Source organism: Cheilinus undulatus, linkage group 1, assembly GCF_018320785.1.
Source record: "Cheilinus undulatus linkage group 1, ASM1832078v1, whole genome shotgun sequence".
NCBI lineage: Eukaryota > Metazoa > Chordata > Actinopteri > Labriformes > Labridae > Cheilinus > Cheilinus undulatus.
In genome coordinates, this window is record NC_054865.1 from 16,844,255 (window position 1) to 16,905,202 (window position 60,948).

Here is a 60,948-nt window from a genome sequence, read left to right on the forward strand (position 1 = left end):
CTGTAGTATGGTGATTTACTGCACAATAAACTGTCAAACTGTCTCTACAACAAGGCCAGTGCTGCGCAGTCACTGTTTTTCATGTGTTTTTGATATTGTGTAACATTTTTAGCACACACGTGTGCATGAGAGTAATTGATAAATCCTCCTCCTTATCACCATCGTAGTGTGGCAGCGAAATTTTATGGCACATGTGTGGCACATACAAATGTGCAGGTCTATTATATCACAGCCACTATCCTGAAAATCAGGAGTCAGGATAAGAGCTGCAGAAAAAATAAAATACTGTATATTGAAACAAAGAATGCTTCGTTTTTATCAAGAGATGTAGCAGCTTGTTGGAGCATTTACAGGAGAGATGAACCAATGGATTTCTCTTTATGCACTCGGATGGCAATTATATACAAATTCAAAAGAAAAAAATAGTCAGAAAATATACTTGGGTAGCTGTCTAAGTCTACTGACTATTTGTGGAAAACATTATAGTCATAATGATGTTTAAAATAGATAACTGAAACTGAAAATGCCAAGAGTACTGTAGAGATTTAGGGCTTTTGAAGTTTTAAGACGGCTGCACGGCAGTGCAGGGGTTAGCGCTGTTGCCTCACAGTAAAAAGGTTCCTGGTTTGCTTCCCAGTCAGGGCCTTCCTATGTGAAGTTTGTATGTTCCCCCTGTGCATGCATGGGTTCTGTTGGATACTCCGGCTTTCTACCACCACCAAAAACATGCTCATTAGGTTAACTGGTGTCTCTAAAAATGGCCGTAGGTCTGAATGTGAGCGTGCCTGTATCTGTCTCTTTATGTCAGCCATGCCATGCTTGGTGAACAGTCCAGGGTGTACCCCGCCACTGATAGACTCCAGCCCCCCGCAATCCCCAACGATAAGTGGTATAGAAAATAGCTGGATAAAAATTTTAAAATAATCTAAAACCACCATTTTCCTTGATTTTAATTAAGGGTCACTTTAACCTGGAATATCCATCCATTATCTACAACCCTTTTGGAGGCTGGAGCCAATCCCAACTGTCATTGGGGGGAGGCAGGGAATACCCTGGACTGATCGCCAGGCAATCAGGGCTGACCTGTACATAAATAACCAGCATGCTCAAACAGTCAGTTTAGTCACCAGGGAACCTGACCAGCATGTTTTAGGACTGTGGGAGGAAATCGGAGTACCATGCATGCACACAGAGGGCATGCAAGCTTCACACAGACAGGCTTTGTCACCATCAGATTTGACCTGAACTGTTTGTAAAGGTTATTTTCCTAGCTCATATGGCCATATATTTAATACCCCCACCCTCCTCTGCACAATTACACTGCTTTCAAAAATATTCCTGTTTTTCCCTTTCTCCATAATACTCCTGTTAGACTGCTTTATGAGACTTAAACATGCTGCATTATGACAGAATATGTGGCATTAAATACAGATTACTGTGCCCCTACTTTACGATGAATGCCAAATCAGCATGTAGAAATCAGTGCCCTATTCACTACAGCAGTGACATAGTTAAACCAGGATAAGGCGACACGGCTCTGAAAGCTTTAAGTATGCATAACAAGACACAAAAGCTCATTAGAATGCAAGAGAAGGAGCAGAAGATGCCACAAATTATGCACCCAGAATAATGTAGCACCTATACAGATGTTATTAGCAGGTAACAGTTAATCACATCATTAAAAAAAATGACCTTAAACCTTTAATCCGCATGTTTAGAATGGGATTTTTTTTATGTGCAAAATACAGTCTATTTTGTAAAGGGCTAATAATTTAACATTAGCTTTCATTGTGAAGGTTTCCATTATTTAATCAGCAATAACACTAAAATCTGTTCAGTATCTCCTTCTCAAGTAGCTGTTTTATTCATGTGCCACCTTTGTCGTTGTAACCTGCAGTACAGAACACTCAGAAGCAATTAAAGGTACACCAGTGACAGTACTCTTCTTAACAGTGGAAAATGGACACTTTCACCCACTTTCAATGCCTTAGGAGCATGCAAGTTCAAATTTTAACACCTCTAAGAATGTACATTTTCAGCTTTGAGGCATTTGATGACACGAGCGAGGAAATTTAGCTGTCTGTGTCCTTGATTACATTTCTATTTGTCTCTAAAAGGTTTCTTGTTAGTTACTCTTCCTGTCTGCAGCTCCAGCTCACCTCTCTCTGCATGAACTTTTTTGTTATAAAGCTTTTCTTTACCAATAACTCATTTCATTAGTCACCAGCCCAGTCTCACATGTCTCCTCTTCATTTAGTTGTCTAAACACATCTCACCAGGTTCGTATTTTTTTTATTTTTTGTTTGTTTGTTTTTTCAGAATGTGTTTCACAAGTTTTATACTTCTGAAACTGCCAGCATTACAAACTGACTGAAATAACTGTGAGCAAGTTTTCAGTTGAACAATGAATCACTGAATTACACTTGTCTGTTGTTGTATTCACTCCAAACAACAATAGCCTGTTTAGTTTCACTGACAGAGATGAATGAATGTCTTATGTCTAAGAATTCATGCTAACAGTACACCACTCTCACTATGGGAGTGGGTAAAGTCAACCTGATATCATCTGATGACGATATAGCCTCTGGAGGTGAAGACCAACTTTCAGGGCTTCCTGTAGGATTAAGGATTTCCAACTAAGACTTCTTTTCCATGCACTGCATACAGTACAACAAATACCTTGAAGCTGAAGCCTGCTTATCCAGAGAAGATGATACTCCTTGCACTACAAACCAACTGCAGTGTTATGGGCGGGCCTCATGGGCCTGGGCCCACCCACTAGGTCATTTGGCCCACCCTAAAAGTTTGGGAGACAATAAACTTTCCTTGATTATACTTTTGTATTTTATACAGTAGCTATTTGCATGGAATCTAAAACCAAAAATACAATTTCACCTTTAAAACATGCAAACTCATGAATATGTAGCTTTCAGATGGGAAATCACAACCAATCATGTCAGGCCTGATTACGCTGCAGATGCTTGTAAAACTAGCTCAAGTGCGCTCATGTGCACTGTGTTTCTCAGCTAAGCAGCAGATAATCCATGAAGGATAGAGAGAGAACTACAGGTGAAGAAGAGAGGCTAAAGTCTCAACAGACTAAACTTCAAGGTTTAACCACCACCTCTCTCTCATCTGTGTCGCCCACAGTGACTGACGCTACATCTGCTGGGAGTCATGTGCCTGTTTCATAACTGGAATAATGACTCGACAGAATGTGACAAAACAGATAAGGGAAGACAGAAGTTAGGGCTGAATGTTCCCGTCTGATCTGAACATCTTCAAATTATCCTTAAAGCAAAAATGAAACGGCTTCTGATCAAAGATTAAACTGACGCTGCTATTTTCTACTCTTCCCATTGACTCTCCCCCTGTCTCTCCACTTCTCGCTCTCTCTCCACTCGTCTCTCTCTACAGTCAATAACCAAATGATAATTTATCTTAATCAGTGAAAAGAGAGAATTTTCCAGCGTGGAAGTTAAAATACAGTCCTGACGATTGATTTATGGGTCTTTAGCATAGCAGAAAATTTTAACTAACAGAATTTTTGCATTGGGCAATAAGAATTATATGCATGCTTGCACTAATAAATTAATATGATTGTTGGTTGTCATGTAAAGTAAAGTCTGCTGCTATCATAGGCTTAATGTTTTGAACATTTCTAGCATTTTCCTTTTAAAAGCAGGCTATAGAACATGTTTGTCTAATGGAAGGGGAACAGTTTAAGTTTCTGATACTAATAGGCCCATTCAGAATTACACGGACCCACCCAAAGAGATAATCCTGACAGTGTGCCTACTACAAACAAAAAATGAAATCTGCACATGAAATCTGCACTCGATCAATCACAAATGTTAATGCCCCACTGCTCAGTTTTCATTTCACGTGCTTACACAGCCAGATACATGTCAAACACTGCACTGCATCTTATTTAATGTTAATGCCCATCTCTCTAACTGCATACCCCTGTCCTCTTAAATGCCTGTTTAACTTTAAATCTGCCATTAATCACTGATAAAATGGCTCATTTTTTCCTCAAAACTACTTCAGATCTACCAGATCAAATAAGATTAATGAGATCAGTTTAATGTTGTTTGGGATAGTAAACAGTGTAGTGTAGTAGTCCAGTACTGTGCCATTTGTTCAGATACTGACCACTAACTTTATTTTATTTTTTTTCTAAACCTGCTTATAATCTAGCAAAACATAAAGGTTTAAACAAAGCACCTTATTTCCACTAATGTTCACTAATGAACCATTTCCCTCAATGTTTTGAATCTAAATGATAAAACAAGTGACAAAAGGAACATACACTAAGTTGTTTATGTATTATAAAGTGAACTCACAGGTACCAGCAGCTCTTCAGTTCCTCTTCTAGATGACCTGATGCACACTAGACATACACGGGGGTCATGGATTTCTTCTGCAGTGTCAGACCTTTAGAATATAAATGCAGTGGCAAGATATAAATGTGTACAAAGCAGCTGAAATCTCACTTGCCATTTTGCTTCGCTCTACCAACCTTTATAACGAAGTTCACAGAGGCTGAAACAGGGAGATAACACAACGATTAGAGTGTGTGACAAGTTACCCTTCCAGCCCACTGGGGTTAGATTTAGTGGATATGAGTGGAATCGCTGCAGCTGGCAGAACAGTGACATGTAAGACCAACTAATTTATTCAACTAAATTAGAACTTTGATATTTGCGGACTGCCACTTAGCTTCTGCTGCTTGACCTCAGTGAGTAAGAATCACTCTGAAATTAACATCAGCCACACAGCAGAAGTGGATTTTATAATCAGTGCTGCCCCAAAGACTAGTTCCTTTTTCCTTAGCAGTGTCGCATGTGCCCTACGAAGAAAGGCAATAGTGTACTCACATTTTTTGATGGAACAACTTTCATAACACATCTGTTTTGCAGTTCAAGTAATCTGATATTTAGTCATGTTTTTCTATTAACCAATCTACATATTCCCTGATCCTCAAAAAGAAAAGCCCTGATGCACTCCAGACAGTCTGGCTGCAGACCGTACATCTGTGACAGCCACTCTCATAGATCATTCGTGTGAGGCGCAGTCTCTGTGAGAAAGGAAGTGCTGTACTTTCCTGTTACAATCTATTTCCAGTTTTCAATTTAAAACAAAAAAATCAACTTTATTAAATCTGGCAATAACATACATTAAAATAACCATATTGCAAACATCACAGTCTTAAAAAACATTTCATGAATAAAACAGAATAAAAATCAGAGGTCCAACCTTGGATTAAATTATGTTTAAACCCGTTTTAGAAGTAGTTACATGAATGGTGGCTCACTTTAGCTAAGTTAGCTTTAGCTACAGCTAACATTGCCACACTAGCTATGTAATTAACATTACTGCATAAGCATAAAGACAACATAGCTATGTACAATATATAATGTAGCAACGTAACTTGCATAATTGCTTTGTGAGCTTAGCTTTAGCTACGTTAGTTACGCAGTTACATTACATAATCTATGTAAATTATGCTGCTAATAAAGCTAAGTAAGCTACGTTTGGTGTACCATGTTTTCATGAAGGATGAGCTTTTGTCCTGTAAGCAGACTTTCTATTCAACTTTATTTGATGTTTTGTAATCAGATTATGCTAATCAGGTTTTAACTTACAGCTTTGGGATCCTAAACTTTACCTTAATCCTTCCCTAACCCTAAACAGAAGTTTAGTTAGATATTTCAAAAATGTTAGCGTGTATTCTAACAGAGACAGCGTCTCACATGAACGGTCTGTGAGAGGGGCTGTCATTAATGAACAGTATGCAGCCAGACCCCTCTCAATTCACTTGCACTGTCTAGTCTCGTTCGGGTCCTTGTGTTAATGTGCACTCGATATGCAGCTCATTTAGGAGTATACCTCTCTCTGTCTTACCTCTCATTGGCCTACACTGTTGTTCTTACAAGTGCTGTCAATCGATTAACAGACTCATTTAATTTACAGATCACATTATTTAATCTATCAATTAATCACAATACATTGATAACATGAGCAAGTTTGCATTACAGGTTCATTTAACAGTAATAGCAATGAATGATCAGAAAGAACATGTTTGATCTGATCTGAATGGCATTAGAACCTTTTATAAAGGTGACACAGGTTTATATAAAACAGAATGGATTGCACATCAATAGATAATGTAGATGTAGTTTGAATGTATCTTAGCATCTCTCCATAGATGTCACTAGGCCCTCAGGCAAGAGGGGGAAGAAGAGACTAAGGACAGAATTTTCACGTATTAATCCGTCTCGGATGATGCTGATCTCTCTGATTAATTACATAATACAAATTAGGAGCACAGAAATTGTTGGAATATGTTTTTTTCAAATTTACAAAGCCATGGGGCATAGATAGCCGTTAGGCCATGCCCCCCTGTATGCGGATGGCCCGGGTTCAAGTGTGGCATGTGTCTTCATTCCCACATCTCTCCCTCAAAAAAGGGATGAATATGAGAATGATTGTTTGATGTGTGTGTATATATATATATATATATATAGTGCATCATGTTTTCTATGATTAATTCATTAAAATTCATCTCAGTTTTCAACAGCACAATTTCTTATGCAACCAACTAACAAAGGCATCTAGTAGTATCAGCCAGTGAAATAAATCTGCTTCATGAGTTGAGCTTATAAAAATGAAGTTATGACTTAAATAAATCTCAGTGAGATATTTATATCCCCTAACTGTTGAAACAATTAGGATCAGAGTAGAAGCATCAACAACAAAGGTTAATTTTGAATAAATCTTGCAGTCAAAAGGCTATGTTTGGCAATAATATAGCCTGTGGGAGCAACAGTAAACATTTCAAGGATTCCTTTTGAGTGTGTTGCCATTATTTACAGTCTGACTGGTTCATAAATATTTGGAAAGCCAAGTCATCGTCAAAGCCAGAACTGCATTTCGTTGGATTAAGTTCCTCCAGTTTCTACTCTCACACTGACTGTTTTCCTGCATACAGTCAAAGTCTACACAGACTCCATCAGCAATACTCACACTAAAACTCCTCAAACAGTAAAATGTACAGAATCTGTGGCTTCCAGCTGTTGTAAATGAGAAGTCATCCTCAGTACATCTAACATGCTCTGAACCTATAGACAAAATCTCCGAAGCATAATTATATCATAAAGTATGACAGTGAAAAGAGCTCTTCTACTCTTTGGTGTTTCTGTCAGCCTGGCTGGATCACAGTTGTACAGCCTACCAGATATGTGTCATACACAGCACCCACTAACAAGACCTTAACAAGCTACCCACACACCTCTGTCTCTGCAATGACAACCCACACCCACCCTCTCCTTTAAGATTCCTCTTTCTCTCACAGATGATATTCCATCATGACGCAGACATGAGGTGAGGTGTAATCAGGAAAGGAGCAAGTGGACAAGGTCAAAGTGATTAACCAGATTTCAGCAGATGAAGGCCTGCTGTCATGAAGCACCATGGGAGACCCTTGACACTTGTACCAAGGAGACCTGCATTATTCATCTGCAGCTCCACATCATCAAATGGCATTGAAGGCAGTCTAGATTAAGAAAAACCTCAGTGAGAAAAGATGATAAATGAAACATTGCAGTTGCCAAGCATATTTCTGAACTAGAAAAGCAACTGCATTTATTTATGTTATTTCTTTGAAATAATGTGCATCTAAGAATACCAGCACCACATCTCCAGACAAGAAATACAGCACGCTGAGTTTGTGTCAGTCATGTTTCCCATGTTGTATCTGTCAAAATAGCAAAGCTTGGCTTTATGGTATGGACAGAGTATAGAGCCTATACAAAAGTTTTCACCACTTTGAATGTTTTACCCTTTTATTTATTTATTTTATAAATCAGTCATAATAAATATTATTTGGCCTTTTGACAAAAATAAATGCAAATAAAACTCTGTCAAAGTGAAAAAAGATTTCAACAAAGTGTTTTAAAACAATGTAAAATGTGTAATGAAAATTAAGTGACTGCATAAATATTTACCCTCTTTGAAGTGGCTGACCTACCTTAACTGAGGTCCTGCCAATTGGTGCTAGTAGTTTCACAGTTAGTGAAACAGGGATCACCTGAGTGCAGTGAACGTGTCTCAAGTGATTTTAGCACTAAGACACCTGTGTCTGGAAAGTCCAGTCACTCATTTATCATTATTCCTAGCTACCATTACGCAGTGAAGACAAAAGAACACTGACCAGCTCAGAGAAAAAGTAAATGAAAAGTATAAGTCAGGAGATGGATACAAAGGCACTGGACATCCCCCAAAATTCAGTTAAATCCATCATCAAGAAAGGGAAGGAATATGGCACATATGTAAATCAATCCATCCATCCATCCATCCGTCTCCATCCGTTTCCTGGGGTAAGGTTGCTGTGGCAGCATGCTAAGTTGACCTATCCCTCTCACCAGCATATTTCCCAACCCCTCCTGAGAGGTCTCATGTACTCTGGCATATGGGATATGTAATCCTTTCAGCAAGCTCTGGGTTTACATTGGGGTCTCCTCCCAGTAAAACGTTCCCAGAAAACCCCCACGGAGAAGCCCAGGAGGCTTTTTAATCTGATGCCTCAACAACCTCAACTGTGGGGCTGAATCTGCAGGGGGGCTGAACTCCTGCAAGGCTTCCTGAACCCTTCACCCCACACGTTTTTACACGTCCAGGCTTGGGTCATTGATCAGTTGGTAAATTGAAAGCTTTTCTATATGGCTCTCTCCTCACCTACACTAGTTGTCATAACATCCACATTACTGACCATGACCTGAGACTTGGACACACTGATCCTTATCCCTACAATTTTGTAATCTGCTTCTAACCATCCAAATACCTGCTGGAGATCCCAGCCTAAAGAAGCCGACAGAATCACATAATTTGCAATAGCAGAGATGAAATTCAGAGGTCCCCAAGCCGGAAAACCTCCTCCTCTTTCTGTCTGTGCCTTGAGATCATATCCAGGAAATTTACAAACTGAATTAGTGACAAATATCAGCCCTAGAAAAGGCCAACATTTGCTGAGAACAAGTCTGACTCTCTGCCAAGTCACAGTGCCTCATAATCCTAATTTAACCCCCACATGAACCTTTGGGGACAGAACTGTATGTCTTCTACAAGTCCACAATATACATATATATACTATAGCAGCCCTATAAGGTTAAAGAGTTGGTCTGTTGCTAGCTCATGGAGTCTGTATTGTTCTTGCCGTATCAGTGGTAATTTGCTCAAGCCTACTTTACAGATTTTTGGAAAAAAACTTTCCCTGGGAGGCTGAGTAGCATGACACTTAGTTGGAGCAAATCCTCCAGTCCTCCTTTTCAAAAGTGGGAACTATTATCCTGTCCCAGTCCTCTAGGCAACACTGAAAAGATTTGCCAGCCAAGACAGCCAAGACAGCCCAACAATGTCTGACTCATTATCATCTCAGGGGGGAATCTCAGCTACATCCAGTGGATGCCATTTTTCATAAACGCTTACAATATTTCTTCAAAGTGACTACAAAAATAAACAATTAGGTACTTAAAATCAAAAGGTAAGCCTAGAGGATGACTTTAAAGAGAGGGTAAATAGGATTAGATACTGGCAGGGCTGTATTGAAACTTTTTCAAGAAATCATTTTGCAACCCAGCCAATGGTTGACTTGAGCGATGCACTTCTACAGAAAGCAAGGTCAACAGGGATATTGTTTGATGGGGAGGAGCTTTATTGACCAGCAGGCATCTCTGATCGAGGGCCCACTTAACACCTTTGGGAGGAATTTGAACTTTTGATTATGAGCCAGGTCCTCTTATCGAAAATCAGTGCCTGACTTCACAAAAGGTCCTTTGGCTGAGTGGACACTAAATCCCCCATCCCACTCTGAAGTCTTGCTGAAAGCATTCCCAGTGGAGTGCCATCTGTCTTACATGAAAAAGGGTTGGACTTGGTATTGAGGCCTGTTTAAGCATGCACACATAAAAGCTTAATGTGCGATGGTTTGATGATATAGTGATAATATGAAATCAACAATAGCCTATGAGACAAAAGTAAATGATAATCTCAAAGCAATGTTGATAATTAGCATACATCACACTAGTTTGGTTCATTTAACTGGCTAAAAATGTTTTCTCATAAAGGTGAATATTTGCAGGCTGGAGGTTTCCTGAGTTAGTAGACACTTATAGTAGTCTTCCTGAATTTGTTTTACTAATTGGCACACTGATAGAATATTTTCTTGATTACAGATTGTGGCTGTGATTGTTGCCAAAGGTAGGTACTTCTACTTAATACTGACTTAAAGGGGGAGAATATTTATGCAGCCACTAATTCTACATTACATATCTTATTTAATTGACATGACTTTATAGAAATCTTTTTTCATTTTTACATTAAAGAGGGTTTTTTTTTGTAAAAGAAAAAAAAAAAACGGTTTGTTCAAAAAATCAAATCATTTTGACCATGACTGATTTATTAAATGAATAACAAGCTAAAACACCCAAGGAGGGGAATATATTTTATAGGCACTGTAGGTGCAGGAAAGGTATATAACTGCAGAGATCTCACCAGAGTATATTTGAAATTGATTTTAAATAGAAGTCCACGTAGACAAAAACATTAAGAAAAAAAACAGAGTAGAATAAACAACAAACTTAAAAGAAAAAGTACATGAGAGAATGTATACTGTTACTGAAGAAAAGGAAAGAAAATCATACAAAACCTGAAGGATGCAAAGAATCTGACCATTATACAGAGATCTAAGCACCACTGTTCAGCTCCACGGTTCAGCAGTTGCAGGGTTTCAGGAGCTGTTGACCCGGAAAGTTGATAATTTCATCCTGTGCAGTGTATTATGGTGAAACACAATCAAGACCACATCTGTGACACCTGCTGACCTCTGAACAGAGAGTCAAGCATGACTAACTTTTTTCAAGCCTAAACAAACCCACTGGCAAATGGAGAAAATTGGAACTACTGTAGTTCATTGAGCTCTGGTAACCAACCCAAGTAATGGCTGCTGTTAACTAGCATATCATTAATCATAATGTTTGGATATACAAAGAGAGGATAGTACAGTTAATATAGTTGTTCACAGTCTTCTTTCCAGTTTTCATCAAGCCCAGCCCCTCATCCTTCAAACAACATCAGCTGTGACTCTGTGATCACCTAATCTGACATATTTGTGTAGACTGACATTGGTCAGCTCAGATTAGTCACTTGTTATTAGGTTGTTTTGTAAAAGATACATTGTTTTGATATAGTCAGGTAATTGACTCCAATGCCATGAATCTTGGTAGCATACAGTGATTGACCTAATGTGGTCCCAAATCACTGTGAGGCCCACACATGATTCTAGTAGATCATCTGTAAACTTGATAATTTGGCAGACCAGACAGTGCACTGAGAGGGTATTTAGATTCCCTTCACTTTCTTCTGTTTTGTAATGTTTCAGCCTGATGCTACAGTCATTTAAATTCACCTTTTTTTCCTCATTATTCTACACTCTGACGCATCTCAACAAAGTGAAAACAGAATTTTGGACATTTTTGCAAACCTATTAAAAATATGAAAAATCACTTGACATTAGTTTTTGCAAAACCACAATACTTAGCTCAGGTTCCTCCCATTTCTCTCAATCTTTGCTGAGATGTTCCTGCACCTCTGGTGGAGTCCACCTGTTGTTGTAAATTCAGTCTATTGGACATGATTTAGAAAGGCTCACACCTCTCTATAGAAGGCCTCACAGCTGACAATGCATATCAGAGCAAAAACCAAGCCATGAGGTCAAAGGAGACGCCTGCAGAGCCTTATAGACAGGATTATTGCAAGGCACAGATCTGGGGAAGGCTACAAAAAATATGTGGCACTAAAGGTTCCCAGGATCACAGTGGCCTCCATTATTCTCAAATGGAAGAAGTTTGGCACAACCAGGACTCTTCTGAGAGCTGATCACCTGGCCAAACTGAGCAATGACTGAGCTCCAGAGATCCTGTGTGGAGATGGGAAAAAGTTCCAGAAGTGCAAACATCACTGCAGCCCTCCACTGATCTGGGTTTATGGCAGAGTGGCGAGACAGAATCCTCTCCTCATTACAAAACACATGAAAGCCCACTTTGGTTTCACATGGAGTTTTTTGCAAACTCCAAATTGGCTTTCATTTGTTCTGCACTATGGAGAGTCTTCCATTTAGCCAGTCCTCCATAAGGAGGTACATCTGTTCAAGCAGATATACAAACTTGTGTCTGAGGGAATAGGCATTCACACGGATTAATGATGTACAAGGCTGCATCACATTCAGCAGTTTATTGGCTTAAGCTTCAATGGTGTACATTTTTTGTCATAAAAGCTTGTGTTACAGGAATCTCTTTCTTAATATAGTCCAAAGTAATCCATATAGTCCATCTGTTTTAACATTTAAACTTAGACTGGCATATGATCACCCAAAATGTAGAACTACATACTGATGCTTGTTTTTTCATGTAAATATCAGTTTAAATCCAACGCAAAACAATATGGCTGGATATTTTGGTGAAGTTACATGTCCTTGATTTATGGCAATCTTCCCTCGTTTCTGTCACTTTGATCTTAAACATTTATACCACTCAAGGTAAGCCAACTTTAAATAAATAGACTGGCCTGTAACTATAAGATGCATACTGGACTAGGAAGTACTTTTCTGTCATGATTAGTATGCCATCCATCGTATGTTGTGGTTTCTTCTGCAGGTGAGACTTCTCTAACTGAGTTAATAACTTCACTCATGGTGCAACATGTCTAATGCCCAAAGCCATTCGGGAAAACTTTGTAGATTCAGGGATCATTGTCAAATAATTTGGGTACAATTACAAACAATACTTAAAGTGATTGAGTACTGTTTACCAGTGATGTTATATACTGTGCTGATGCTATGCTGCATGTGTCAAGAAATACAGGAAGTGTTTCTGCCACGCGCGTACCAAAGCTTGTATCATTTCAGACCAGTGATGCCATCGATGACGTCCAAAGCCTCAGTGGACCCTGGTGTGCCTTACCTGAGCTCATGGTTCTGTATTAAAGGAACTATTTAGTATTGCAATTTCAAGTAGAAATAGCCAAAAAAAAAATTTTTGTTCCCATGTCTATAATACCCCAATAAAATGCTGCTTATGTAATTGATGTCTCTTGCTTCTGGTTGTTTGAATAGACAGTTGCTTTTAGTATCGTGCTTAGGTCAACTTTGAGTCATCCAGTTAAACACTGTACACTATACTGTATGTAGCCCAAGCACCTGTGATAGTAAATGAGAGACATTTTATTGCAGTTGCAAAATGTTATGTCTCTCTCACTCACTGCTGGAGCTGTCATCTAAGCAGCAGGAACAGGAGGATCTTAAATGTAACACAGGCACAGAGAGAAGTGATGGATTTAAGCCGGTTAAGTGAATTAAATGAAAAATGTATGAGGGGAACTGGCTGTTCCTAACTGGGAAAAAAGAAAAGTCCATCGATGTAAAAGACCATTTTAGATCCTCCTCTTTATCACTAACAACTTGCCAAATTATGAGCAACACATTCAAAGCGCTTGCATACCATAAAATTAAATTGATTTTCACTCAAAGTGACCATTTCAACTTCATTTTGATAAATTCTCTTCTATAATTTCCAAGTTTCCTTTCCCTAAACTACTTTACAGCAGTTACAAAATTGGCAAAGTTTCATAACTGAGCGGCGCCTTCAGTCATTCTTAATCTTCTTACACAAGCAGCCTTTCTTGCATATTTCTGAAACGAACTTGGCTTCCTTGTGCACTAATCTTTAACTGTAATAGAGTGCCATGCTACACAATAAATAACTTTCTCACAATACAAATGTTTTCAAACTCTTTTGTTTATTTTATATATTTCATAAATTGTCTAATAACCCTAAATGTAGAAGAAGGAAAGTAAGGCTGTGTTTATTTCTCCCTTGAAATAAAAAAATGAAGTAACTGAGTGCACCAAAGTTTGTATTTATGGAATCATATTTATTGATAACATTCAACATATCTTACTTACAGATATTTTGCTTAGAAGTTAACCATCACTTCACATCAACTGACAAAACGACACATCATTTCCCCAAAAATAGAATTGGAAACAAACAAACAAGGAGAAGAAATCCCACCGAATCATGACCTCATGCACCAATTCACCACCAAATCAAAATTAAAAAAACAATATGGCAGTTCAACTGGTTGTTAGTACATTGTGCAAATACAGTCATCTCATTAAAACAAGTAACAAGACTATGTAAAAAACAGTAACTACTGTAGAAACGTAGGGATAGCACAGACCTCAAATGTCTGCATGTGCCTGTTGTTTTTCTTATGGAACATCTTAGAAAATAAAAACATCCATCTCTGCGGTCATTCAACATGCAACTGGTCCAGCTCGTGTCTTTCTTTCCTGTCGTTGTTTAGCAGTATCATATTGTATGTTGTGCAGCGCTCAGCAGCACTACTGTCCAAAGGTACAGCTGAGGCTTCTGTCTGATTGGTGTCCTTTTGTGAATTGTTGCTCAAGGCTACGGAGAAGGAGGCGTCTTCAGAGAATTACAGGATCCTCCCTGGCTACTACCTGTGGTCCCCTGGTACTGCAGAGAAAAGACAAGTGAAAACAACTGTTAGGTCTGTGGAAGGAAACTGTATCCAACGTCAAAACACAAACAGATTCACATTCATTTCAATAAAATTTCTAAAAAATGACAGCTTTCCATCTTAGACCTGTGAACAAATTTACTCACCACCTACAGAGTTATGAATCAGGTACTAAAACAAACAGCTACATGTTTAAACTTTATGACATTAGTGAGGAAAGTTTACTCATGGACATAGACTACTTTTCTTTGTTTTATTTTTTTAGCCCATGCAACAAGAATCTTGTCCTGCCTTGGTCAGCAGACTGGCAACACTGGAAGTGTTACCCCTATAAATATTGTATGCCCCTGTCATGATGCTATCCATTTTTTTAACTGTGTGCACATTCATAGAGGGTCAAAAAGGTGGTGTGTCAACAATGGCCACTATAGAATCACTGAATGTAACACTAGCAATTTTGTGCTCTGAAAGGAAACAAAGGCTAAGAGTTGTTAACTCACTCCCTGTATATCAAAAGGAGGACAATGTGGACCTACTAATTAACAACAGTAGCTAAATACCATTATGTGTGTTACCTCTGCTGTATGTAAACACACAGTCCATCAGAAGGAACAAAAGGTTGAGTTTAATTGATTGTAAAATGTTACTTTGGTAAATGAAGATCAAAAGATGTGTTTTAATATCCAGTGGATTCACAGTTGTCTGAATGTTACTCTAAAAATATTCTTTTCAGCACTGACGGCGCCTTTCCAGATGTGTAAGCTGCCCATTCTGTAGGCACTAATGCAACCCCATACCATCAGAGGTGCCGGATTTTGAACTGAAAACAAGCTGGATGGTTTCTCTCCTCTTTAGTCAGCAAGACATGGCATCAGTGGTTTCCAAAAAGGATTTTAAAAGTTCCATTCATCTGACCACAGAACAGTTTTCCATTTTAAATAGGCTTTTCCCCAGAGAAGAGGGCAGGATTTCTGATTCGTGTTCACATGTGACTTCTACTTCACATCATACAGCTTTAACTTGCATTTGTGGATAGAACAGAAAACTGTGTCCACTGTCAGTGATTTCTGGAGGTGTTCCTGAGCCCATGCAGTGATTTCCAGTAAAGCATCATGCCTGTTTTTAGCGCAGTGTCGCCTATGGGTTTAAAGATCACCAGCATCCAATACTGACCTTTGGCCTTGCCCCTTTCCCCTTGCATTCAGACATTTCTCCAGATTATCTGAATCTTTTGATGATATTGTGTACTGTAAATGGTAGGGTATTCACAATTTTGAACTGAGGAACACTTTTCTGGAACTGTCTCACAATTTTTAAACACAATTTTTCTCTGATTGGTAAATCTCTGCCCATCTTTACTTTTAAGAGATTCTGAAAATGCTTCTTATACTCAGTGATGGTATTGACCTGTTGCCAGGTAATCCCACAGATCTGCAAAATGCTCCTCCAGCTGTTTTTTATTATTACCCAGGAGTGTAGTTAGGGATTTTGGCCCCCCACAAAGAAATTTACACAGGGACCTGTCATTATATGAATATCTGCGAATTTCAATATATTTTTGATCATCAGTTTCCCTATATCAGTTATCATTATTTCTACTATGGTTAAATTAAATATATGTGTTTTATTTCCTTCAGATCAGTTAATGTGTTTATTAGCCTGTTCCAAAAGTGTAAGACAATAACAATCACATGTCTTGGCCAGGATACTCTTGTAAATGAGATTATTTATCTCAATGAGGTTTTCCTGGTTAAATACATTTAAATGAAATAAATCAAACAGCAAAAAATGCTTACAATACTCTAACTTTATGCATCTGACACTGATGTTCTTTATAAAATAACAATATGCCAGGCGCTTTCATGTTTGAACGATATGCCAATCGTTTGGTTTTACTTACAGCTTCTTGTTTCCTCACCCAGTCACACCAAGACACTCTTGATTGAATAATGACTCTAATTAAAAAATAAATATATATATATAAAACTAATGGAAACATGCTTTTTATATCAGGTTCTCAAGGGTGCCCTGCCTACGGTGGGCTCAGCTAATCAGTAACCCCACCTTGCTACACCCATGCTAGTACCACTTACTTCTCCAGCCTTCTGTCGCCTTGTCCCTACTTTTTGAGTTATATAAGTTAATATTTTTCATGAAATGCTAAAACTTCTCAGTTTCAACTTATGTTGTTTTTGTTCTGTTGTGGATGAAATATGGGTTTATGAGATTATGTCTTTCTTTACATATTACATAGCACCCCAGTTTTCTGGGAACTGGGGTTGTATAATAGAGCCTCCAGGAATAAGGCAGACCAGTCGGCATCAGGAAACCTGTCACTGATGTCCAACCAAGCTATTTAAAAGATGTAAGAAAACTGAGGGTCATGTTAAATACAGTTGATGGGGCGTGTGTTTGATTCTTTCTCTACAAGAGCGTTTCATTCCTGTTGTCCATATTCAGGTCCAGTGCTTGGTGATGGACAGTGACGATGCAAGCTGGTAAAAATCTGGTTAGATGTGTGATTGGCCTGTAGGTGTTCACTTAGTTACTGAAACAGACTGCGCCACTACTCCTTTTCTATTTGCCCACTGCAAGCAATATGAATAAAGCTCTATGGACAAAGAAGTGTACTTAAGAAACAAACATGTAAATAGACCTTTCAGTGTGTTACTGTAAGACTTCAATTTTAGGGTAAGGATGAAGGGCTCACTATAACAGAACAACTCTGAGATGAATTGGGAGAAAGTTAACAAGAAATGTGGATTCTTGAGGCTCCATGGAAGATTTCAAAAGCTGAATACTCTAATAGCCCCAGAAGAAAACATAACAAGCTCAATTTCCAGTTTCCTCTGACTTTCAGTGTCTCTTTGTTTTCTGCAGGCACAGAGCTTTGATGTGCTCACAAAGACACAAAATAAAGTATTTTTTCAAGGCTGAGCGAACAGGTCGGAACAACCATCCTTCAATTTCTCAGCGGGACTTCCTCTTCTCTGCCGTCTCAGTTTTACTTCCATCATCACCATTTGTGCTCTGCATCATCCATTCTTCTGCAATAACTGTTCAATCTTAAGTTTTCCAAGGGTAGAATTTTTAATTGCATGCCAAATAAAACTAAAGGTGAACTGCCCACAGAGAGCTGAACAACTTCCGTCTGGAACCACATGTACCCACACATGCTTTGGTCTGAATCATATCAGAGTTTGGCAGGTTTAACTCCCATCATAACATCCAAAAGTGTACTTTCAGGACAAAAAAGAACAGCATCGATCTCTGAGGACTTTTTCAGGGAACAACTCTCTTTCACTGAAGATTTTTACTGCAGTGAAAGGAAAGCATCCTGATAAGAAAGCATCCTTCATGTTCTAGGCTATCCAGCCTGAAATGTCCTCTATCAAAGAAAGCTGATATGGCCATTTCTCCGTTAGCACTGACCAAAAATCATTTCACGGTCTCTTTGTATCAACACACTGTTATCAGTGAATACTAATGAGCACACGGTGCAGTAATGACGGGACAGTGATGAGCTTGATATCTCATTAATTTCCATGCTTTTCTTCTAGACAGCCTTGGCACTACTGTTTAAGACTCTCAATATCCTGTTTCTTAATACCTCAGTAATCAGTGTTTTTATTCATATCTTTTCTCTTCTCTACTTCCAATATTGACCACACTACTTGAAGAACTTGTTGGCACTTTACCATGATATGAGGTGTGTGCAGAATCGGGATGTAAATCTTACTTTGTTAGCCTGATCCCTGAAATTTTTACCCAGGAATAGATCTATTTTATAGTATTTGAAACATAGATTGCTTCTCACACTCACTGCTGCTCACAATCTTGGTTCCAGATCATCTCAAAGGTGCTCAATGGAGTTGAGGTCAGGGGTCTGTGGAGGCCAGTCAAGTGCCTCCACATCAAACTCATCAAACCATATCTTTATAGTCCTTGCTTTGTGTGCACTGGAGCACAGTCATGTTGGAATAGAACGGGGCCTTCCCAACACTGTTGCCACAAAGTTGGAAGCATAGCATTGCCCAAAATGTCTTGGTATGCTGAATCATTAAGATTGGCCTTTACTGGAGAGAGGCTCCTTAGCTAATTTCTTCATTTGCTCTCACTGTAGGAGGGGTACATTTTTTGTACCATAATGGTTTAGATTATATTTAGGAAAAACCTCACTGCACACTGATTGGCATGTCTCATTTGATTGACAGATATCTTGACAGGTAGAAACTACATTTCTGTCAACCAGAATGCTAGCTAGCTAGCTGACAGGAAGTCTAGCTTAGTGGGTGGGCTGTTAGGTTGATCAAAAATTTGGTTGAGACAGCGATTTCTATATGGAAGCTGGTGCAGATTGGCTTAAAGAGCTGTTTGCCTATTGTAATCACACATCATACAGGGTTTGTCCAATTCTCTCTACAGTTTATGAATTTTACATGGTGTACCACTTCATGGCTGAGTTGCTGTTGTTCCCAAAGGAATGAAATTTCAAAAAACTGTCTTACTGCAAAGGTGGCATCCATTGCAGTACCACTCTTGAAGTCACTGAGCTCTTCAGGATGACCCTTTTCTATCATTAGTGTTTGTAAATGTAGACTGCATGGCTAGGAGCTTTTATACACCTGTGGCAATGGGTCTCATTATAATACACCTGAATTCAACAATTAACAGGTGTGGACAAATACTTCTGACCATAAACGTATATTGTGTGTTTTCTTGTGACTCTTAGGTAATATTGCTATTCTTGTTTCCACGAAAAAGATCTGTTGTAAATTATGTGAGGAATCATTTTTCTGTTTTCATGGGGAAAGAAATGGATGGCCTGGCCTCTGCCAACCTATATACATTAAGCTCGTAAATTGAAATGTTGATCTCTTGTCTCATGTTCGTCTTTTGATGTCAAGCCCAAATGTTTTCAGTCTACAGCAAAAAAAAAGGAGCTGGCCTAACTGTCCCGATACTTTTGGAGGGGAGTGAATCTGAGGTGACAAGAACTTAAAAATATAATATACATAACACAGGAGTAGCCATTTTTCTATATATTGACATTTCAGTGCAAGAAAAAAAAAATCTAAACACCTAATTCTGTACCTTTATGTAAGCGTAACTACACGTCTTGACAAGATAGGAGTAAAAGAAAGACTTGGTTGATTTAAATTTTTGCAGTGCAGTGGATAACCACCCCAGGGCCACACCTGCATGCTGTCAGAGCTACACAACAGTTCTGACAGCCTCAGAAGAGAATTCTATTGCACAGAAGCAAAAATTTTGTTTGTGTGAAATCTGGTCTGCATGCATGAAAACACATGTCACAGCAGAGTCATCTCACCTCAACAAGAGGATGCCAGTGGGCGACAGGCTTTCGAGGATATGTGAGCATTTCACTCCAGTGGTCTCGACCGAGGTTGTCTGCATCGTTGCCAACTCGACACACACCGATGACCTCATTATGGCCTACACTGTGGGCGTGAGGAGGGAGAGAGAGAAATAATGTGATCACGACTGACCCTGCATTCCTAAAAGATGATACAGCATACCTAAAGAGTGAGAAGAAATAATGGAACGCAAACCTGTCAAACTATTTATGTGACAGAGAAAGTTATTGCTTTGCCCTTTAATTTTTCATTCCTTTAGTCATGCAGTAGAATAAAGTTTGAAAATGACTCATGCAAAAGAGCAGCAAAATACTTAATGACTCCTCTGGTAAAAGCTTCTAACCGGTCATAGTCCATCACGGCAATCAGCAGGCTGATCTGCTCTATATTTTCTGGAGGGACATCAAAGACAATGGCCTCATTATAGACGGGATTCAAAGTGTTCCGCTTAGTCGACGTCTTCCTCTTCTTCAGTCTGCGCCCGTCACACATTAGTGAAACCTTCACATAAGGGTCTGAGGAAAAGAGAGAAACAGAATGGCAATCAGGCTTTATTTTTCATTCAGTGTATAATTGAGACTTTGTACTGACAGGTAGAATGACTTTTTTAATTACCAGATGCACCAGTGATATCCATGGCTTTAAGATTGCGAGCCTTTATCATCGTGATGGTCAATCTGCCAGCAGTGGGCAGGTAACAGAGCGAAAACATAAGATCCCCGAGGTCCACATTATCCTGAAAGATAGCACAAAATAGCATGAGCTATCAGCTGCATTTCCCCCAAGTTTCTGTTGCTTAAAACAGCAAAAAGCACCTGGGCAGTCAAAAATAATGAGAGTATCTGAAGCACTACTTGTCACTACTGCTGCTAAAAGAAAAAAATAAAAATAATTGCATGACCAGCTGACATTTTGTTCCAGAGTTCAACCGTGTTAGAGCTACGGAAAAGTCTCTTCTGTCACATTGCATAGATAAAAGCCTCCCACATTTCAGCCAACATGGCGACTTCTGTTCAGCTGCTGAGAGGCATTGGCTCTCTTATCACTTGCTCTTAAAATAACTCAGCTAAACATGCAAGAACCAGGAAAACACACAAACGTGTCTGCTGAAGACAACAACTCCTACAGCTGAGTCTCTTGCTGATCCACCAGTACGTCGGAAAGGTTGTGTTGGTGTTTTGAGTCAGGTGCCATCTGCTAATAACTTTCAGTGCAATCATTTGTAAAAGGAAGGCTGGTGAGATGTATCAGTGTGTGAAAAAACTGTAGTGATTTGATGTGGAAAAGCTGCTTCCTACATTATGACTGAAGCAATGATACATAATAATGTCAGAACTTTAAAGTTATTACAAGTGGGATCTATGACGAAATAGCAACTTTTTTTGCACAATTCTGTGTTTTTTTATGTTGACAGACAGTGCCAAACTCAGGGGGTATTGATCAACGTCAGTTTAAAGAATGGCCACTCTACTGAAGCAGTTGTCTCTGGTAATGGGGCACAGACAGTGTTCTGAAGGTCTTGGTCAGGGTAGGGAAGGGCACAAAACCAAGTTCTAGCAGATGGAAAGGCACATTGTAGAGTGCTCTGCCAAGTTTGGACCAATGAAAGGCAACCTTAAGGGCACTTAAGGATGCGTTGTCCAATGGAAGGGCAGCCTCTAGGGCCTTGGTTCTCAACTGGTGGGTCAGGGTCCCAAAAGAGGGTTTGAGAGCCACTTTCAGAGGGTAGTGGATGTGTGCCTGAAAAAAAATAATCCAGTGAGGAACACTCTCGTCATACATTTAACCATAATGAATGGATATACTGTACAGCTTTACTTTGCAGAGAAGGCTCTGCTCAAAAGATACTCTTTGGGTTAGTCAAGCAGCATGCTCAGGGTTTCCAGGGAGTGCATGGCTAGAAACGTCCATATGGATAGATGAATTTATGACAATGTGTACTGAATTCAGTACAACCAGTTCAAGAGCAATTAATTCACAGTAGCATGAATATGAATATGATGATGCAACAATGTTTATGCTATAAAGGTGGAGGCTGGGGTGGAGGAGGTTAAGCTTTGCCAGCAACAGCAACGTGGTGCATCACCATTAATGTACTTCATATAGGGATGGAGAAAAAAAGCTGTGATTGGCTATGGGAGCTGGGAGGTGGGATCAGCTTGCCATCAGCTAATCACGGCTGTGCATCTGACTTCCATGTCCTGCATGAGAAAATGCTAAGCTTCATATTATCGGGTCGGTGTCAGGCAAAAACCTTGTATCTCCATGTTTCATGATTTCAATATTTTTTACATAAATCTGAACCATTGGTCCCCCTTTACATCTATCATTGGGTTTTAACCAATTTCAAAGAAATGAAAAGTGTTAAAAAAAAAAAAAAAGATGCTGACTATGGCCATTTAATGTTGAATAAATTGAAAAATACAGCTTTTTTTTCACTCCCTGAAAAGGGTTGATTTTGGCGATATGAATTGGGGATATTTTTTTCATTTTTGAAGCTGGGTTGTTCAAGGTACTTAGCAATAGCAGTGGCATTAGCCTCTAGTGGTAGTTAGTCTTGCCCCTTTAAGCATGGCATGCTCTGGAAGCTATAGGCTATACCGTGCTACTGATGGCTATAGTTTCTCTGTATTATTTAGGAAGTTCTTGGAAAAATAATGAATAAACAGTTTGGTTAAATTGTGACCTGGTGTTGTAGGTGTAAAAACTGAGCCCATGAACCTGGAAAGCTACTGTTGACATGAGTTGGCCTTCACAACACTTCTTCAGGATATTGTCAGAGGACACCTGCAGCCTGCATCACTCCCAATCCAGAGTACCCTTCCTTACTGAACGCTGGTGTTTCACTTCAACTTTCTGAAGATAAATTGGAAATTACTGACCTCCAACAGAAGAGCTGAGTGGAAATTTGTCACCCAAGTAAGTTCATGGCTGTTGCTTTATTCTTCTATTTGCTGACAACTAGACAAGCTTCAATAGGTTTACTCTAGGAAAACATTACGTCAGCTATTGAATTAGAAAACTAAGCTGAAATAACAAGTTTTAGTTTAGTTTGTTGACACAAACAGCTGTTCGGATATGCTGAGGCAAGGGGCAATGGTCACTGAAATCTTTGGAGGCAAATGGCACCACTAATGCCAAATAGGTCATACAACCCAACTTCAGAAATATCTAAATGTCCCTTTAAGGGATGCCTCCATCTTTTTGCTTTGTTGGATCTTTTGTTCCATTTCAAGTCCAGACTGTTGCATTTTTCATCAAAAACATTTGCTGCTAAATAAAAAATGTATTAAATTTGGGTTGCAATTTGCCATTAATGAAGCTGTGGTTGGTCCTGATGCTCAACCAGCTGTGAACCACTGCTGTAGCACACTTCATAGTGCTATGTCAACTGGAAAAGTATGAAGGTACTTTATCACATTTTATCCACTCTTAGGTCACCCTAGAGGGCTCTTTACCATATTTTGTCTGTTGGATGGGCATCCTAGAGGATACTAAACAACATTGTGTCCAGTGGAAGGGCATCATAGGGGCTTCATCACACTGTGTCTACTGGGAGTGCACCCTAGAGTGCACTTTATCATATTTTTATGTGCCATAGGGGGCATTCAATAGGGCACTTTCTTCTGTACTTTTTGGAACATTGGAGCACCAAGGGAGACGATCTCCCCCTGCTCCCTTCTGAGTCCACCAGTCCTAACAGAGGTACATTTGAGGAAAATCTTTTGCTGTTTAGTCTGCTCAAACTGTACAGCACAGTGAGGTTTTGGTTCCAGGGTACATTGTGTGCTTTCAGCTGGCTGTGGTTGATGCCTTCACAGCACACTTGCAGAGAGGAAGCAGATATGTAACTTTCCACTCATAACAGTAAGACTGACAGATATATTGGCTGTCTGCCAGCAGGAGAGATCAATGGCCTATGACATTTAATTTTCCCAGCAGGCCCTAAGTGTCTCACACACTTTGACACTATGGAGTGTTTTGCAGAAAAGCCTAGACACACTAAGAATAATGCAGCAGACATTGGCTGCATTCACACTGCTGGCTAAAGTGACCTGAATCAGATTTTCTTGCTCCTAAACGAGTCAGATTTGATGACTTTTGACAGTGCGAATAGCAGAAGTCGCATGGAATCTGATCTTTTTTTTTTTTTTTTTTAATCAGATTTGGGACACTTTCATGAAGGTCGTCTCTTTAGCAATGCAACCCTACTTCTGTAAGGCCAGGTTGCACTGAATATGACTTAAACATCACTCATCACTGCTCTGCACTGGCAAGACGGGTGGGAGAAGTGGGCTTACATGACAAACCATGATGAACAGACACAGGCTGTCACGATCAGGGACGAGCCTGCTGCAGCAGATCATCATGTTTTTCAAACTCAGAGCAAACTGTGATATCAGAAAAATATGAAGATCTTCAAACACATAATCCAAAATAAAAACATACAGCTGCAGTGAAGAATCAGGAAGAACTGGGAGAAAAAAATCAGAGCATGAGTGTGCAAATTAAAGAGTGAAATATCACTGATCTGAATATATTAATTCCAGTTTCTCCATTTAAGGGCATTATTTCTGATATATGGTGTGTCTCAAAGTTTAGGACATCATATTCCAGCTGTAACTCCAAAAGTACAAGGAGAGTATAAATGTGGACATAATTGAAGTCTTATACATACAAATAAGTAGAAGTCTTCAGTGAGTTGTTTCATCTCTGGTGTATGATGATAACTTTAAAGCATTTTTATATACTCCACGATCATATATTTATGGGTCTTTCTCCCTACTCTGTGAATAAGAGATCTGATTGGTCAGTACATTGAATGTCCTACAGGCAGATCTCTTATCCCAAATATACTGGGGTTGTTTTGGAGCAAGGTTATGTGTTCAGCACGCCATGGTAATCCACCCAGGTAAGAAATGAACAATCTTTGTTGTACTGAAAAAGATGACCCTGAAGTTATAACTGAAGGAGGGCACTTTGTACTCCTGCAGGGAGTTGCATGCTCATTTTGCATAATGGTATAATCTCTCTTCATATTCTGCAATGTCTTTGTTGTCTTTTTAAGCATGCACAATTTTTGAGTTCAGTACTAGTTCACACCAGAGTCTGACACAGGTCACATGTATCTTAAAGTAATATGAACAGCACAACAAAGCAATTGGATCTTAGAAAAAAAAACAAAAAAGCTTTCATGCTTCAGTGTAAGAGCAGCAAAAGACACTTCGGTTATGTTCAAACTGCAGGCAGATGGGACCTAGATCTGACCTTTAGTGACAGTTTGAACTGTACAAGTCTGCTGATCTGATCATTTTTAAGTCAGATTATGTGGTCTTATAGTGTACTCAAGTAAATGTACAGTTACTCTGGTTAAAATTTACTCATGTAAAAGTAAAAGTACGTCTATAAATCTACTCAAGTAAAAAGTATTTGATTAAAAGTTTACTTTAAGTACTGAGTACTGAATAGCTACTAAAGAACTGTATGATAAAATATCACAGATGCTCTTAAGAAGAACAAGAGAATATATCTCAAACCAGGTTGTTCAGGTAAATCACATCTGTACAATAAAGTAAGACATAGCACAATTGTTACTGTTGATAGACTTACATAGAATAAGATTTGGCACTTTAAACACATATGTTGGTCTAAACAACAAACAGCTAAACTACACTTTTGAAAGTCTAAAATATTTTAACATATGACAGAGCTGCTCTAACTCTTGAAAATTTGTGGCAAGCTTGGTCTCCTCTGGCAAGAACAAAACAGAAGTTAAAGTTATAGCAACACGATTCATACTGATGAAGATCAAAACTTCCTTTAGGAGCAGCTAAAGTCAAAACCTGACTGAGTGGATAACTTCACTTATTGTGCAAATGTGTCTCATATCAAAAACAACAACAAACATGAGCAAAAGAAACCCAGCATGCATCAATGTACAGCAGAAAACATTCAAACCCAATACAACACAAATAAATACATCTAGAATATATATACATGCTCTGCCCAAGGGCATGATGGGAAACTCTGCCCACAATAATTTCAAAGCTGAACCAACACTGGTGGATCAACACTGTCGAAAAACTCCAAAACCGAAGACCATTTCACTCAGAATAACACTTTGGGAGTTAAAATCAAATCTGACATGTTTAACCCTGAGATATTAACACTCCAGTTGTTGCTGTTTTTGGGTGTGATGTTGAATCATTCTCTTGCTAAGTGCTACTTTGTAGTACATAAAACCTTAAACTGGGAATACGTTGTACTGGCAAATCACAGCACTTCTGTTCTGATACAGTGTCTTAGCTGATGGGTCTGTGAGAGTGGTGGTCAGGGCTGTTCGGTCTGCAGGCAGACTAGTTTGGCTTACAGTATATACGGCAGGTTCCACTGCACAGCTGTGGCAGCATGAAACCATGAACCACACACAGACGCATGTCAGTGGGCGCCACATTAACTTCCACAAAGACTGTGATGTGTGACACCTGTGTCACTGTGATTCACGCTTACAGTTCAGTTGAGGGCTAATACAGGCCATGTTCAAAACACGATCTGCCCGGCACAATGCTAACTAAGATTTGGGCAATAAATGTGAATTAAGCATCACAGTTTGCAGTGGGAAAAAAATCCTTATGAGTCATGCTGAATAACTGTCATACATTATTTAAAAAAATGTGCTTTTGGACAAAGGTTAACTGAAGGTTTATTGAAGTAGGAGTTGAATACCTTAGTAAAACAGAATCCCTTTCAATGACAAATTTTGTAAAGATATACATGATGATGTAAATGTTTGGATGGAATCTATAGAATATTTAATGCCATTATTGAAATGGGTCTTTAAAAGAATAAGTAGATTCTACTGTTTTCTTTAAACCTCGCATTAGCGTCCTCTGGGATTAAGCTGTTGCTTTATCTGTTATCAGTACATGTGTGCGCCTGAAGATTTAATTTCTTAAGACATAAATCCCCTTGTATCTTGTGCATTTCTTGTTACTATCAGGATCACATATTCAACCAGGCTATGATAATGCATTTTAATTTTCATGATGGATTAACAAACAGGCCCTCCAGAAAATGCTTTCAACATCCCAGAAGGATCATGTGGGCTCAACATGCCTCACAGCCCATAGTCTTTGTGCACACAAGAGATCCAGGTAGGAGGAGATAGCCTAGTGCAGTTTTTCATGTGCTTAATAGTCCTTGATAGGCAATAGACAGTAATCAAATCCTGTAGGTATTAAAAAATCACACTGCAAGTCTCTGATATTTATTCTATATTCCAAAGTAACTCAGAGAAAATGGCTTTTTTAATTGCTTATCACTTAAAGATAAGGCTAGAATGTTGAATAAAACAGAGGAAATCTACACCTCATAATAATACACAACAGTCATTCATGAAGAAGTGAAATATGCACCATTTTATAGATCTGGTTTTACCCTGTGGTAGCATTTCTATTTTCTAAGGGTAAGGCCATGGAGGACAAAAAAATCCATCTTAAAACACATTCATAAAAATATGATCAAACATTTTTAACCAACTTTTGTTGGGTTAAATCTTGTTATCAACTTCAGTGCTGATTAAAACTCAAATATTTAATAATTGTAAGGATATGAATCATTTAAATGCCATTTTTATTACATGGTGTTACTGTTATTTTTATGAATACATAAATAAAAGAATAAGGGACTTGTCAATAAAATAAATGTTGGTGTACTGGGGTGTTGTTTTAAAATCATGGTACAGGGTATCAAAGTTAGAAATGAAATTAACTTTAATGCAAAGATGCACTGTGCAGATTTAAAATTTACTGCATGTCAAGGTATACTGTAGTAAGGACAAAAATAGCCAATAGCCACTTTATTAGGTACACCTAGCTAGTACTGGGTTGGACCCGCTCTTGCCTTCAGAACTGCCTTAATTCTTCATGGCATAGTTTCAGCAAGGTGTTGGAACCATTCCTGAGATTTTGATCCATACTGACATGAAAGCATCACGCAGTTGCTTCAGATTTGTCGGCTGCACATCCATGGCACAAATCTCCTGTTCCACCACATCCCAAAGGTGCTCTATTGGATTCTTAAAAAAACCCACAAAAAAAAAACCATAAAAAGAAACCAAAACTATATATATACAGTTGAAACCAGAAGTTTACATACACTATATAAAAAGGCATATAAACTTTTTTTCTCACAGTCTAACATGAAATCAGATTAAACTTTTCCTGTTTTTGGTCAATTAGGATTACCAAAATTATTTCTATTTGCTAAATACCAGAATAATGAGAAAATGATTTTTTTAAGACAATTTTTATTACTTTCTTCAAAGTCAGAAGTTTACATACACTAAGATTACTATGCCTTTAAACAATTTGGGAAAGTCCAGATGATGATGTCATGTCTTTGGAAGCCTCTGATAGGTTTATTGACAACATTTGAGTTAATTAGAGGCACACCTGTGGATGTATTTTAAGGCACACCTGAAACACACTGCTTCTTTGTGTAACATCATGGGAAAATCAAAAGAAATCAGCCAAGATATCAGGAAGAGAACTGTGGACTTGCACAAGTCTGGTTCATCCTTGGGTGCAATTTCCAGATGCCTGAAGGTGCCACGTTGATCTGTTCAAACAATTATACGCAAGTATAAACACCATGGGAATGTCCAGCCATCATACCACTCAGGAAGGAGACGGGTTCTGTGTCCCAGAGATGAATGTGCTTTGGTCCGAAAAGTGCATCTCAACCCAAGAACAAAAGCAAAAGTCCTTGTGAAGATGCTGGCTGAAGCTGGTAAGAGTGTGTCATTATCAACAGTCAAACGAGTCCTGTACCGACATTGGCTGAAAGGCCACTCTCCCAGGAAGAAGCCATTACTCCAAAAGAAACATAAAAAAGCCAGATTACAGTTTGCAAATACACACAGGGACAAAGACCTTAATTTTTGGAGACATGTTCTGTGGTCTGACGAAACTAAAATTGACCTTTTTGGCCATAATGACCATCGTTACATTTGGAGAAAAAAGGGGAAAGCTTGCAAGCCTGAGAACACCATCCCAATTGTGAAACATGGGGGTGGCAGCATCATGTTGTGGGGTTGTTTTGCTGCAGGAGGGACTGGTGCACTTCACAAAATAGATGGCGTCATGAGGAAAGAACATTATGTGGAAGTACTGAAGTAACATCTCAAGACATCAGCCAGGAAGTTAAAGCTTGGGTGCAAATGGGTTTTCCAAATGGACAATGACCCTAAGCATACTGCCAAACTGGTTACAAAGTAGCTTAAGGATAACAAAGTTAATGTTTTGGAGTGGCCATCACAAAGCCCTGATCTCAATCCCATTGAAAATTTATGGGCAGAGCTGAAAAGGCATGTGCAAGCAAGGTGGCCTACAAACTTGGCTCAGTTACACCAGTTCTGCCAGGAGGAATGGGCCAAAATTCCTGCAAACTATTGTGAGAAGCTTGTGGAAGCATATCCAAAACGTTTGTCCCAAGTCTTACAGTTTAAAGGCAATGCTACCAAATACTAATAAAATGTATGTAAACTTCTGACTCTCAAGAAAATAATAAAAAAATGTCTAAAAAATGATCTCTCTCATTATTCTGGTATTTAGCAAATAGAAATAATTTTGGTAATCCTAACTGACCAAAAACAGGAAAAGTTTAATCTGATTTAATGTTAGATGGTGAGAAAAAAAGAAAAAAAAGTTTATGTGCCTTTTTATATGGTGTATGTAAACTTCGGGTTCAACTGTATATATACAAACACAGTGCTGAACAAATTTATTAGACCACCGGTCATAAAAACAAGAAAACATAAATATTTGGGAAATCTTTCAGAAACTTGTTTAAAACTAAAAATGTTATTGTTATTTATTTGGCAAATAACAAACTGAAAAACTAAACAGTCCATAATAAACAAAAAACTTCATATTTTGTATGGCCTCCTTTAGCCTTGATAACAGCTTGCATTCTTGCTGGCATTGTTTTTATGTACTTTTCCACAGTCTCTTTTGTTATTGAGTACCAAATAGTTTCTAGCTGTTCCCACAGACTTGCTTTAGATTAAACTTTTGTGCGATCAATCCTTGAATCTACTAAATCCCAAATTTGTTCAATAGGATTCAAATCCAGACTTTGACTTGGCCAGTCCATCAGTTCCAGTACTCCAGATTCCTTTTTCTATGTCAAATAGTCTCTGCACAGCTTTGAAGTATGTTTGGGGTCATTGTCTTGTTGGTATATGAACCCACGACCAATCAGATTCAGTTCAGATGAGTCCATGATGCACTAAGATGTTGTGGTAGACGTTCATGTTCATGATACCGTCGATTTTCATTAATTTGCCCACACCGTATCCATAAATGGAACCCCATACCATAATGGAATCTGGCATCTGGCATCAAAACGTTCTCCAGCTTTTCTGCGGACATAAACACGATGATGCTGACCCAAGAGTTCAAACTTGGACTCGTCCATCCAGAGTACCTTCTTCCAGTCATCAACAGTCTAGTGTTTGTGCTCCCTGGCAAATCTGAGGCATTTCTGGATGTTTGCAGGCCTCAATAATGGCTTCTTAGCAGCTAAACCTTGTTCCGTCAGTCGTCAGCTTATGGTCATTCTGGAGACTTTCTCAGACTCTGATCTAGAAGCATTCATCTCTGTCTGAAGATCAGCAGTGGTCTTCCTTCTGTCTCTAGTACTTAAAATCTTTAGGTGTCTGACATCTGCTTCAGTTAACTTTCGTTTCCTGCCTCTTCCTTGGCGCATTTTGTAAGTACCAGTCTCGGCAATTGACTCCAAAGCATCCTTGACCACACTGTGAGAACACTTTATGTCTTTCCCTGTTTGTCTCAAAGAGCATCCAGCATCATGAAGTGCTTTAATGCGGACTCTTTCATCTTCAGTGAGCTCTCGATGTTTTATCATTTTCAACAAAAATGAGGTATTTCAAACTGAATTCACCTTTTTATACCCACATTTGAGCCGACTCACTGGGCTTCTCTGAGAAGTCAGAAATTAACCAAGCATAACATTCAACCACTAAAACTCATTTTTCTGTTCAGGAATGCAAGTAAATAACTATAATTTGGCATATTAATCGAGAAATATTAATGTGCTTGACTATTTTTTCAGTTTTTTTGTAAATCAGTAAATTTGAAAATTCATGAATAATAATAAATAATTATATCTTAACATTAAAACTATCATTTGGCTTAAAGAGCTTCTACATATTGGTGTATTAACCTTTGCAGAAACATAAAAAAATGATTTTGGTAATTACCCATGCTGTTAATTTAGGGCAGCTGTGGCATAAACCTTACTTTGGATGGTGGTCTAATAAATTTAATAAGCACTGTATAAATATATAATCATGCACACACACACAAATATATATATATATATATGTGCATGATAAAAAAAAGTAAAAAGCAAAAAAAAAACCAATAAACACTCATTTTAGCAAAAATGTCTACATTGACAACCAAAGTTAATTTCAGAGCTTTACAAGCTGAGTCTAAAATTCAGTAAACAACAATAAAGCATGCAGTCAGTCCCCTCATCAGTTATTTCAATCATTAAAATTTCAGTTTCATAATCAGTCAATCTAGTGATCATGACAACTTGCTCCATTCTTTGGGAAACATCATGTCATTCCTTGTTCCTGTGTCAGAGATGATTAGCTTTTATCTGAGGGTAACCGGCATGTGCTCAAATGCATGAGTGCAAGTGTGTGCAAGTGTTTGTGCAAGTTTAAGCTTGTGTGTGCTCTGCATTTCCTGTGTGCAAGTGAGAGAGCAAGAGAGAGAGAGAGAGAGAGAGCGATTACAGCGTGGAGGACTGAAAATGTTTCTCTCTGGATCTCTGGCTCCCATCACCACCTGTCACATTTTATTCTGTTCTAACTGTGTAATATCGATTCCAGATCAGTGACAAAGTGCAGAAACATTAGCACTCTCCCAAAAACAACATGAATTTAATAGCTGACATGAAAAACTATCAGTACTTTAGAGGGAAAAGGGATTTGGGCTCATCCAGTGCTTTACCAGTCATCTGACTACTCAAAGGGCTTTTACACCGTAGGTCACTCTTACCCATTCACACCATTCACAAAGTGACGGTGGAGGTTGCTGTGGAAAGTGTCCATCTGTATAAAATAATCCCTTTCATTCACACTCATACTTACTCACACGCTACTGATGCAGCAGCGGGAGTGTATTTGTGGTTAAGTGTCTTGACCATGGAAGCGGCATGCAGAAGCTTGGGATCAAACCCCCAACATTTAGCCCTGACGTTCAAGGTCCTGATCTCACATACTGACCACATAATCGTCTCAAAGGCATTTTTCAGCATTTTCTCAGTTGAGAGCTGTGATTGTTTCTAACTCTAAAGTTTAGCTAATTATATGTGCATACAAACATCAGCTTATGCTAAATGTCAGACAACCTCTTTAAGAATACATTTGAAAGCCTTATTCAGATTATTAACTTCAAAAACCCACTCTTCTCTAATGTCCTTTAATGTTAATTTTAATCTCTTTTCCCCTAATAGATGAAGCATTAGCTTAAGTAAATGTTGTTGTGCACTGATACCCTGCATCATACAGTCTTTGTCTTCTCACAAATTTTATTGGCATGGCCACTCTAATGGCAGAGACCCTCTGAATTATGCATGGGCTTCTCCGGCCGATTCCCCATGGTACTGACTGCACACAGTGCAAGGTCATGACTCGCTTGCAGTCAAACGTTTACACAAAGAGCATGGGCTTTTCCGCCCCTCATGTGTAGGGAACGTTAGTACTTGTTATCTCACCATAACAACATATGAACTAAATATCAGTCACATAGTTGTCAGTCAGAAAAGCAATCGCCATATTATATCAGTAAGTCAGTTATGCTGAGTATAAAGCTCCACAGACATCAAAGTTCAGCCAAGTTCTGTTGAGCTGATGAAGTGAAATAAGATTAGAGCCCATAAATATCAAATGCACTTTAAAGGCTGTGCCTTGTTCAATCTCAGAACCCACTGGCAATCATCATCTGTCATTGTGTGATAGGCTATATATTTGACCCTGGGAAGCAAATGCTCATTTTAGGGGAGCTCCAGTGAACCCAGTGGGTGTCTTTAAATAATTTCCAGCCAAGCCTTTCTTTCTTTCTTTTCCATGTGATTTATCAGAAAAAACTAATGCCATCATATCTTTATAACAGCTTCATAATGTCATAGAATCATGCATGTTCATCTGTCGAGTGATCAAGAGTAGAATTAAAGTTATAGAGTTGGTTCACTCTGACAGGCTGGCTGAATTACAGATATACTAGGAGAGGAAAGCAATGCTTTCTGTATTGAAAAACCAGACTTCAATGAACAGATTCTAAATTTTAATGAGAATCTGTTGAATTCACTTTTTTAAAGGAGTAGTTCATGTATTTTAAAAGGTAGGGCTGTATGACACACAATGTCATAAAAATAATAATAGAAATTTTGATTTCTGTTCAAACCCAAGTATTTAACATGATCAGTCATTGGTTTTACAACATCTTCTGATTTCAAATGATGAACAAAATCACTGTATTGCCTTGAACAGCAGCCACAACTGTGTAACAAAATTTATACCAAGTTAGGTCCAACTCCTTGAAGTCCCTGTTAAGTGAAAAAAAAACATCTGTATTTTATTTTTTTTTTTTTTTTTTTTTTTTTTTTATGGCCATTGTGTTAAGAGCCACCAGGCAAAATTTCAGTAATAAAAAATCCTGAATTTAAGATTCAAAATCATAAAAAATGAGGTAGTTAAATCTGCTCTAGGAAGGTGTGGCGGTTAAATGAGCTGAAGCCACACCCTCTCACGAGAAATAAGATCCTCTAAAGCCTGTCTTATGCTTGACGCTTCTGCAAGGTCACGAGTGTCTGCGCGTCGAACGTGACATCCAATATCAAGACATTTTGCAGGAATTTATTGTGTCTATGAATGTCTATCATAAAACTTAATCATTACACAGCTAACAGACATGAGGAATAGAGTGGTAGACGATTGCAGGATCCTTTCCATAGTGAAGAAAAACCCCTTCACAACATCCACCCGAGTGAAGAACACTCTCCAGGAAGTAGGTGTGTCAGTATCTAAGTCTACCATAAAGAGAAGGCTTCACGAGAGCAAATACAGAGGGTTCACTACAGGGTGCAAACCATTATCAGCCTCAAAAATATAAAGGCCAGATTAGACTTTGCCAAAAAAAAAAAAAAAAACAACAACAACAACAAAAGAAGCCAGCACAGTTCTGGAACAGCATTCTTTGGACAGATAGAACTAAGATCAACCTGTACCAGAATGATGGGAAGAAGAAAATATGGAGAAGGCTTAGAACAGCTCATGATCCAAAGCACACCACATGTTCTGTAAAGCATGATGGAGGCAGTGTGATGGCATGGGCATGCATGGCTTCCACTGGCACTGGGTCATTAGTGTTTACTGATGATGTGACAGAAAACAAAAGCAGCCGGATAAATTCTGAAGTGTATAGGGATATACTTTCTGCCCAGATTCGGCCAAATGCAGCAAAGTTGATTGGACAGAACTTCACAGTACAGATGGACAATGACCCAAAACATGCTACAAAAGCAACCCAAGAGTTTCTTAAGGCAAAGAAATAGAATATTCTGCAGTGGCCATGCCAATCACCAGATCTCAACCTGATTGAGCATGCATTTCACTTGCTTAAGACAAAACTTAAGGCAGAAAGACCCACAAACAAGCAACAACTGAAGACAACTGCAGTAAAGGCCTGGCAAAGCATCGCAAAGGAAGAAACCCAGCATTTAGCGATGTCCATGGGTTCCAGACTCCAGGTAGTCATTGACTGCAAAGGATTCTCAACAAAATATTAAAAATGAACATTTTATTTATACTAATGTTTATTTGTCCAATTACTTTTGAGCCCCTGAGATGGGAAGACTTTTTATAAAAATGGTTGCAATTCCTAAATGTTTCGAAGAATATTTTTGTTCAACCCCTTGAATTAAACCTGAAGGTCTGCACTTCAATTGCATCTCAGTTGTTTCATTTCAAATCCAATGTGGTGGCATGCAGAGCCCAAATCATGAAGCTTGTGTCTCTGTCCAAATATCTATGGGATTGACTATATATATATTTAAGACAAGAATATGCCTTGGCTCCCTCTGCTTCTCACTTTGATTAAAGTGAGAGCTGTTTTGGTGGAAAAGGAAGGTCCCAAACCTTGTAAAGGAAATGAGAAATTTACTCAAAACAAGTGCAACAAGGCATGTGACACAGTGATTTTCTAATCTTGATTATCTTATTTCATGATCACATGGATTCAAATCATAATTGGAAGTACAAATACTGGGTGTACAACCTGTTAAAGAGTCTTTAGTCCCCTGTTTGGAGAAACCAGCTGGGGAGATATCACTATAAATAAAGCCACAAATGTACTGTAGCCATTTTAAAAGACCCTTCAAATAAAATCTAATCTTCTCAGTTTAGGGGCAAGCTCTTTTAATCAATATTTGCTTCACTTCACCTTGATATCAGCAAGCCCTTTATCCGAGTACTATTGTTAAAAATAACAGTTTACAACACTATTGATTAGGAACTCTTTAAACCTAACAGTCCAACACTGCCAGACTGTGTTGATATCATGAAGGTTTAACACCTTTGCCCGCTCTGTCGACATCCAGCTTGGTAATGATGGGAGCCTATGAAATCTAATACACTATTTTGACAGAGCAAATATTTCTACACACCAGTGCACTAACTGTCTACAAAGAAAGAAAAAAGAAAGATACAAATTCATGCCCTCACTATTTTGGAGCCCATGTGTAGGAAGCTGTTAATGGTCTGTAGCACATTGTTTTAGGCCTTCTGCATCCAAAATGTTGGCAAGCTGATATTTGTTGTATCAGCAACCTTCAAAATAGACAGAAATGCAATGTAGCACAACTTTTGACTTAACACTGTAGTCAGAAAATAATGCAGAAAAAATAAAAACAAGACCAACAAATTGTAATTAAATAAAATAAACTACAGATTTTATAGGCAGAAGATGATTCAGTCGCATTTCCATGTCATCTTGTCAGCATTATAGGGTTCTAACCTCTCATTTCAATTAAACGTCATGTAAAATCAGTGCTCACTGATAAGAATTTATCAGAACAGAATTGCATTATTTTAACTGGGAAAGCTTTTTCGTACTTTTGTGTGAAGGGTTCCACAAAAGAAGCAATATGCTTGAATAATTATGGAGATCATTCATTAAATTCAAGGTGCTGAAGTGATTAAATGATCCTCAAAGCAAAAATCCATGCAGATATGTATTCAAACTCCTAATAGCTTGCTGGCTTTCAGCCAATCAGCCCAACAGCTTTCTTAAATTGGTTGTCTGGGCCGTCATAACCAGACTGACTGCTCCTGGAATGCATTTTGTCTTGTCAGGCCTCTGCAAAAATCTGTAGTTGCCCTGCAGGTCCTCCTTTTGCTTGGCTTCCTTACTTATTATCATCTTTTTCAAGGTCCATTTGCTATTACTCAGTATTTGGTAAGAGACAAAAGCATTGATCTAAGCATTCACCTTTATTATAATTTGAAATATATTGCACCAGAAAGTGCTTACCTGGGGTCACCAAAACAAAACAATGTCTGCAACAACCCATATTGTCATTGCGTGAGTACTGACATAAGCTTTTTACATTTAGCATAATGGCTAATTTTAAGGTGTGTATTTAAGTAAAGCCTTAAAGAAGAATTCTACAAACAGTGATAGAACACAGGACATACGTGAAGCATTTTATCAGTTCAGAAAAACAGTGCAGGCTGGATAACTTTATAGGCCAGTACTACTTGCTCACAGCAGGAGATGGTTTTCTGTCCAGCAGTTAACCAAGACTACGATGTGTCAAAAATAACGCAAGGGCTGTAATTGTCAAGGAAATGCATTATACTGTAGAAAAAAAAATCTAATGATGCAGCTCCTTGATGCAGAACACTGCAGAAGAAAAACTTACCAATGTCAAGTTTTACACCAGTTTGTTTGAAGCTAAACTGCACACACAACATTACAACAATATCTATTTTTAGCAAAGACTGGCAGGTGGATCAGTAATTCACACAAATTCATGTTATTAAGGGACAAAGCTCATTATACTGAAATGGCTGCTTGCACACAAATCATTTGCATAAGCGATGAGGAACAGAGCTGCAGGAGACAAACCTGGACACCAGCTGAGTTAGAGGCAGCCTTGCTTGAAAGACACAAGGGATGGAAATTTTCAGCGTAGTATTTTGCAAATTGTTGCAAGTAGTCTCGTTACAGTCCAGAATTTGGGAGTCCTATCTTACTGAAAACTGAATAAACAGAATAGTTTATCTTGAGATGTCAGGATATGAGTTCAGTCAGTTATGATGTGCATGCACATTGTACTCTTGGTTCGACAAGGCAGTGAGACCAAAGAGTTATGAAAGCCTACACATAACACAAAAGTCATTTCAAAGAGAAAACAGAAATGTTTTATGTTCTAAAGTGTCTGTTGTCAGAATTCTGTAACAGCTAGTTGATTATTTGCTATGTTGCCAGCCTTCTTTTTTACCCATCTGGCAATGTTTCAACCAGGACCTGACAGGTTAAAAAATGTTATATTAAATTTGGAAGCAAAAAAGGAGATATGCCCACGCACTTTACTCCATGCCACATAGACGGCCACTCGAAGAAGACTTCTGGTTGAAACACTGTGAATTAATCAACTCTTATGAGTCATATTTCTTTTTTCTAGACTCCAGTAAGTGATGATCACTCTTCATCATCACAGCTGACCAAGGGGTTGGTGTCAAAGGAATTTCACCTATGTTGTAAAAACAGGTTTTTCTTTTAAATATATGTGCTTTATTGATCTTTGTTCACTGACCTCTCTAGGATAAAAGGAGTTGTCAGTAGCAATCAATGGCAAGGAGTCTAATTAATGCTACTTAAGCAATTCATGGAGAACAGAATCATTATAGCTTTTCAAGCTGAAACACTGGATCACTATCAGTGACGCAAACAGTAAATAGTAAATGGATGCAATACACGTAAACACAAACACATAACCTTCATTACACAATAGATTTGTATCAGCTATGCATCGCTAAAAATATCCGTAAGATATCGTGTATTTGCCTATGCAGAGTTTCTGACTTGTGTGGACAGAAAAAGTTAATTCCTTTTAAGATTATTAAAGCCTCTGTAAAACAATTTTTGCATTAAGGGAGAGTGACAAAGAGAGAGTCACTATTGAATCTTAACTAGAGTTCACCAAAACGCACATGGGAGACTCCATGGTCAAGTGGAAGGAAGTTTTTTGGTCTGATGAGACCAAAATGGTACTTTTTGGCCATCAAACAAGATGCTTTGTTTGGCAGACACCAAACAAACACACCATCTCCACTGTGAAAGATGGAGGTGGCACCATCATGTTGTGGGGATGCTTCTCAGCAGCCAGTCCTGGAGGGCTTGTAAAGGTAGAGGGTGAAATGATTTCAGCAAAATATAAGAAAATCCTTGAGGACAATCTTATTCAGTTCGTAGGAGAACTATGGCTTGGGAGAAGATTTATTCTCCAGCCAGACTATGACCCAAAGCATACAGAGAAACCTGCTCAGAAATGGTTGAAAGACAACAAGGTGAATGTTCTGGAGAGGCTGAGTCAAAGACCAGTCCGCAGTCCAACAGAGAATTTGTGGCTGAACTTGAAAAGGGCTGTTCACGCCTAATGCCAATGCAGCCTGACAGAGCTTGAGCAGTTTTGCAAAGAAGAATGGATTAAAATTGCAGTGTCCAGAAGTGCAAGCCTGATTGAGACCTATCCACACATAACACACACACACCTTTAAGTAAAATGAATGGATCATCCTTATACTGTCATTGAATAAAATATAGTCTTAAAGATATCCTGACTTAAAACGGTGTCCTCGTACCCCTCATGTAACATTCATAAAGGTACGTACAAGAGCACATACTCTTTACACATCCATATTGTCAATAAGGAAACATGGCAGTGGGTTTTAAATCCTGTTGACCTTTAGTCAGTCATTCCATGGATTTAATTTACATATGTTTAAAAATGGGTGGTCCCAGCAGAGGGCACTGAATTCAGATAAGTAGTGTCAGATGCAGTAAATGGAGTTTCTTAATGAAAAATATCCCCCACCTCTATCAACCTGCTGTTATGTGAACGTTATTAACAGTTGTTACCAGAGGGAGAAATGCATTAAACACATCTTGCATCTGAATTAATTACCCTTAACCCCTAGCCAACATAAGCAGTGCTTAACTTCTTGATGTCAGTGCATTTTAGCAATATTTCTTGAATAGATTCATGTGTCTTTGTCATGTGCATAGAAAAAGAGGCCTAAAATATGCTGTAAAAAGAATGAACAGACAATTTTTATTGTCTAAAATCAAATAAATAAACAATTAAAACGTCTTACGAGAGGGAACATAACAGAGAGACCTGTACTTTACCAGCTAATTCACTCAGACATTCAGCGCTGAGAGCTCACTGTGTTAAAAAAACGTGGTAATAATAAATTCTGTCACTCAGAGATAGTGTGAACGTTGAACACGAGTGTAGACTAAATATAAAGCTCTCATTAAAGCTGCAGCAATCTGGCAGACTTATAATAACCTTCATATTTAACCTGTAATAATGAAAGGCCTTTAGTGTTGAATTTTAAGTTAATAATGAATATTCTCCACCCTGTGAATACTACATTATTTGCCTGAAAGTGCTGACTCACCGTGGACATGTACTGAATTTCCCGGCACAGCCTTGTCTCCCTGGGGAAGTCTGCCAAATCCAGGAAGTTGTCCACGACCACTTGACCAATAATGTCATGGCGTGAGAACCGGTCGAAGTCATAGACGCTGAAGTGCAGCTTACGTGTGGGAAGCTCAGAATACGCCACAGGAAACAGGAAGACCTCATCAAACACAGGGTTCAGCGTCTTGCGGTGCACCTTAGTCTGGTGCTTGGTCATACGATCAGGGAGAAGGTAGATCTTGACATAAGGATCAGAGGTACCAGAAAAGTCCTTGGCTGGGAGGTCCTCTGCTTTATGGATCTTAACTATTAACTGTTCAAGGTCACAGTCAAATTTAAGGATAAAGTGTAGACGCCCACAGCCTCCACCTCTGCGGCTTCCATCCTCTCCTTCGAGAGACCGCTGTTTGTACAGCTCAGGTTTGAGGCGGCCAAGGCCCAACCCCATTCCAGTGAGGGAATCCTGCCTTTGGAACTGGGCCACATTGAAGTCTGGATTTGACCGGTTCATGTGTCTACGGATGGTCCCTTGTCTGTGGGCAAAAGAAATCAGCAAAAAGAAACTATCATATAACATCAGCAGGTTCATTCAAAGACATCTTGGAATTCAAATCTGTAATGGGCAGGTTAGACCCCACATCAACACTGTATCAGTGGCAGAAGTAGTGTGTTTTAAACAGCCAAAGGACACTATTTCCCACAGACTGGACTGAGGTGTACATCCTAGCTCATTAGCTTTTGCTAACAAATATTAACTAATTAATGCCTACCCATGCTATCAACAGGTAAACAAAAATAGATGACATATTTTTTTTCACTTTAGTTAAAGGTTCTTTGCATCTACAGTATGTGACACCACAGAAGTACCATTTATCAAAACTCAGTGGCCTGTAGGTTGCATGATGTTAGCTCAAATGAGAATCAAATCAAAGGGAGAATGCAGTGACACCTGGTAGTGAACAAAAATTGTGCTTTATTGCTTGGGTCATAAAAATAAACCCAGGTTGGTGTCAAACTGTTTTGTATTCATTACATGTAGTTGCTATGCTGTTGAAACGACTGCAAAGGCCCAACATAAAATAGTTAGGTAAAAAGTTTCACAGCTGTTTTAAAAGGGGTCTGGCTGAAGACTGTCCAGATTTGACAGCCACTCAGAACAGAAGAACAGAAGTACCATAATTTGCCAGTCAACGTATTTTTCAGTTTTGTACATATATATATATATATCCCTGAAATGACCATGTTACAAACATTACAGACTAAGCAACATTTCATGTATAAAACAGATTTAAAAAAACGTGAGACATCTAATCCAGGATTGACTATGAATGGACCAGTTTTAGGAGTACTGTAGTGACATGAACAGTGGCTTGATTTTGCTTTGTTAGCTTTAGCTTTAGCTAACATAGCTACACTAGCTACATAACCAACATCACTAAATAAGTTATTTTTAGCAGCTTCACTCGCTAAGTAGTTAACATTGGCATGCTATATATGAAGCAAGTTCATTTACGCTTAAGTGAAAGTAGCTAAAGCTCATGTAGCTATGTAGAGAACATAGCTTATATCACTGGTTGGTTTTCTTAGCTTTAGCTACGTAGCTAGGTTATTTACAAAGTTAAATTATTTACATAGCTTATGCAGCTAACAGAGTTACATAAGCTACGCTTGCTGCTTTAGAATATTTCTATGGAGAGCAAGCTTTTTTCCTGCTGGCAGACTGTTTACTTGGTTTTATGAAATGTTTTGTAACCAGATTTTACAGGTCAGGTTTTTAACTTTTAACTTTTGGTTATCTAACTCTTACCCTACACTTTTACCCTAATCCTAAACAGAACTTTAATCTGATTTATTTTCTAAAATTTTAGCGTGTAGACAATGTCTCAGGTGAACAGCCTGTGAGAATGACCATCACAGATGTGCGTCCTGCTGCCACACTTAATGTTGCTATTTAGTCGACATAACATGCTTACAGCTAAAAATTTCAACTAAAAATGTTGTGCCAACTATTTTAGTTGAGCCCCAAAAAAAAAAAAAACCTCTGGCGCAATTCAGATCTTTATATTCATCTGGTATACCTTATAATTTAAGAAAATCATTACCATGTGCTGTATCTACTTGTTAAGTTATCAAAAGTGCACCTGATTCTTCATAATTTGTATTCTTGACATTAACCAAGTTGGATTTTTTAAATTGCACACTGGGTTGCACCAAATATTGAAACAATATGTCCTAAGTTATTTGAAGAATAATGTTTTCATCTTTAATGTAAAAGAAAAGCAACATCTATAGTTGGAGTAAAAAAGATAGTTGTACAAGTTCCCACAACAAGACTTCCCTCTTGCCTCCACATCTTAATCATAGATCACCAATCAACCATGAGCTGTTTCTAGCTGATGTCTCCTATTTGGATGGTGAAGTGGACCTAAGAAAAATGTCAGTGGCTTTTGTCATATTGGAAATGTCCCAACATTACTTTCAGTGAACCACCAGGTAATTAGCTGGATCTTAGTTGTATCTTATGCCTCCTACCAAACAGCTACACCTCACCAGTCTACCAGCTGGGTCTGCCACACACCTTATTATGAAAAACTCTTTAAATTAAAACATTAAAAGAGGTAAGTTATAAAGAAATTACCTTCATTTACAGTGTGCGCCAATGAAGAAATTATATATCAGGACCAAATTCACGTTTTGAACCAGGCTGTAAACATGTTCTGCAGTAAAAGTTGGTATTTTTTAGTGGATGTGTACATGAGCTAACTTGAGTGGACACTTGATGAATTGCAGGTTTTACACTTTAAAATTGGCTTTGGCTTTTCAACAATGGAGGTAGCTTCTTCAGATTTCACAAATGAAATCTGAAAGATCTCTAGGCAGTCAGGTGTGTACTAACTCTTGAAAACATTCCTCACACAACAGGGGACTGTGTATGAGTGAGATGACTTCTGAACCACTGTTTTATTCCCACAAGGGGCTAGCTGCTGAGTGAAGGACTCTTCCATAATGGCAGCTGCTTTTAAGTTGGTATCACTAAATCCAGCAAAATAACCTTTTGCAGCATAAATAGAATTTTCAAACAAGCCATTTTCTTGCTGTCAATGGCTTGGATAATTATCTGTTGGGTCAGTGGCACCGAACAGATTTCACCCTGAAAGGTGTGTATGTTGAAGTCTGTTTAATGGATAGGTCAGCTAATTCAGACATTTGCTTTCTTTTGTGCAGGCCCTCCTAGTAAGGTCTGAGTCCTTTCAAGAGTGCTTAAACTACTATAAAAGCAATATCTCAAACAATATGTCAACATTTGACAATCATCTGTGTAAATGTCTATAATACTGTGTCAAATAAAAGTCTTTGAGTTCTCACTGAGAAAAAAATCAACAAAAATCTTGCACTGACCCAATTTCAGACATGGAGTGACCAGATGGTGGAGGTTCAGTGGTCTGTCTCTGCATACGGGGGTTGGTGTGAACCCCATTCTCCCGGGTTTTACTCTGGGCATCCAGTGGGATGTCTGGAGATGTGTGGCTGATCTTCATGGCAGCCTCTGGTGTGGCCATGACAGGTGGTGGTGACAAAGGAGTCACCGGACCCTCCACAGACACTTCTGACGCCACAAGAGTGGGCTCTCTGGTGATGGAGCATTGAGATGACTCACGGCGGTTGTGCGTCGGTGGGTCCACAGCTGTGTAAACTGGCTGCCTGGGTGTGGGCTGTGTGGGTGGAGGGCTCATGGTTGGGTTGATGTGCCCATGGGGCTCCTTGGTGGTAGGAGAGAGCCCACGTTCCCTCCATGGTATCCAACAGAGCTTCCAGGAGACAAAGAGGGATACCCCAAACAGGGCCAGGCCACAGGCAGTCACTACCAGTGACAGGAGACTCACCGATATATCTTTTAGGGTGATAAGAGAGAAAATAGGACAGGATTAGTAAAGACATGTAATGCAAGAAACTGGCTGCACTGAGACACCCTCATGCCAGTCTTTTTAATAAAGTGTATTATTGACTTACAATGGAGGCATAAAACTTCAGCTGAATATTGTAAAATTTGTGAGATTAAGTCCAACTTAAGGAAGGTGACAGTACTTAAAGGTTTGATACGTGGCATTAATAAAGCAGATCAGAGGTTCCATTATCAGGCATTTACCAGTAACATGGATGGCATCCAAGTCTATCTTTGGAAGAGTTATTGGAAACTATTCAGGAATCAGCAGTATGGAAGGACTTTAAATCAGTCATAGCTGTAGGTAACAAAGAAGCCAAAACAAAGGGAACTGTAGAAAGCTGAGCAGCATTAACACTGATGCAGTGGCCAGGACAAGAACGGGCCTGGGCTGTGCAGAGAGTTGAAGTGGACTTTGATGAGAGGGTAAATCTACCTATGACAAATTCTCCTACAAAGTGGAACTGTATTCAACACAGAATCATGTCATGCAGAAATGCAAGAATCGTTAGGGCTGACAGCAAGAGCACAGTGTGACCTTCTTTAGGGTCTGAGTGCCTTGCTAATCAGCAGCAGCAGTGTGGGGAAAACCATCAGTAAGAGGACAGCACCAAACTATCCACAGTGAACACTTTTGTCTTTCCTTGGGACTACTCTAAATAAACCAAAATGGCTGGATTTTACTGTTTTAGCATTGGTTACAATTGAGATCATCAGTTTATAGGTGCTAATATTGGACAATTAACCATCGACAGCATTTTGTTGGGATGATTTGTTGGTGTTTTCAATGGAGAATGTTTTTTGGCTGTGGTAAACTGCTAAGTTATGGTAGCAGCTTAAATGCCAAAGAGCTAATTTAGAGCTAACAATGCTAACGTGAAGCAAAATGCAGCTTTTGTCTATGTGTTAAACATCGATGTATTTTGTGCAACTGACTGCATGTGTGTGAGGACAAGCTTACAATTTTCATTATGGTGGTTTAACAGCTGGCATGAAGACAAATCAAAGAATGTCTCTGTCATTTCCAGAGTCTGGTAATGAGTAATATGTGCCAAGCAGGCTGTAATAATAGGATAACAATTACTCTGGTTTACCATCAGGCTCAGTTTCTGCTGTCTCGGTCTTGTGTCAGGTTCTGAAATAAAAATGTGTCTCAAGTCTTGTTTTTGTGCAGACATGAAGCTGTATCACAGTGTTGCTGTTTTTTATATATATATTCTATTGCTGTTAAATACAGGTTATTTGCTTATCTAAAGCAAATCTCTAGTAGTTGTTCAAAATGGCCAAAATTCTTGAGGACTGGCAGCCCTTTTGACTGGGGACATAACACATCTTGTGAAAACTCTATAGCAGATATCAAAAATATTCAAACAAGAAATTGTATATCCTTGAGCACTGACTTTCTAAAGAGGTAAAGCCAAACTTCCATTGGGTTTGTTGTTTTTAGCTCTTTGTTCACACCAATGCCATTATTCTGCACCACCACTCAGGACTGAAAGGAGGCCCCAACCACTCAGGAAAGCTGCTGTGGAGTTTATAATAAGACTACAGCCTAAGGAGACACAATAGACTTTCCAACCCAAAACATTTCAAGTAAATAAAAGCCGAATGAACATAGGGCTGTATTTCTGAATAAAGACACGCACAAATGGCTGCACTTGGTCAGTTTTCTTTTGACCTGGGAAACTAGTGAAAAATGTGACACTTTATACAAAGGCCTTTTGGTACGAAAACATGTGTAGACCTATTTCCTTCCTGATTTGTTAATAAAATAATTGAAATTATGTTGATTTTTGATATTAACAAAAAATATTTTGCTGTGTGAAAATAAAAAATGCAGAAAAAAATCTGATTCAACTTCAGCTCTTTCAGAAGGCCTGAGTTTGCTTTTAGCTTTTCAGGAGTAGAGCAGCAGCAGTAATTACACAAAGTGCATAAAAGTAAACTGAAGCTCTTTATTTTGCAAAGAGAACACCACTGTTTGATATTTGCTTTTATATATTCACATTCTAAAACCCAGCTGGCTCCTTTGAGTCTTCTGTAGTAGTAGAATAGTCACATTAGAGCAAAATCTAGCCGCATCTATCTCCCAAAACATACATTTATGTTAATGCACATGTGGGCGAGAGCAGAAGCACTGGTCGTGGGAGTATACATATTTTATTGGATTATCCCACCAGACCTTAGTCTGTCAGGTAAGAGTTTATGGTTTAAAAAACATGACACTGAATATTCCTGCAGTGCATTTGTTTACACCAGCACAGGGTGTGTGAGTCGCCATGGAAAGGGAGGTGAGGTGTGAACCAACAGATTCATCAAGGGCTTTCTGAATCATCTCTGTTCTCAATAAGTGGGTGAGTATATTTTTCTTTTTTCTTTTTAAATAATAATTGTAAAAGATTTAGCCACACAACTGTGTTAAGGTTCATTTTTAATACTTCATACGAGTCAGACAATTTCATGCAACCTAAAGGAACACTTAATACAAGCATTTAAACTTCTGATGAGTACAAATAATAGATTATATATCTTTTACTATTTTCAACACGTCACTTTATAATTCCAGCTTGTAGTAATGCACCAAGATGAAAACCTTTCCTTTTTTCCATAACAAGCATGCATGATTTAAAGGAGGGCCTTTTTTGTGTTTAGGGTTAATTAGCTTGCTGAACCTTTTACTAAATCCTACTTATCTTCACCAAATGAATAAAATCACACAAAAGTCCAATGAAATAAATCCCAGCTGACCTATTTAGAATCAAAGAGAGGTCCTGGTGTGTGAAATGCACAGAAAAGTCTCATTTAGAGATTTTTGACTTAGGAAAGTTGTTACCAGTGTCAAAATGATTGTGTGAACTTGCAGAAAATAAGGAGAAGTACATCTCCTAAAACTAAAAACAACTTAGTTGCACTTGTCACTTTTACTTAGGACATGTTTAAATCCAATTTTTAAAATCCAATTAAAAGCCTTAAATTTGGCTGCTATTTTAGCTCAGTTGTTAGAGCAGACACAGATTTACTGAGGCTGAAGTCCTCAGTGCACAGTTGTGGGATCAACTGCCATTCTCAGCACATGTTTGGTGCAATTCTTCACCTGCTTTCTCTCCCGTCTCTCTTCAGCTGTCCTATCATATAAAGTTGGGAGAGAAAAGCCCCCAAAAAAATCTTAAATCAAAAAAGCCTTAACTTCAGCGTCACTGTCATGCCATTTCTCCACACAGTCCATCCATGTCAAGCACTCTGGAGCAGAAGCTCCCTCTCTAGTCAGTCTTTGGGTATCCACAGTACACACTGGTGGGTCTCTGGTGAGTGCCAGGAGCACTACTCCACTTTACCCGGATACGCGCCAAGTCTACTTTCAGCAGACCCCACCACCAGCTCACACCCAGCTGAAAAAAGCAACGGCCTGATCAGGAAGGCACACATGGGTGCAGAGTGTGGAGATACCATAGCAAGGACACTGTGGACACAGACCCTGTGTATATTGAGGGTTAGAAACTCTTAACCTTTAATACATATATGTAGGCAGCTAAAAACAAAACACAAACTATGTATAAAATAGACGGAGCAACAGCTAGAAGCCAGTACAGCATTCAGATTTTCCCCCGCAGACTTGCCACAGTGCAGGTCCTAAACCAGGACACCATGTGTCCTTTACAGTGGAGAGAGACTTAATGTGGTGGAAAAATAGAAATATCTTGGTGTAATTTCAAATGCAAACTTGACTTTAAAGACCATGTTTAGAAAATGTCAAATGTTATAAAGTTCAATTTCTTAAATTTCCCTCATATAAGACTTTTTCTCACCATACAGTCAGCTAAAGCTGATATGCTCGCAATGATTTTCTCTCATACAATGTTTTGTTTTTGTCACGTACAACAGCAAGTACGATAAAACCCAACAGCACTCTCATAAAAAAGACAATCAAAATCCTGGACAGGAAAAAGATTCATTTCAATCACTGCAATATCATGAATAAGTAAAATACTTAAGCTTTGACAGTTACCAAACACATACTGAATGATTTTATTCAGAAAAATAACAATACCAGAATAAAAACCAGAGCACAAACTAGAGGAGATAACGAAGGAGTGGGGTTGACTGGCTGCTCAGTGTGTCTGTGGTGCTTCAGTAATAAACCAATGTTGGGTGCTCTTGGAGAACAGGGGTAAAGAAATGTCCAAAAAATAAGGGGAGAAACCCAGGCACTCCAAAGGAGTAAAATGGTAAAAAATGAAGAAAGTAAATACTTTAATAAGCCTTTATTGTAATGGCCAAATCATTTTTTTTAAAAAGCCAACACGTTTCGACAAGATTGGTCTTCATCAGGGCTAATGTTAGACTGATCTGGTCGAAACATGTTTGCTTTTTTAAAAATGATCTGGCAATTACAATAAAGGCTTTCTAAAGTTCCTCTTTTTTTTCCTACTATTTTTGTGTTTGGAGGGCCTGGGTTTCTCCCCTTTTTTGGGCAAACTAGAGGAGACTGAATAAAATTAAAGAATAAATACATAAATAAACCCTACATCCTTAAAAAGATCCTGTGTTCATGTATTAATTTTGAGTAGTTTTGTTTTAATCAGCTCAGTTATATAAAAACCAAGCAAAACAATGTAATGTCATGATCCAAAGCAAACACTACAGTCTGAGAAGTTTCTATAACCTTGGGTGTTGACAGTACAAACCTGAAGGATCTTTAATGTTTTATCTGTAAGTCAAAATCAAACGTATGCTTTTGTGTGCAACATCAGTTTTGTGGTTTGACATACCAGCTGTCTTTTGTGCATGTCTCGACTCCCAAGGATTTCACCAACTCTATTTGTCAGCACTAGCTTCAGTTCAGTACAATTAAACAAGAGCAAGAAGTGCTCTGATTTTAAAATACACAGTCTATTAAATGAACAAAACTTCAACTGTACTTCTATGTGTCATGAGCTGATACTTTGTCATCTTTAGTTTGTAGTTTCTGGTAGTTTCCTGTCTTTCTTGTGTTATTTATTTCCCTTGTGTTTCTGAATTTATCCCCTCATAGTTCTAGTTTTTTCATGTAATTCACTGTAATTATTTTTGTGACACTGTCTTATTCCTAAAAGCATATACATTCTGCTTGATATCCCTCTTACACGGCTTTTAAGAGAAATGTAATCTCCCAACATGCAAACAGCAAAACCCATTCAGTTCACAACATGAAAAGCTGTTACCTACATGTGAGCCATATGCTGTCCTCTGCATGTTAATCAAATGTAAACCTGAAAAGAACCTTTCACACACAGGCTCCTGAGGGTTAGATAAAACCAAGAAAAAAAGACAATGACTGCACTGTAAAGTGAAAAGAAGCATTGAAATTATTGTTCTGTATCTGAAATAACTCACAAAACCATCCCTGCATTCTACCATCAAAAGCAAAGAGTACATTTTTACCACATTTGTTTGAGTTCTCATGCATAACGCAATTATTTTTCTCCCTCTTTATTTTCTCACCAATTTCTCCCTCTTTTTTGGAGAGGTCTAGAATTTTTTCCAGTCTTCTTTAACTCACATGTTCAGAGGAAGATGACTGTAATCATCCCTCCTCTTCAAACTGGCCTCACAAAAAAGTGTTTTGAGTTCAGCCAAAGCCAACATGAGGCTTGAGCAGTCTGAGTCAGACAAATTAAATGGGTCCCTTCCAAAATATTATGGACAGTGTTTGTCAGTGTTTCCTCACTGAGCTGTAGCCGAGGGATACCAACACAGAGACGGCATATTGTTCTAAAAAAAGACAAAAGCCACTTGATTTGGCCAACTCAGCAACATATTAGCTTTGTCTCAAAAATGCAATACATCTATGGAGGAGGATGACACAATACCAATGACAAGACAGCCAATGTAAGCAGAAGGAATGATCAAAACAACCAACACTTTTCCCAAAACAAATAGAGCTATGCTACAACCACACATAGATTCACATGGATGAATGAATATCCCCCCCCCCCCAAATGTTTCTTGTTATAAGTGAATATAAGAAACATTTTATTTTCTTTATCCATACATATGAAGGGTCCCCTTCCACAGACTCCACCATCTTGCACTGCCATGTCTCTACAGTACCACAGAGAGACCTTATCACTGTTTTTGTAAAACTCCACTGATTCCCATGGTTAGCACAGAGGTGAGCATTTGCATCAATCTGTCTGTCAGATATTGCTAATACTGTCAGTTTTACAATGTCCTGTTAAAGTAGATCAACTAGAACAGTACCTCTCTTAATGTCACTTCTCCTTCATTGGCCAATCAAATTTTAGAACAGATGGGACTAATGATACAGCTGATGATGATGAGACTTTTCTGTCTCATCCAAAACTTAGCACAAAAGGTTAGGAAATTTGTGTTTGGTAGATTATTTCTCTGTTCGAACAATGCCTGTAAGGAGCATGCATTCGTGGCTTGAGCAGCAGAGCTGAGTATGTGGGTTGCACCCATGAAAAACTTGCCAAATCCTCTCTGCCAATGTCAAACAGCTTATTTTGCTTTAACTATTGACTCTTTTTTGAACTTCTGATAACTCCATGAGCTGACAGGTGCATCTGATTGCCAGCACCTGTAAGCATGGGCCCTGCTACAGTGGTCAGCATGTGTCTGCTCCCAGAATCAGTACACCACTTTTGACTGATCCACATGGGGCCCAAGCGATATGACAATTTCAAGCTTGTGTTCTGCAAAACTGTGTTGCAGCATTAGTGAGTCCTTGTACCATCTCCAAACTGAAGGCTAAGTTTCATGTAATGGGGGATGACAGAGACAGGCTGCAGAAGTGAAAGCACTTAGGAACCGTAGGTTTTCTTCTACAGATTTGTAGCCAAGGTTTGCAGGTTGATATGGCCCTCTGTCTAGATCAGGGCTATTCAATTACAAATTCAACTGGGCCAAATTTCAAAATCAAGAAATGTAGCTGGGCCACACATGTTGGGTGTCAAGTAAGCAGATGGTAGTGTCAAATTTTGAACCAATACAGATCATTTTGATGAAAAATATGCACATTTTATTCAGTCTCCCTTTTAAATTTGGCAACATGACAAAAGCACATCAAAAAGAGCATAAAAACACAACAACTGTGCTGTATTTGAACATAACCTGAATTAGTAGAAATGTTTTTTCACTTGAATAAAGATAAAATAGATAGAATGAAAAAATAAAATGAAATTCCGAAATAATAATTTTGGTGACATTTTACCCAGGCATATCTTAAAGTGCATAAAAACTGAATTTGCACAGTTGTAGCTACAGTTGAAAAGGATATGTTTTATACTCGTTTTTTTGGGGGCTACTTCTGTCAGCATTACTAGCCATGCTTCAAACCATCGCAGTGTGTAGGTAGACTGTTGCTAGGCTATGCTGACTGTTGCATTCAAGGTCCGAAATACTGGGAATTTCTGAAAACATGTGAAACAGGTTACCCTCTGCATTTCTGGCATGACAACAGGCTGGGCCACATTGGGGTTGGTTCTGGGCCGCATGTGGCCCCCGGGCCACTAATTGAATAGGTCTGGCCTGGATAATCCAGAGCAGACTTCACATAGCCCATCCCCAGTCTCATAGGGCTGCCAGGAGGCCTGTCACGACTGCCTGTCACTGTCAGACTCATTTGTGCTGGTGTTTGCAGCACGTGCACTAGAACCTATACATGTGGAGGAATGTTATACTCAGTGATGAGTCCTGAGTCTGACTACGACAGCTGGATCTTACGTCAAAGTGTGGAGAATGCTGATTGCTACACCGATTGAGTAACATCTTTTGGTGTGGGACCCCATCTCCCTCACACGAAAAACAAAGCTTGTCATCATTGGAGGCAATTTCAATGCAGAGACATATCAGGATGAGATTCTGTAACCAGTGGCAATGCCATATCTCCACAGTCTGGGACTGAACTCCTCCAAGATGACAACCCCTGACCCCACAGAGCAGGGTTTTATTGGAGACTACCTCCAGAATTTAGCATTTAAAAAGCAGTTTGGCATTGGCAGAAAAGATTTGGCAAATTTTTCATAGGCACAACCCACATACTGAGCTCTACTGCTCATCCCACAAATGCATGTTCCTTACAAATGTGGCCCCATTTAAAAGGGAAATAAACAGGCTTTCCAAGGGTATTAACATGTATTGCCAAGAAGCATTGTTACAACAGAGACATAATCCACCAAACACAAATTTCCTTACTTTCTGTGCTTAGTTAACATCCGGGTAAACTTTCCTAGCCTTGCAAAAAAAAAAAAAAAAAAAAAAAAAGTGCTAGTGAAAAGCACTGAAACAGAGGTTGTGGGTGCTGCCAGTGCAAAAAAAAGAAAAAAAAAAAAAAAAAGCATTGTCCATGGACACAGGCCTTTATCATTGACTCAAGGGGCTGAGGTCGTACCTCATTTATGGGGGCTATAAATATGTATGTGCTAGAATAAAGGGGAATGTTTGAAGCTGGTTGGACAGATATAACATGTAAAGGTCCTTCCTTTTTTTAATTGGCAAAGAAACCTGTCCAGTTGACAGTTTATACATGGTTCATCCACCAGCCATGTCCTTTAATATGGCATGTTGTTGGTTGAATGCATTGAAACTTTTTGGTCCAATGCAAATGTCACCTTTTCTCCTCCATTGTCTCACACTACACTTATGAACTCCATGTAGTGCTGATTCATATTGATTGATATTAGGCTCCTGCATAGTGTGTCTGGCATCAATCTGCTCTTGATGCCATATCTATTATTGGCTGGGTGCGAGCGCAGTGATACAGGCTTATGTGCTGACTGTGCAACAGGCTATTAGTTGCCTCCAGTAATAAATCAAAGGGATTATGAGTCCATCTGTCATTGCTAATGAAGATTTAATATGGATTTTTGAGAGAAAGAATTATTTCACAGAAAGCTAATTAGTGTATAATCAGAATAATTACGTTAATCACAGGAATGAGTCAAATGTGCTATTTCAGTTGAGAGACACTAATCATTGCTTCCTGTGTAACTACCATTTTGCAGAGTCATGTTTTTTTTTGTTTGTTTGTTTGTTTGTTTTTTGTTTGTTTTTTTGCCTTTCAGTGCTATGATTTTATGAGAAATGCCACCAGAATAATCTAATGCAGGTAAACATATGTGAAATCTATTATCGACACCATATGTCTAAGAGATATTTTCTTCAGTAGGATCTAAGTAAAAGATGGCTTGTTTCAACATGTAACTCACGTACAGTGCCAATAAACAGTATTCATCCCCCCTTGGATGTTTTACCCTTTAACCGATTTTATGAATCAATCATGGTCAATTAAATTTGGCTTTCATGACCCCAAAATACAATTACAGCTCTCTTTATTGTCAATGGAAAACAGATTTCTACACATTTTTGTCAATTAAATACAAATATGGGAAATAAAATAAGTGACTGCCTAAATATTCACCCCCTTAAAGTGACAGAGCTAATTCAACAGAGGTCCAGCCAACTGGTGCTAGCAGTCTCACAATTAGTTAAATGGGGATCACCTGAGTGGGCTGCATGGCGCAGGGATATGCTCAATGATGATGACAGCTGGGATAGGCTCCAGCACAAACACACCTGCTGCACGGTGGTGGCAGTATCATTGTGTGGGATTGCTTCTCAGCAGCCTGCCCTGGAAGGCTTGTAAAGGTAGAGGGTAAAATATATGCAGCAAAATATAGGAAAATCTTTGAGGACAATCTTATTCAGTCTGCAAGAGAACTACAGTGTGGGAGAAGATTTATTCTCCAGCAAGACAATGACCAGAAGCACACAGAGATGATTTAAAGACAACAAGGTGAATGTTCTGCAGTGGCCGAATCAAAGCCCAGACCTCAATCCAGTAGAGAATTTGTGGCTTGACTTTAAACAGGCTGTTCATTCCTGAGCCCGTTGCAACCTGACAGAGCTTGAGCAGTTTTGCAAAGAGGAATGGAGTAGAACTGCAGATGTGCAAGCCTGATCGACACCTATCCATGCATACTCAGTGCTGTGACTGTAGTCAGAAGTGCATCTACTAAATAGGGACTTGAAGGGGTTGAATATTTATGCAGTCACATATTTTACATTACATATCTTATCTAATGGACATTAATTTGTAGAAATCTGTTTTCATTTTGATATTAAAGAGGTTTTTTGTGCAAAAAAAGTCAAAATATGTTGATCTTAACTAATGTATAAAATCAATAAAAGTGAAAAAACATCACGTTTTATGAGCTGGTAAGCTTTGCATCATCTGGTGACTTGTTAGCTCTACAACCTTAGAGCTTAAAGAACTAAAGCAGCCAGTAGTTTCATGTTTACACTGAGTGATCCTGCTGCCTAAATGTAGGCAGGATCATTAATCCTTTCCACATTTTATTTGGTGAACACACTACATTTAAGCATAGAGAGAAGGTACCTTAAACCAACCTTCCCCAAATGACCAAGTCCAGTTCGTCTGCTTCAAGTATCTTGTAAAATTCAAAACAATCTGAGTGAAAACTCAGTTTGCAAACACTGAGAATCATGTGAATAAGCAACTAACACTGCAGGGCTAAGCAGCTAACAGACCTGTAATTCATGCATGGACTGTGTTGTGCTGATTAAATGCACCTGTTGGCAAGTAATGCTCAAGAGCATTGTTTGGAACAATTTGTTTTGGTTAATTTAGCCCAAATCCTCTATTACTGTGGACAACAGGCTTGTTAGTGCACTCCCCAATAGCTGCTCTCAGCAGTCGCATCAGCATCTTGGTCCCAGTTGTTCTGGTAAAATCCATGAAGTTGACAGTTTGCAAGTCAGGTTTGGTTTGGGTGGTTGATTAACTCATATGTTTTCAGATTGGCTCTCATCTTTTGACAGTTTCGTGCTGCAATCACAAATGCCCGAACTACAGAGGGTGATGGTGTCTGACATTAAGAGTTTGACAAAAATTATTCAGCATTTTGCAACCTCTCTCCCAAATCCAGCACGCTGCCTAATGCAGGCCAGGCTCTGTGTGTGGGCGCTGTCAGAAGACCTCACACACAGGAACTCAGACAAACTGTCCTCTCTGTGCTCTGAGATTCTGTGAACACCAGAGGATGTGTGATTTGGGAGAATAATGCGGAGATAGTGAGGGACTTGCCATCTGAGGACGCTGAGCCCACAGTTGGCTTGGCAGACCGCCCGAGTGCCTGTCAGAAATAATCTATAGACATCTGGAAGATTCAGAGACTGCATCACAACAAAGAGAGTGAACCAATTTTAGAGCACAGGACCTTTAAAGGTGGAATAGTGTAGGAGGCAAGCAAGCGCTGAAAAAGCAATATCTGGAGCCTCTACCTCTGAGATGTTATTATTGCTTTGATTTTATGTTTCTGTGGAGAAGGAATTCATTTGTTAATTAGAAAGTTATTATTTTTTCTGTTATCAACAGAGATGAGATAATCTGATGGTTCTGATTGGGCCTGCTGTGTTCTATTACTACAGGTTCATAGTGCATTAAGCTGTGAAATCCATTTAAAATAATCAGATCACAACAAGAGAAACAGGAAGAAAATCTGTTTAGGAAGAGGTAAAAGAAGTATCTACCTACTTCAACTCCTACTCTCATAAGAAATGCCTTGGTTGCAGGCCCACCCACTTAAATTACTTGGCATCTTATAAACTCAATTAGCTCTTGGACCTGATCAAAGCATTTCGGATGCACAACATTATGGGCATGTTATCTTTAAAGGCAGATATGAAAATAACAGACACTTTTTACGCACAAGTTAGTGGAGTTTTAGCCAGGACCACTGGACCTACATCAGCTAAAGTGTTTTCTTTGTTCAGCCTCATTCTTAAATTTTTAAAGTGTCTTGACAGAAGTTTGAGGTCTGAACAACATGTAAGTATCTGTATCAGTAGCAGTCGAAATTAACTTGTAAATATTGGCATTTCAAATATCGGCAAAAGTCCACTATAAGGCATCACTAAAATGCATAGTGCTACCCTCCTGGCTTGAATTTGCCTCGAAAGCCAGGCTCAGATCAACGTTGAAGCCACCTGATAAAGGTTTGCTAACATGTCATTACTAGGGTCAACTTCACTGGCCCTCACACAATTCTTTGACACTACAACCGTTGACAATGAGGAAACTAACCTTGGGGTATTTCTAGATTTGTCATAGACACTTGACACACTTAACCAATATGTGTCTTGGACCAAAACATCATCTGATTACAGGACGATCTTTAGTGGTGTACCCCAAGGGTCAATTTTGAGACCTTTATTTTTTATATATATAAATGATTTATATTTATATATTTATTATATATCTATTATATTTTGGTCTCAAGTAGAACAATTTTCATCTTCTTTGCTGACAACTCTAATATTTTTCTATCTGATCATGTTGATAAAGACCAATGAACAGTGGATCAGGTACAACTGACACCTGCTTCAGGGCAAAAACAAACTATCTCTGAGCACAGATAAAAGCTCATGCCTGATGTTCATACCCAGAAACCAACAGACCAAAAGTACTTTCTTCTACTTTTCATGCCCTTCCCCCCTAGTATCTCAACTTTTGTTCAGGTCCTGTTATGGCTGTACAAAGTCTTATTGAACATTCGGGGTTAAGTTTAGAAACAGTACATTTTTAAGGAATAAAGAAAATATGTGCATTTCTGTTGCTTTAATATTAAATTTTTGGTGTTCTGTGTAAATAATCTTGGATATTATTTAAGATGAACCATGCCAAACTTCATGGAATCTCTGGGCCCCAGAAAGCGTCCTCCTCTTGTGGGTGGCCTTGCTAAGTTGTCTCTGTCTAAACCAAATAGTGGCTGTGAGGCTAAAAAGTACTACACAGCGTCAACATACCAGTGTTTCAAATTTAGGCCTTCCTACTCAGAGAAAGTCAACTTTATTTTCATAAGGCAGATATCTTTCTTTGTTCTGAGGTAGTTTCATGATATTTAGCTCTGACTTGGGTATAGTAGACTTCAGAAAATTTGCTCCCCGCTGTTATGGTTCAGATCTGACTCTGCTCTTACGTGACTGTTCTGTTGTAGAAGTTAATTCTGACTCCCTGCTGCCCTTGTCTTGTACATGTGTGCATCTTATTTTAAAGACAGAACATCTCCTCCTGCTTTCTTTTACTGCACAATTATTTAACCCACTGTTAATATTGTTGTGGAAAATCCCCATCCCTCATAACAGACCTTTTCACTGATGGCCTTGCTGGCTTTTGCAACTCATATAGAAATACAGACACTCATATAGAAACTCCATGACAATGTCAGTGTTCTCAGACTCCTCACATGAGCTTTACTTGCTATTACATGGACTCTGCATGCATGCAGCATAGGAGCAGTAATTTCATGGGGTCTTGTCACCAGGTTTACAAGCAGACCGTTAAAAGTCTTGTAATGATGCTGCCCAACACTTTGCATCCCTTTAACCCTTTATGGGTGAAGGAACCATGTATAGCCACTTCAGTAGACTTCCTTTGTGGCCTCCATCCAGATTTGTAATGCAGTAGAATCAGAATGATTTTCCTCAGCCAATCAGCGGAGATCAGTCAAAGTCATGCAAAGTGAGATCACACCATCTGACCAATCAGCAGTGGCCCAGAGAGTCTCAAATTTCCTGTTTCCTTCAGAACTCCAAAAATGCAGTTTTACATCTCTTTTGGTCCCAAAGCAATGGCCCTAAAATCATGACTAACCATGGTAAGTGGATGACACATTATAGTAGTGAATAGTAGTGTTAAATAGGCTTTGTCTGGCTTTCTATCAATTACCGCGATTTTGCCATAAAAAAATGGAGGAACCATATTTGGACATAAGCCTGTTAGGGGTGTAAAATGTTGTTTGTACTAAAACATGAATGGTCAAGTCATGTAGCAACCATACCAAGGATGCTATCTTTACTTTTTTAAAGTAGGATAACAGTACTCTGTTGTGTAGTTGGATGTGGACACAGGTTTGTAAAACATTAGGCAGTGATAGTAAACAGTAATATATTTTACTAATTTAATACAATTTTGAAGGGACAGATCATAAAATATGAGTGATTTTTGGTCAGTTTAATAACCTTATAACAGTTTTATTATACTTGTTTTGTTTATATCAGTTTTGATATTTTACTGTGAGCCTCATTTGCCTTGTGAGTCTTATTTCTGCTTAAATTTTTATAGATATTTAATATTTGTGATGTTACATACTTTTTCAGGTGGGATTATAAGGAAAAATAAATTGTATAAATAATGAAATCTATGTGATTTGTCAGTTTTACAACAGTTGAATAGTTTTATTACATTTAAATGGTATTGAAGAGTTTTTATTTTTTATAATGGGACTCATCACTGCTACAACTAATTTGGTTATTAGATATTTATGATTATTATAGGTCCCCTGATGGAAATATAAACTGCTGGTACCACTATTACTTATACAGTATTCTGAAGCCAGTCATGTCTTGCCTCTAAAAGGAGTAAATTAATATTTTGTATTTAAATAACTTTATAATGTTCGAGTAAATCATTAGACTTTTCATGTGTTTATTTTTCATTATTAACAGTTTATTATGCATACGCTTTATGGATTTTTTTCATAAATGGGCAAGGAACCATACACTTTTGATTACTTTAATTTTCACTGTAATAATTTAAAAAATGCACGTAAGTTACAAAACTAACCAAAAAAAGTATTAGGATGCCCAGCAATAATATTCTTGGGCTTTAATTTTGAATTTCCAAGTATTTCAATGAGTGCGCTATAAAGGGTTAAACCAAGTTTCTGTCATTTTCACACCCTGGGCAGAGCCAGAAAGCTTCACTAGTTTCCAGTCTGTCTGCTGGGAAAGGAAAAACTACACCTTTATTGTATTTAATATAATGGACATGAGAGTGGTATGGTCACTTAAAGTCATGTGACTGGGAAACAATCCACCAAAATGTCTAACCCATACTGTAAATGTGAATGAAGGAAGGTATATAAGGTACATGAGATGATCATTATATAAGGAAGGGAGATTTATTGATTATCTATTCCAAGGATTTTTTTCTATGGCTCTTGCATTAACATCAATTGTAATCGTTTGCTATGATAAAATTACAACAGAACGGGCCGTCAAAGGCTGGTCTTACCAAAAGATCCTTATATAAACTATCCAGTAAGTCTGTTTTCATGGACAACCTCAGAGCAGTTAAAGCCTCCGGCCCCTAAGAGGGGTCAGGACTCCAAATTAGAAATTTCTCTACAATCTCTACAACTACAATCCCTATTTTTTAGTTGGCCCCTCTATTATCTCTGTATTATCAGCTGTAATTGAAAGCTAAACCTGTTTAAATCATCTTTAAATGACTTGAAAACCACACCCTAATGGTCCAGGACCTTAGATCTTTCTCACCGACTTCCTTTGTGACTCTATTGTGACTGCTGTCATCATGTAACTGAAATTAAACCTAGGCGAAACATCCTGGTGGCCACCTCCACTACAGCAGCAGCTATTGCCATTCTACTACTTTAACTGTCAGACAAGACAGGATGGGTCTATGATGAATGAGGGGGAGAGGAGAGCACTGGGAGATTAGGGAATTGAGGAAATAAGGAGGAAATAAGGAGGGAAAGGTTGAAGGGAGTGGGAGTGGAAGAAAGGAGAGTGGATCTGTAAATGGCTCTCATGTGGTGCAGAATGATAAATAAGAATGCAAAGCCATGGAAACATCATGGATGGTGCAGGTATGTGAAGAAGTGGTACACTTTCTCTGCACACACACATTAACACACATGCCATAGTGATGCTTAGGTGTTGGTAATGATGAAACGTGACTGTGTGGTCACATTAATGCTTCACGTGTGATTAAAAGAAGGCTTCGATTTTTTAAAGGCTCTTTGTTACATCTTTTAAATCCAAAGTTGGGATCAGCCATTAAGAAAATGTTTCCCTGCAGGCGTTAAACGAAGAAATAAATCTGAGGTAAACTTTCGAAGAAGTAGGATGGGGCTCTGCAAGTCAAACACGACCGGCGAGCGCAGGTATGAGCGCAACTCATTCAGGCAGAGCAGCCTGTACACCCACTTTTACACGATGTGTCACACTGACTGCACGACATCACTGTCGGCATCTCTGCACATGTATGAATAAATCGTGAATAATTTCAGCTTCACGTGGATGTAAATTGGCAGAAAGGCTTGAAATTTTAAACCCTGACTCAGGCTCTCAGAGAGAGAAGGCTGCAGCCATTCATGCGCAATTTCTCTGTCAGATACTTCACAAGCTCAGGATGGTTAGAGCCAATTAAATGGTGCAGACTGAAACCCAAATGAAACACTTTGGTTGTGAAAGCACTTTCAACAATCACCTGAACCTCCTTCTGAGTTTAGTCCAGAATGTCGAATAAAGTCACATGCGCATTCACTTCAGTGCAATCATATATAATCAACCATTCAATCAAGCGTGCCTCACCTGAATCTGAATAGCGTGGTCTGGCGAGGTCTCTGAAATAGTAGATAAAATCCAGGCAGTGTTCGTTCTGCACTTCCCCCTTCGAACAAAGATCCGACAGGAGTTCAAGTGCCTTTTGACAAATCTCGTCATCTCTGTCTCCAGGCATTTCCCACCAGCATCCTTAGAAATGAACGGTCTCTTAGGCACTACCAGCACCAGCGAACCACACCACTCCGCCTGCCTGACTGTCACCTAGTCCACGCTGCTCGGCACTGCTTCTGGAGACGACCACGCATCCAGCGACACGCCTACCCTCACGATAGAATCGACCAAAGCGCCCCGTGTTGGAAGGATCGAAAAAAATAAGAACACGAGTGGAAGTGATCCAGAAGGAAAGTCACGCCATCAACATGTGGGAAAAGCAAGGTTTTTATGTCACCTTTATAGAAAGGTCCCCCTTTATACTGCTTCACTGGTCGGAAGCCACCGGTTGAATCCGCGCATCGCCACTGCGGCGCCGTGCGCTGTCCGAGGTGCTGAAATGTGTGCGCGCTTCAGAGCCGGACTCTACAGTGAATCTTTCGGTCCAAACAGTCCTCTATTGTCGAAATTCCAACATATTCTTCAAGGAATTAGAAATAAAGGAAGTTAAAGTAGGAGCAATAGGGGACATAGCTGATTGAAGGAGCAATACTACCTGTAGCAAACGCCGATCAATTATCAGCTCCCATGAACGTGGTGTGGCCTCATGTGCTTGCATGTAGCCAATCAGAGAAGAACATGCCTTGTCTCTCTTTTTTTTTTTTTTTTTGATTC

General features: G+C 38.8%; 1 protein-coding gene across 1 annotated transcript; it reads right to left on the reverse strand.

Annotated features, from left to right (window-relative positions):
- Nucleotides 1–14,132: 14,132 nt before the first annotated feature.
- syt9a (synaptotagmin IXa) lies at nt 14,133–60,403 on the reverse strand. Its single transcript, XM_041790732.1, has 7 exons — nt 60,151–60,403; nt 43,188–43,680; nt 39,766–40,321; nt 20,595–20,715; nt 20,323–20,494; nt 19,934–20,063; nt 14,133–14,597 (listed from the first exon to the last, which is right to left on the reverse strand). The coding sequence occupies exons 1-7, from the start codon at nt 60,296–60,298 to the stop codon at nt 14,529–14,531; spliced, it is 1,689 nt and encodes a 562-aa protein (XP_041646666.1). The 5' UTR covers nt 60,299–60,403; the 3' UTR covers nt 14,133–14,528.
- Between the last annotated feature and the right edge of the window lie 545 nt (nt 60,404–60,948).

Coding starts and splice junctions, on each gene's coding strand:
- syt9a (XM_041790732.1), bottom strand. CDS start 60,298: ATGCCTGGAGACAGAGATGACGAGATTTGTCAAAAGGCACTTGAACTC. Junction 40,322..43,187: donor CACTCCATGTCTGAAATTGG/GTCAGTGCAAGA, acceptor TTTTGCCCACAG/ACAAGGGACCATCCGTAGAC. Junction 20,716..39,765: donor AAATTCAGTACATGTCCACG/GTGAGTCAGCAC, acceptor GCTATCTTTCAG/GATAATGTGGACCTCGGGGA.